The sequence below is a fragment of the Pinus tabuliformis genome, chromosome 6, assembly GCF_031772625.1.
Source record: "Pinus tabuliformis cultivar Carrire ecotype Pingquan chromosome 6, CPIR1, whole genome shotgun sequence".
NCBI lineage: Eukaryota > Viridiplantae > Streptophyta > Pinopsida > Pinales > Pinaceae > Pinus > Pinus tabuliformis.
The window spans coordinates 1,207,045,176-1,207,117,264 of NC_142292.1; the positions used below are offsets into that span (position 1 = coordinate 1,207,045,176).

Below are 72,089 nucleotides of genomic sequence, written 5' to 3' on the forward strand. Positions count from 1 at the left end.
TTCTGTATAGCCTCATTGCAGCTTGGGGGTCTGCAGGGAAGAAGAGTACTCGAGTAAAGGTTTGGGATGTCAATTGGTGAGTCAGCAACATTTGGTCAGGGCGCAAAAATTTCACACATGCATAAGGACTACATCAAGAGAGTGTGAGGAATCAGCAAATTCAAGTTTCAATTGCAATTACCTTGGTTCATGGTATCGATGGTATTTTATAAAGCTTTCTATATGTATTATTATTGTTTGTAATAATTACTTGAATGTGGAGGTTTGAAGGAATGTTTCATAGTTGAAAAATCATTGATTGATGGTATATGTACCTTGATTTACTTATGTGTATAATCCTTTATGTTGGTTGTCATCATTTGATAGATGAATTAATTAAAAAAAGAGCATCTACTATTATTTATTATTTTTATAACTATGTGACATGTTGATGCATATTTTATTTTGTTGACAAGATTCCTTATATGTATGGCACCATTAGCATGAAAAATATTTAGAAAAAAAGCAAAGAAGAAAAAATAAAATTTGAGTACTTAGGAGGGTCCCTACATTAGGGAACTATGGTTGTATTCTAATCCAGGTAAATGAATTGGATTTTTTTGGTTTTCCTATTTTGGGTTTCCAAGGTAAAATATGTGTTAATGTGTATGTTTTCCATTTCAATTTTTCTATTTTATTAAGAATTTTTTTACAACAATTAAGTGTATAGATTGAAAACCTACTATTGGAAGAAATAGTTGCCCGTCAAGCCAGCTGCAGAATTAGAGCAAGTTTTGGCGAGAGAGTTGGAACTCGGAAGGAGTACTTATAAGTATTTGGTCAATTCGAGGAACAAAGTTTTGAGGTTGTGTTGGATTTTAGAAAAAGAGTTATCACACTTCCAAGGGCCTTCCTCTCCTGAAATGGTAACATCTGCATCCACATGAGTTGCAACTCATTCTTTTCTTATCTAGATTGTCTGATTGGCCACAAGAAATATGAATTGACTAATTTTAGTTAGTATCTTAGGAGATTGAATAGGCATGCTACAACACCATTCTATTGTTGTGTTGTTCCAACATTGTCGCTGACATTGTTGTTGTAACACCTCTGCTACAACACCATTATTGTAACATCATTATTTTAAAACCCTTGTTGTAACATTACCTCGTTACGTTGTTATAATGCCTCTACTAAAACACCATTATTGTAACATCTCTACTATGGTTTTGTTGTTGAAAACCCAATGTTTATATGTGTTTTGTTTCTTTTTAACTTATGTGGAACATGAATTTAATGAACCCATGTGTATCAAGGATCTTATGACAAATTGATGGACAACCTATGCATAGAAATGATCAGATGATAAGAAAGCAACTATTAGCTAGGGAACTGGACTAAGAAGTGATGATTGGACATGGAGTTGAACCACTATGACTATTTAGCATTTGAAGAAGTGATGATGATGTAGGAAACCGAACTATTATAATAGTTTGACCTTCCAATTGTCAATTAAGAGTTGTGAACAAAGGTGAATAGGGGGGCATTGGTAGCAACGAAAGGGCAAGAGAAATTTGTGAATGAAATAGAGAAAAGAAGAGAGAAAGGAAATATAAAGAAGAAGAGATCGTGAGACTGGAATAAAAGGAGCTTGTAAAACAGATAGAACAATTTTTTGAGTCCAGTTGAAACAGATAGAGAATATGTTGAGGCATAGTATAGGATATAATTGTACTCTCATTTACATGAGAAATTATGCTTTGTATGTGAATAAGAATGAAAAATCGGTGTCTCTTCTTGTTTTGTCTGAATTTCCTCAATTTCCTCATTATATGTGTTAATTTTTAATATTTTTTACATTAGCAAATAAATATTTGTGCATTTTCTGGGAGGGGACTAAATAGCTATAGTGCTTGTGTGTTGGTTGTATGGGCATCAACATTAATATTATCCCACGTGATCCAAATCATTGGTATCAGAGCAAGTAACTACTCCATGGGAACCTCATGTGGGATCTACATATGGCATTCGGAAGCTTGGGAAACCTCATTTCATCCCTTTCCCAGCTTACCACGGTTATACTACTACCATTAAAACACAATAATGGAAAAAACATAGGGAAACCATATTCAGGAAACTTTATACAAGTGCCACAACATTGCAGATTGTTTTATAGAGTGTAAGACAGCTCATTTTAAAGGATTTTTTGTTGGCTTAAATAGGTTTTTTATGAAATTTCATTTCATTTCTTGGTTCAAGAGATGACATGAAATTTCCCTGTGATGGGTGTTGAATCTTGCAGCTTGTCACGGTCATGATGAGGACATATGGAATCGATGGCCACCTAGCCTCTCAAGCATTCCCTTCTATGTACTATAACATCACATTAAATTCTCACGCGAGTGAAGATTTAACATGCCTTGGGTGGAAGTATGCCTTAGCTCGTCCAACTCATTTGTTATTGATTTCAATTAATCATTATCCGGAGGGGTATTTTTGTTTATGGAAGTAGGTGGCATCATGGGGTGGTGGCGTTGTGGTGTAGGAATATCCTCTCTATGGACAGAGATGATCCCTCTAGCCCAAAATAGTGGGTCTAGCCACAAGCAAGACAATATAAAGTAAATTTCGTTAGATTAGAATCGAATAATAGGGCCTACTTCTTATAACGCTAATCCACTTGATGGTGATATTTATTCATTGCTCCAGCTTCCTTTCATTCCTTTCATTCAAGTACCTAAAACAAACATGCAAGAAACAACAGCAAACGTGATAGGATAAAATTGAATCCAATCTACTTAAAATGCCAAGGATTTCTAAGCTATCAAATGTAATATTACACCCAATATAGGAAATGAACCATTAGTTATATTAAAATAAACTTCAAAGATAAATACAACCGAAACCTTGACATTGGAGATCTCTTTTGCGGTATCCAAGTCCCACTACATGCCTTTTCAGCACTCTTTTCATCCTCTAGTTTGACATGAAATGGCTTCCAAGCTCTAACTCTCTCTTCTCATGCTTTAGCTACCAAAGACTAGTATTTTTTCATCTAAGACTAATCTTCTTCTATCGAAAGCTAAAGATTTCAGAATTTTACAACTAGTTCTATCTCTCCACCACTTTCACTATGTGTTGTATTGTCTAACCAAAAAGGGTTAGAGGAAGTGGTTTATATAGGGAGAGGAGGATAAGAATGAGATCCACTCAAGGGGGAAGAAGGTCTTATATCCTTGGGAAGGTCCAATTTTAAGGGGGAAAGAACCTTATATGGAGTTATCAGCCCTTATCCAACGAAACGAACATCCAACACAGTGCCAATAGAGGTTTCTAGACGTGAAAGTCCATTTCATTTTATAAAAAAAATTCAGAAGTAGACCGGCGCAAGTATTGGGCTGACAGTAGTGCCAATCGACGTGGGTCACAGTGTAAAACTCTGCCATCGGCGCGGGTGAGACACTAGGAAAGAGCGTTGATCTTAAAAACTAGGTTTTAAGAAGGATTCTCTGGAAATGTTCTGAAGGGAGTGGGGACTACTTTCTTCAAACTTCAAGGGATGCAAGAGCATAGGTTTCATGGTGAAAGTATAACACAGTAGTCACTACTAGGGTTCTCCGAGATCAGGAACGGGGAGTGATAGGAGAGTGACAAATTACTGTGTAACAGGCCCCCTTCTTTACATTCACCCTTGCTCCTTGTGAGAAATATTGTCTTCCTTCTATCGTGGTTAGTTATGCCTATTCCTGATAGCCATGCCTTTCATTCTCATAGTAGCCACGCAACCCTTGGTTTTTGCTACTCTCAACGTTTGTTGGTTCGTGCAATGATGGAAAAACTGTATTTCCCTGCATCTCTTGATCGGTAGAAGTCCATGGAAACTATGAACATTGGGATGATAAACTTGAAGTTTAAAGTTGATAATATTGAGGTAAAGGTTGAAACGACCATTGTAGGCATGTTAATGGAATTCTTCGGTTTGCATGATGTTCCATGACAATGGCTGAGGTTGTTAAAGGTGTTGCGAACATCGCCCCGACGTCGTTTGCTAAGAATAATTTCAAGCTAAGCCAACCTTCTGATTTTGCTCAAGATGTTGTGGAACAAGATGGTCGCGAGTAGCTTGTCTTTATTTTTATATGTTATGTCAAACTGTAAAGCTCTATGGGGTGTTTTGGGAAGTTTTTAGTATAAACGATTTAATGGTAGGATATAGAAATAAAGAGGGTAGCATTAAGGAATCAATGGAAAAAATTTGTATGTTTCTAAGATTGAACTTCGTATGTATGTAAGGGACTTGACCCATTTCCAAATTTTGATATAAAATATTGCTATTCATCTCTTTTAAAAAAAAAATCAACCACCAACCATTTTTCAACCACATTTGTAATGTCGATTTCAATAAATGTTTTGACATAAATATATGATTTTATGAATTGTTTAGGTTGATATTCAATGCATGTTAAGATGTTTAGACACTTAGGATTTAGTTAAGACCAATTTCCTCTAATATTTTTTTAGAGTGTATTCCTTTAATTTATTTTTGTAATTATCTAATGAGATAGTCACAATTATATTCCACAAATAAAATAATACAGTTATTCATCTTCTCCTCAATACTGGCAAAACTTGATATATGAATTAAAACCTAATATGTCCATGATCTCAATTTAAAAAGCAGGAGGCTCATTTGTTGATGATCTATTGTGAGAGACTTATATATAAACTATTTTCTTTTTGCATTTATATATTGAATTACATGGTTGCATTTACTAGGGTCGTGGATTGTTTCCATTTTTGGAGGTTTTAACCATGTAATACATTGACATATTGATCTTTGATATATTATATTCTACAAATAAAGTAATCCCATTATTCATCTTCTCCTCAATACTGAAAAAATTTGATATATAAACTAAAACCTAATATGGCCATGATCTCAATTTAAAAATCAGGGAGGGTCATTTGTTGATGATCTATTGTGAGAGATTTATATATAACTATTTTCTTTTTGCATTTATATATTGCATTATGTGGTTGAATTTACTAGGGCCTTGGATTGTTTCCATTTTTTAAGTTTTTAACCATGTAATACATTGATATATTGATCTTTGATCTATTTTTATAAACCAGCTTAGATACATCTTAACCAGAATCCGTCAAGCTTTGAGAGGGATCAAATCTCTTGAGGTGAATGCCTCTTTTTTTAGTGCAAAACTTGAGGAAAGGTTTGCAGCTCGAGAGATTTGAATCCCTCTCGGTGCTTGATAGATCCAGTGTTAAGATGGATCTATGTTGGTTTAATTTTAAATGTCACAATTTAACATGAAAAATTCTCTATACTAAATTGTAAAACACCTCCTAACACAATAAATTTTAAATAAAGAATTAAAACCAAACCCTTCTTAGAAAAAGTTAATTCTGACATCTTAATTCCAGTGTAATTAAAATTTACATCTTAAAGTTACATATTATATATTTGTTTGTGTCTGTGTGTGTTTTTATTTTTTTTATTAATAAATAGAGATTCAAATATTAATACCTCGCATCTCTAAATCTATATTTACCTTTTCACATTTACATAATACAATTACAAAATTACCATATAACTTATCAAATAAAAATAACATGAATAAATAACAAATTACATTGGAAAAAAAAATACATATCCACATATATATCCGAGAGGCTCATTCTACAGCTCAGTACAATGTGTAAGCTTACCTGTCTGTCCCTCCGACTATGTCATCAAAGTTGAAATTTCTCATTCTATAGCTCAATATGATGTGTAAGCCTATGTAATATGTCATCAAAGTTGAAATTTCGCTGCCCAAGATAAAAGACAAATTAAATAAATATCCCTCTCGGCTCATGTTAGATCCGTATTTAAAATGGATCTATCCTGGTGTGCTTTAAATGTTGTAAATTTACAAGTTGAATATATTATGAACGTGGAGAAGACATTAAATAAAATGAAAGATAGTAGAAAACATTTATCTAGGGTGAAGTGGAGTTCTAGGATTGAACGAAACGAAACAACTCAATTAAGGTTAAAAAAATGTAAGTTTCAAATATATTATTAATTTGTAGAAGAAAAATAAAATAAAAGATAATAGAAAAAATTGATCTGGGGTGAAGTGGAATTCAAGTTTTAACCAAATGAAACAACTCAACTAAAGTAATAAAAAATGTAACTTTCTGAAAAGTTGAGAAATAGTGGGATTCAAGTACCCTTCTTCCTATTTGGAAGAAGCACGAGAGTGATAAGGATGATGATATCAGGATGGTTGTCGATACTAGGATACTCACTTTAGAGTTCATAAGGTTGAAATTCATTACAAAAATATTTATCAAGGCATTATAACTCAGGTAGAGTGAGGTTATGAAGTTGATACTCACGTAAGAGTTAAAAAGGCTCAAATCCAATACAAAAATATTTATCAAGGCATTATAGCTTACTGACGGAATTGACCCTAGCTCAAAGCCATTACAACAATATTTATCAAGGCATTATAGTTCAACTAGAGTGAGGTTATTGGTACCGAGATATTCAATTAAGAGTTCACAAGGTGGGGATTGAATAGCTATAGTGCTTGTGTGTTTTTTGTATGGACATAAACATTAATATTATCCCACATGATCCAGATCATTGGTATCAGAGAAAGTTACCACTCCATGGGAACCTCATGTGGAATCTACATATGGCATTCGGAAGCTTGGGAAACCTCATTTCATCCCTTTCTCAGCTTACCACGGTTATATTACTACCATTGAAACACAATAATGGAAAAAACATAGAGAAACCATCTTCAGGAGACTTTATACAAGTGCCACAACATTGCAATGTGTTTTATAGGGTGTATGATAGCTCATTTTAAAGGATTTTTTGTTGGCTTAAATGGGTTTTTTATGAAATTTCATTTCAGTTCTTGGTTTAAGAGATGACATGAAATTCCCCTGTGATGGGTGTTGAATCTTGCAGCTTGTCATGATCATGATGAGTACATATGGAATTGATGGCCACCTAACCTCTCAAACACTCCCTTCTATGTACTAGAACATCACATTAAATTCTCACGCGAGTGAAGATTTAACGTGCCTTGGGTGGAAGTATGCCTTTTCTCGTCCAACTCATTTGTTATTGATTTCAGTTAACCATTATCCGGAGGGGTTCTTTATGTTTATGGAAGTAGGTGGTGTCATGGGTTGGTGGCGTTATGGTGTAGGAATATCCTCTCTACAGACAGAGATGATCCCTATAGCCCAAGAGAATGGGTCTAGCCACAAACAAGACAATCTAATGTAAATTTCCTTAGATTAGAATTAAATAAGAGGGACTACCTCTTATAACACTAATCCACTTGATGGTGATCTTGCTTCATTGCTCCAGCTTCCTTTCATTTCTTTCGTTTAAGTACCTGAAACAAACATGCAAGAAACAACAGCAAACGTGATAGCATAAAATCGAATCTAATCTACTTAAAAGGTCAAGGAGTTCTAAGTTATCAAATGTAATATTACACCCAATATAGGAAATGAACCATTAGTTGTATTAAAATAAACTTCAAAGAGAAATACAACCGAAGCCTTGACGTTGGAGATCTCCATTACGATATCCAAGTCCCACTACACGCCTTTTCAACACTCTTTTCATCCTCTAGCTTGACATGAAATGGCTTCCAAGCTCTAACTCTCTCTCCTCATGCTTTAGCTACCAAAGACTAGTCTTTTTTCATCTAAGACTAATCTTCTTCTATCAAAAGCTAAAGATTTTAGAATTTTACAGTTGGTTCTATCTCTCCACCAATTTCACTATTTGTTGGATTGTCTAACCAAAAATGGTAAGAGGAAGTGGTTTATATAGGGAGAGGAGGATAAGAATGAGATCCACTCAAGGGGGAAGAAGGTATTATCTCCTTGGGAATGTCCAATTTTAAGGGGGAAAGAACCTTATATGGAGTTCTCGGCCCTTATCCAACCAAACGAACATCCAACACATAGCCACTAGATGTTTCTAGACATGAAACTTTGTTTCCTTTTATAAAAACTTTCTAGAAGTAGATCAGCATGGGTATTGGGCTAATAGTAGCATTGATCGGCGCGAGTCACAGTGTAAAACTCTGCCATCGGCGCGAGTGAGACACTGGGAAAGAGTGTTGATCTTAAAAACTAGGTTTTAAGAAGGATTCTCTGGAAATGTTCTGAAGGGAGTGGGGACTACTTTCTTCAAACTTCAAGGGATGCAAGAGCATAGGTTTCACAATGAAAGTATAACACAGTAGTCACTACTAGGGTTCTCCGGGATCAGGAACAAGGAGTGACAGGAGAGTGACAAATTATTGTGTAACATATGCCCCCTAAAGCATGAAGTCAGAGCTGAGAGTGATGGCTGAAATGATTTAAGACGGAGCGAGGACTTGGAATACCAGCATCGGAAGACCTACAACTCAAACATACATGTACATATCTAAAATCTAATAGTCATGCCTGATAAACATGAGAGGCATATAACAATACATGAATCCATGGTATAGGCGCAGCTATCCATCAAGAAAAGGATCATGTGCATGGATCCTCATCATGGACGCAGCCATCTAACTGAAGGGATCATATGAAATAGATCCACAGCATGGGCGCATCCATCCCCAGTATGGTCGCCAATTTGTGGTGTAGGAATATCCTCTCAGTGGATAGAGCAGATCCCTCTAGCCCAAGAGAATGGGTCTAGCCACAAACAAGACAATCTAATGTAAATTTCATTATAATATAATCGAATAAGAGGGCCTACCTCTTATAACGCTAATCCACTTGATGGTGATCTTGCATCATTTCTCCACCTTCCTTTCATTCCTTTCGTTCAAGTACCTGAAACAAACATGTAAGAAACAACAACAAACATGATAGCATAAAATCAAATCCAATCTACTTAAAAGGTCAAGGAGTTCTAAGCTATCAAATGTAATATTACACCCCATATAGGAAATGAACCATTAGTTGTATTAAAATAAAAGTCAAAGAGAAATACAACCGAAGTCTTGACGTTGGAGATCTCCTTTGTGATATCCAAGTCCCACTACACGCCTTTTTAGCACTCTTTTCATCATTTAGCTTGACATGAAATGGATTCCAAGCTCTAACTCTCTCTCCTCATGCTTTAGCTACCAAAAACTAGTCTTTTGTCATCTAAGACTAATCTTCTTCTGTTAAAAGCTAAAGATTTCATAATTTTGCAGTTGGTTCTATCTCTCTACCACTTTCACTATGTGTTGTATTTTCTAAGCAAAAAGGGTAAGAGGAAGTGGTTTATATAGGGAGAGGAGGATAATAATGAGATCCACTCAAGGTGGAAGAAGGTCTTATCTCCTTGGGAAGGTCCAATTTTAAGGGGGAAAGAACCTTATATGGAGTTCTCGGCCCTTATCCAACCAAACGAACATCCAACACATTGCCACTAGAAGTTTCTAGACATGAAACTCTGTTTCATTTTATAAAAAATTTCCAGAATTAAAACTCTGCCATCGACGTGGGTGAGACACTGGGAAAGAGTATTGATCTTAAAAACTGGGTTTTAAGAAGGATTCTCTGGAAATGTTCTGAAGGGAGTGGGGACTACTTTCTTCAAACTTCAAGGGATGCAAGAGCATAGGTTTCATGGTGAAAGTATAACATAGTAGTCACTACTAGGGTTCTCCAGGATCAGGAACGGGAAGTGACAGGAGAGTGACAAATTATTGTGTAACAGGCCCCCTTCTTTAGATGCACCCTTGCTCCTTGTGAGAAATATTGTCTTCCTTCTATCGTGGTTAGTTATGCCTATTCCTGATAGCCATGCCTTTCATTCTCATAGTGGCCATGCACCCCTTGGTTGGTCCTACTCTCAACGTTTGTTGGTTCTCGTAATGACGGAAAAATTGTATTTCCCTGCATCTCTTGATGGGTTCTCATTCTTGTTGTGTTTGCATGGTCTCTTTGGGGTTCCAGTTTTCCCACATGATTCGTTGTAATAGTTCGTCTCTCTCACATAGCTTTCTGCCTCCTTTCAGTTCGCATATTACCTTAACCAAGCTTCATGCTCAAATTTTCCTATCGATGGTAGTCTCCAAAGGTAGGTTTGTGGGAATTTTATGTGTTGATCGACCTAAGTTTCAGCTTCAATGTCCCTCTCAGAAGCTTTCTCCTCCCAATAATTGTCTGGTCTTCTCTATGTCGGTCTTGGATGCTATAATGGTTGCATGTTACAGTAGGAAGTTAGAGGCTCAAGTTGGTGGGCATTGGTCTAAAAACACATGCAAATGGGTGTCTGCAGTTCGTGGCTTGAGAGAACGTGATCACTTATTGAATATTCCTGGCGTACCTAAGTACTTCAAGCACTTCGATTTTCATTTATATGTAGCCTGGGAAATGTGGCTACAAGCGACTCCTAGCTCGTGGAAGGGACTACCTAGTGTAGCCAATTGTCACTCCAAGGCATAATGTGATGACTCTGTAAGCGAAGAATTGTTTATAGATGGTTTCTTTTTCATAATAGCATATGGAGGCACTCAATATTATTTTGTATGGCTTGTTATAATATGGCCTCTATACCTACCAACTCTCGGCACTCTTTGTAAATTTTGGTAATACTTTATTTTTGCCTAATGCACTAGTTAAGCAGGGCCTATGTAACCTTAAGACTCTCAATCTGTGATACTGGGATGGTTTCCCATCGAGCAAGCTAGTATCACATAGTACTCTTACTTGTAATTCCTTATGTAGTTAATGGAATGCCAAATCTTATACACAAAAAAGAGATGACATCAATTGAAGTCACAATAGATCAATAAAGTAGTGCAGTTGCATGTACCTTGAGTTTTAGGAAAGATTTTCTCAATCCATGGGATACAATAGATAAAGTCCCTTACATCAATGAAAATATCTCTTCTATACCTCAAATGTATTTTTAATAGAATTTTATTTCATTAGTTGTAACAAAAGCTACAAAAAAATTGCAAGTATTGGTCCACCACCAAAAGAATAGGAACCAACATCATGAGTCATCCACAACCCATGGTTATAGGTAAAGCACACAAAAACATTCTCCAAGATTGTCATTGCCAATTGTGTTATAGCTCATCCATAAACCTAGTGTTACCATAATTATGGGTAAACCACACGAAATCCTTCTCCCAGCTTTCCATTGCCAACTTAGTTATAGGTCATCCACAAACCCATGGTTATGGGTTAACCACAAAAATCACTTATCTTAATTAAAACTTAAGACATTCTAATCATGTTGTTTATGGGTCATCCACAAAAACATGGTTGTCGATTAACCACAAAAAATTCTTCTCTTCATTGGTACCTAATTACTCATGATGGTTTTGGGTCATTCATAAACCCATGGTTATTCGTTAATCACACAAAACCAGTGGTTCTTGGAATATTGTAATCATGATGATTATGGATCATCCACACACCCATAGGTATGGGTTAACCACACAAAACCATTATTTGCATTGTTTCTCAACACATTGTAATCTTGATGGTACAATGAGCATAATGGGGTCCCTCTTCTTTTTAGCATGGGTGAAATGATGGAGACCATCATTTTCTAAGGGGGAAGGATTGGTATGAACCTTATGTGGGCTTGTAGTCCAAGTTTGGATATATAAATCATAAATTCATATTTTTATGTAAAATAAAAATTGATAGATATGTTATTATCATAGTCATACCTAATCAAAGTTGACTTCATCAAGAAGACACCTTTAGGAAGAGACAGAAGGTCGAGAAGGAGAAGTTCTAAAATTGACCTTATTGCATATAATGGTTCTTCTTAATGGAATCCTTCTTCTCTCTCTCTCTCTCTCTCTCTCTCTCTCTCTCTCTCTCTCTCTCTCTCTCTCTCTCTCTCTCTCTCTCTCTCTCTCTCTCTCTCTCTCTCTCTCTCTCTCTCTCTCTCTCTCTCTCTCTCTCTCTCTCTCTCTCTCTCTCTCTCTCTCAGATTTGTATGTTTCTCTCGTCTCTCGAAAATCACATTTCTCTCTCTCTCTCTCTCTCTCTCTCAGATTTGTATGTTTCTCTCGTCTCTCGAAAATCACATTTCTCTCTCTCTCTCTCTCGATTGGTCCACAATATCCATATAAAGAACATAGAGGCTCATTTTTTAATGATCTATTTTGACGGATTCATATGTGAACTATTTCCTTTTTGCATTAATATATTGACTCAAGTAGCCGCATTAATATATTGACTCAAGTAGCCGCATTGGCTAGGATCGTGGATAATTTTCCTCTATGATGGTTTTAACCATGAAATACATTGATATATTAATCTTTGATCTATGTGTATGAGAATTTTCCTTAAAGTGTTTCATCTATTGGGTATACCTTATTTATTGAACAATATTTTTTAATTTTTTTAAATAAAAAATTTGACATATATCTCTCACATAATTTTGAACAATTTTTTATATCATTAATGGCATTTGCATAATAAATTTCAACCACCATGGGGAGGTAGGAGCGAGAGGGGTGATTTTTAACCTCGAAGAAAAATATGAAACAAATTTCACTTGGGGACTCGAGAAAGCTTTGAATAACGAAGCCGAAGCGCTCTTTCTTTGGCAAGGATTGATGATAAGCATCTCCAAAGCTATAAAAAAATTGATTATTATAGGTGACTCAATGGTGGTGATCCAAAAATGTATATCGCGAACAACTAATTGAGTCTGAAGGGATAATAATCAAAAGGTCGACTACCAAGCTAATGTGGGAGTGACATTAACGCAAGGAGTATTACATATTGATGGGAATATTAATCAATTCCACGTACCATAATGAATGGCATATATTCTCACTTACCAAAGTACATAAGTGTCATTGGGATAATCATGGTACTGAGCGTATTAATTAAAATCTCGGGGATGACGAAGGGACTGTCGAAAGGTGGTGAAGGTAGTTGGAAGTTAAAACACAAATGGTCGCGGCTAGGAAATGAGGTCATGTTACAGGAAAGGTGGATATCTGTCAGTTCGTTATTAATGGGAGAAGCGGGTGATATCTTATTTAGTACATTAGAGTATCACTTTGAATATATTTCGATGGTGTTGCAGATGGAGGAGTGTGCCTTGAAGGAGTTGCGCGCAGGGAATACAATTAATATCAATAATATGGGAGTCTCTTCTCATATCAACCACGTGGTTATATATAGAAGATGGTTCATGCAGTTGAGGAAGAGAATTGTTCTGGTGCGGGCAAGGATAGCAAGGAAGATGGCAGCAGCGGGAATGGTGTTGAGGATCTAGGGAGAAGCGGAAATGTAGGGGAGATGATTGAAAATCATCCAAGTAAGTTGTGAAGGAGATCCAAGACCAAATGACCATTATTCTAACTCATTTAGTAGGGTTAGGGAAGGATGTGAAATTGTTGTAGAATTCCATGAAAACTCTGAACATTGGGATGATAAACTTGAAGTTTAAAGTTGATAATATTGAGGTAAAGGTTGAAATGACCATTGTAGACATGTTAAAGGAAGTTCTTTGGCTTGCATGATGTTCCCGTGCCAATGGCTGAGGTTATTGAAGGTGTTGCGAACATCGCCCTAGCGTCGTTTGCTGAGAATAATTTCAACCTGAGCCAACCTTCTGATGTTGCTCAAGATGTTGTGGAACAAGATGGTCACAGGTAGCTTGTCTTTATTTTTATATGTTATGTCAAATTGTAAATCTCTATGGGGTGTTTTGGGAAGTTTTTAGTATAAACGACGTAATGGTAGGATATAGAAATAAAGAGGGTAGCATTAAGGTATCAATGGAAAAAATTTGTATGTTTATAAGATTGAACTTCGTATGTATGTAAGGGACCTGACCCATTTCCGGATTTTGATATAAACTATTGCTATTCGTCTCTTTAAAAAAAAAATCAACCACCAACCATTTTTCAACCACATTTGTAATGTCGAGTTGAATAAATGTTTTGACAAAACAATGATTTTATGAATTGTTTAGATTGATATTTCAATGCATGTTAAGATGTTTAGACACTTAGGATTTAGTTAAGATCAACTTCCTCTAATGTTTTTTTAGAGTGTATTCCTTTAATTTATTTTTGTAATTATCTAATCAAATAGTCACAATTATATTCTACAAATAAAGTAATCCAATTATTCGTCTTCTCCTCAATATATGATTTAAAACCTAATATATCCATGATCTCAATTTAAAAAGCAGGGAGGGTCATTTGTTGATGATCTATTGTGAGATATTTATATATAAACTATTTTCTTTTTGCATTTATATATTGCATTACATGGTTGCAAATTTTTACTAGAGTCATGGATTGTTTCCATTTTTGGAGATTTTAACCATGTAATACATTGACATATTGATCTTTGATCTATTATATTCTACAAATAAAGTAATCCAATTATTTGTCTTCTCCAAAACTTGATATATAAATTAAAACCTAATATGGCCATGATCTCAAGTTAAAAAGCAGGGAGGGTCATTTGTTGATAATTTATTGTGAGAGATTTATATATAAACTATTTTATTTTTGCATTTATATATTGCATTATGTGGTTGAATTTACTAGGGTGGTGGATGGTTTCCATTTTTGAAGGTTTTAACCATGTAATACATTGACATATTGATCTTTGATCTATTTGTATAAACCAGCTTAGATACATCTTAACCAGAATCTATCAAGCTTTGAGAGGGATAAAATCTCTTGAAGTGAAAGCCTATTTTTTTAGTGAAAAACTTGAGGAGAGTCGCCTCGAGAGAATTGAATCTCTCTCAGTGCTTGATAGATCCAATGTTAAGATGGATCTATGTTAGTTTAATTTTAAATGTCACAATTTAACATGAACATTTCTCTATACTAAATTGTAAAACACCTCCTAACACAATAAATTTTAAATAAATAATTAAAACCAAACCCTTCTTAAAAAAAAGTTAATTCTTACATCTTAATTCTGATATTGCATCTTAATTCCAGTGTAATTAAAATTTACACCTTAAAGTTACATATTATATATTTGTTTTTGTGTGTGTGTGTGTGTGTTTTTTTTATTAATAAATAGAGATTCAAATATTAATACCTGGCATCTCTAAATCTATATTTACCTTTTCACATTTACATAATACAATTACAAAATTACCATATAAATTATCAAATAAAAATAACATGAATAAATAACATATATCCACATATATTGTTAGCATTTACTAAATTAATGTTAGCATATATATAATACATCTTTCCATTTAATTAATTGCATAAATTGGAACAATTCTATGATTCTTGTATTTATTGGAAATTTAGTAATTTTTCATTGATCCGAGAGGCTCATTCTACAGGTCAGTATGATGTGTAAGCTTACCTCTCCATCCCTGTGACTCCGTCATCAAAGTTGAAATTTCTCATTCTATAGCTCAGTATGATGTGTAAGCCTATGTAATCTATCATCAAAGTTGAAATTTTGCTCATGTCACCCAAAATAAAAATTTAAATCTATCATGGTGTACTTTAAATGTTGTAAATTTACAAGTTGAATATATTATGAACATGGAGAAGAAATTAAATAAAATAAAAGATAGTAGAAAACATTTATCTAGGGAAGTGGAGTTCTAGGATTGAACGAAACGAAACAACTCAATTAAGGTTAAAAAATGTATGTTTCAAATATATTATTAATTTGTAGAAAATATTAAATAAAATAAAAGATAGTAGAAAAAATTGATCCGGGGCGAAGTGGAATTCAAGCTTTAACCAAATGACACAACTCAACTAAAGTAATAAAAAATGTAACTTTTTGAAAAGTTGAGAAATAGTGGGATTCAATTACCCTTCTTCCTATTTGGAAGAAACATGAGAGTGATAAGGATGATGATTGCAGGATGGTTGTGGGTGTTTCTTTGTTATTTTGAAGAAGAAACCAAAAAATAAATTAATTTGAAATTTTCGTTATATATCACTCTATTCTATAATTTTGGTTATAGTTGTTTCTTTATTGTTTTGAAGAAGAAGCCAAAAAACAAATTAATTTGAAATTTTTATTATATTTCACTCTATTTTATAATTTTTCTTCACTTGTTCGATATTTTTCCCAGAAGTTTTGATAATTGAAACAATCATTGTATTCATATTGATAGACACATCATATTTATATAACCTTAGATATGTAATATATTCTAGTTTGATATAAATGTTAAATGTTAAATTTTACAAATATTTACACCAACACATTTTCCTTATATTAATTTCTGAACACAAAATTATCATAAATGATATGACTTACAAAAATATATGTCATTTATTAAACACTAATTTTTTATTTTTAAAATAAAAAGAAAAATAATAATAATAATATAATTTATAATACTTGTATAATAAATAAATGATTTTATTAATTCTTTCGACCACTATTTCGATTGATGCTTTGGCCTCTATTTTGATGTCTTTTTCGACCTCTATACTCTGACCATATCATTGATCTTAATTTTAAGCTATATTGAATTAGAGATCAAAACGTAAGTCACAAAACAAAACAAAAAACTTTTTCATGTGCCACTTCACTCCATATTTAAGACATGAAAATAATAAATAATTTGGTTATTTTAAATCCAAAAAAAATCTTATAGTTGTGGTCTTAGACTCCATGAAGATCGTGATTGAGGCTACGCGGCGTCTCTGAAATCTATGCGAAGTGAAACCCAATTCCAATTCCATGTGCAAGTGCAGTGCTCTAGTGTCGACAAGGCTCTTGTGGGATTGGCATCAATTCACATTAGGATTTTAAGTTCACACATCCAAAGAACGATGCGTCCTTCATCTAATACAGAGTCTTAATAAGCGTATATTGGTAATTTTTATTTTTATTTCTTAGATTTAAATTTAAATTTAAATTTAAATATATGATTTGATTTTTTTTTGTGGTTAGATTGTAATAATTTTTTATTTAAATTGTATTTTTAATATTTCAATTGATTGTCAATTGAGTTGAATTAATAAATTATTAAATTTTCGAAAAACAAAATAAAGTTTATTAAAATATTAAATTGAATATTTTGAAAATTAAAAATTATTTTTTTATTTTTTGTTAGGATATTAAAAAAAATATTATTTTTATTTGATTTTAAACAGAATTTTCAGAAATTAAAATTATTTTTAAAAAAATCTATTATCACTGAGTATCTTAATTATTAATCATTTAATTTGAATTCAGACTAAATGTCATGAACCATTAATTATATGCACCATCAAATATTTATATGATAATATGATATACCTATTTTATTATTATTTCTTCATTTTCATTTTTTTACACGTATTGTTTTAGAAGTTGGTATTACATTTTTATTCATTTTAATTAATGTATATGACATATTTTTTATAATTTTTATTTTAAATTGTATTTTTTCAAAACATATTTAATTAAAAATACATAATTATTAATTTGTAAACTTTTATTACAAAATTTGTTTTATTTATTTTGATAATATAATTTGAATTCAGACTAAATGTCATAACCATTAATTATATGTAATATGATACCCACTTTATTATTATTTCTTCATTTTCATTTTTTTAAACCTATTGTTTTAGAAATTGGTATTACATTTTCATTCATTTTAATTAATGTATATGACATATTTTTTATAACTTCTATTTTAAATGATATACATAATTATTCATTTGTAAACTTGTATTATAAAATTTATTTTACTTATTTTGATAATATAATTTTAATTCAGACTAAATGTCATAACTATTAATTATATGTACCATCAAATCTTTATATAGGATAATATGATACCACTTTATTATTATTTCTTCATTTTCATTTTTTAAACCTATTGTTTTAGAAATTGGTATTATATTTTCATTCCATTAATTAATGTATATGAAATATTTTTTTTAACTTTTATTTTAAATGGTATTTTTTTCAAAAAAAAAAAAATTAAAAATACATAATTATTAATTTGTAAATTTTTATTATAGAAAATATTTTATTTATTTTGATAATATAATTTGAATTCAGACTAAATGTGATAACCATTAATTATATGTGATATGATATTTACTTTATTATTATTTCTTCATTTTCATTTTTATAAACATATTGTTTTAGAAGTTGGTATTATATTTTCATTCATTTTAATTAATGTATATGACATATTTTTTCTAACTTTTATTTTAAATGATTTTTTTTAAATTAAAAATATATAATTTTTTATTTTTTATTATAAAATTTATTTTATTTATTTTGGTATTAAAATTATAAATTTTTTATTTATTTATTTTAAATGCAAGAATACTATAATTACATGTTAAATTTAAAAAAAAAATAATAATAAAATATTGAATTTGTGATATTATAATATATTTTTATACATGTTATAATCACTTTACAATCAAAAATGTATTGACTTTTTGTTTTATAAAAATATTTCTAAAATTTTATAAAATTTCAATAACTTTTATTTTAAATGATGTAAAATTTTATAAAATTTCAATAACTTTTATTTTAAATGATGTATTTTTTTTAAACAAAAAGTACATAATTATTAATTTGTAAACTTTTATTATAAAATTTATTTTATTTATTTTGATATTAACTATAATTTTTATTTATTTTTTTAATTCAAGAAATATTAATGTAAAGTAATATAGGGAAGAAATACTATAACTAAATGTTAAATTAATATATATATAAAATATTGGATAATATATTGAATTTGTGATATTGTAATATATTTTTATACCTTCTTATAATTACTTTACAGTATAAAAATGTATTGATTTTTTGTTTTATAAAAATATTTTTAAAGTTTTATAAAGTTTTTAAAAAAATATCATATTAAATTGATTTTTCCCAAATTACAATTATTTTTCGAATTTTTTAAATTTAAAAATTCTATTTTTTTATTGGTTTAAAATATTAAATAGACAATTTTTATGGGCTTTATTTTTTAATTATCAGACCAAAAAATAATTTTAAAAATATAAATTTGAAAAAAATATGTAAAAATGACATGTACAATTTGTACAACTCTCATTATATCAATACATTATAATAACATGACATGTGTATTATAATTATTAGAGTCTTTTTCAGAAGAAAAAAGCATAATATATTCATATAAAAAAGAGATTACATGTTGCAAATGCAAGAAGCATATGCAATAACGTGGACCGAGCCACATACAAATCTGTATAAACAGATCACCAAATATAGCCCCGAAAGACCAAATATGCCCATAAACAAGGCAATCTCATCTATAAGGTGCAGAAACGGAAAACAGTGCAAGATCTGTCCGCCCAATACAATAAGGAGAGGCACGAAATGAGGAAGAGAGCAGCACAAGAAGCCACTCCTTCCCCGCCCCCTCAAACTCTCCACTCGGAATCAGGCGAGAAACAAGATCACTGCCACAATCAACCACATCTGCCAGCAGAAAAGACCAACGGAAAGATCCATAGAAGCGGCACGAAACAGAGCAAAGCCCATTGTTCCCTCAACGCTCCAAAAGATATTCCGCGGCCAGAACAACCCTAACTGCCACCGAGAAGGTGAAGACCCACCGGAGCAGAGGCGAGATCCGGGGGCAGAGGCGGCATGGGAAGCCACCTCGCCCCCGCTCGAAGAAGACTAAGAGACCAGAAGAAGAAAAGAAGCCTTCAGGACGAAACCGCTCTGCTAGCCTCTCGCCGCCCGACTCAGGGGAGCCCGCTCCTCACGCCCCGCTCGCCTTTGGAGAATCCCCGCCAATACTCCGCTCCTGCTCCTCCCGGAACACCTGCTTGCTGCACCTGCTCCTGCTCGCTGCTCTTGTTCTTATTCCCTTTCGCTTCCCTGCTCCTGCCGGATCCCCTGTTCCTGTTCCTCTCAGTTCGCCCGCTCCTGCTCCTGCTCCTGCTCCCTCTCGCTCCTGCTCCTGTTCCTGCTCCCTCTCTCCTGCGCACAAAACCTCCCCTCCAAAAATTTGTCGATTGATCCCTCGCTCCGTCCAAGCTCCGTCGCTCCGTCCGCACCTCCCGCTCCTGCCGAAAGCCCTAGATCGCTCAGACCTTACCGCGTAGGCTCCTCCTCCTTCCGTCGTCTTCTCCCGCTCCTGCCAAAACCCCAAAGCCCTCAGACCTTACCGCGCAGGGTCCTCCTCCTTCGCTCCGGATTCTCGAAACAGCGTCCAAGCTCCGTCGCTCCTTCCGCTCCTCCCGCTCCTGCCAAAAGCCCCAGATCCCTCAGACCTATCCGCGCAGGGTCCTCCTCCGTCGCTCCGGATTCTCGAAACAGCTTCCAAGCTCCGTCGCTCCGTCCGCACCTTCCGCTCCTCGCGTAGGCTCCTCCTCCTTCCGTCCGCTCCTCCCGCTCCTGCCAAAACCCCAAAGCCCTCAGATCTTACCGCGCAAGCTCCTCCTCCTTCGCTCCAAGCTCCGTCGCTCCGTCCGCACCTCAGATCTAAAACTTTAATTCGAAATATTCAATATTCCAAGAAACCAATAAACATATATGGTTTAAATGTCATAAAAACTGCCGTGATGAGTTGGGGGAATAGAGGGGCGAAGAAAATTGCGGCAGCCAAATTAGACAACACTATTGCAGTGGCCATCAATATGAAGAAACATGGACACACCGGATTTACTCATGTTTCTCTCTCTGCCCCCACTGCAGCGTCCCTAATGCGTTGCCTGTGAATTCACTCCGCTGCATGACTACACGCTCCTTCATGGCAATTGTCTATAATTATTAGAGTCTACCATCTATTATTTAAGAAATATTTTTATTATATACTTGTTTTTTATAATAACATGTATACTATAATTATTACAGTGGACCATCCATTATTTAAAAGATATTTAGGCCGATAGGCCTTCCTTTGGAACAGACTTTCGTCGTTCCTTTGTCTCCCGCGCTGACACGTGGCCTTATGCTCCACCATAAATGATGTCCGAAATTTTGGAGGTAAAACAAACAGGTGCGAGTCCATCATATGGAGGTAAAAAAGAGCAGGTAGATGACTTCCCACACCACTTCGTGGAAGCATAGATTCATTGACCTGCCACAAAAGTCTTGCCCTTTTTTGCATGTTGTTCTTTGTAATTGTCGACAGGCCATCCCTGGTAGTCAGGGTTTTTTACCCAAACTTTCTACAACGTTTCTCCATCTTCTTCAGAGCAGTTAACATATATTGGATTCCCTTTTATTCACTCAATACAGTCATTACTGCATCGGAAGGGCTGGGTTAGAGCTATATTTCTGCTGATGGCCGGCCCGCCATAAGCAATGTGCCTATATTTGTGTTGATGGCCATAAATCTAAACATTCAAATAGAAAACTCAAACCAGGATCGCACGTCTGCCCGTTTTTCCTGCCAGCAGCCGCCCTTTCCTTGCGAGAATGTAGGTAACTGTCACACAAAGCCTGGCACTCCAGAGTAGGGTAGTAATGGCGCATTCTGTTGCGGTCCCTGTTTTGTTGTGCACTGCTGTTCTGATGCACGATCAACTGTTCTGCGGTTTCTGTGGTTCCATGACCGGGAGCCTTCTTGGATCAAACTACCGGCAGTCTTGGATCAATCTCACACAGTATAGCACTGTTCACGAGCGGGTAACGGAGCTGGAAATCGAACTGGAAGAGAACATCTGCAGGACATCATTTCTTCCAGATCAGGTCATCGTCTCTCTCAGTCCTCTTTAATTTTTAAGCTCTCTCAGTCCTCTTTAATAGATGCCCACTATCGTTTGGCTGGAATCGAATGAAGTGGAAGTTAGAGGCATAGAAACTTTGTACATAAACTAAATGATTTCTCATAGTTGTCATCTTCTGCATTCTCTGATTGTCGCTGCTTATACTCAACATTCAATGGTTATGGTCAGCTGTTTGATGTGGAGTAGTCTTTAGTTCCAGTGTCGAAAATGGTTGGCGATATTTCTCTAACTTGAAAGGATATGTCTCACTAGGACCAACAAAATAATACCCATGCTGCCTTGATTGCCAGTGTATATGCCTGCAGCCATTCTAGAACTTTTACTTCCATCTTTATTAGGCAACGACATGTTCTCACCATGGCTTGGGAGGTCTGTACTAGCTGCTTAAATGTTTTTGAACATTACCTGCAGCCTGCTCCCTATTTTGTTCAGGTTTTTCTGTTATGGCATCATATTTAAGCTGTGATTTGGGAGCTACCATAGTGCCTTCATGCACCACTTCGTGGAAGCATAGATTCATTGACCTGCCACAAAAGTCTTGCGCTTTTTTGCATGTTGTTCTTTGTAATTGTCGACAGGCCATCCCTGGTAGTCAAAGTTTTTTACCCAAACTTTCTACAACATTTCTCCATCTTCTTCAGAGCAGTTAACATATATTGGATTCCCTTTTATTCACTCAATACCGTCATTACTTTTCTACCCATAACGGGGTTTGTTCTTTTTGCCAGTGTATATGCCTGCAGCCATTCTAGAACTTTTACTTCCATCTTTATTTGGCAACGACATGTTCTCACCATGGCTTGGGAGGTCTGTACTAGCTGCTTAAATGTTTTTGAACATTACCTGCAGCCTGCTCCCTATTTTGGTCAGGTTTTTCTGTTATGGAATCATATTTAACAAACCTTTACTCAAGTTTCGTTTCCTGTGTCAAATTTTATTTATTCACCGTCTAAACCCCAATTTTGACTATAAAGCTATTTAACAAACCTTTACTCAAGTTCCGTTTCGTGTGTCAAATTTTCGTTGCGCAAGACGCAAGTACATCCCAATATATTTTGATCCAGCTTCCAACTTCGTCCAAGAATTATGGAGGTAAAACAAACAGGTGCGAGTCCATCATATGGAGGTAAAAAAGAGCAGGTAGATGACTTCCCACACCACTTCGTGGAAGCATAGATTCATTGACCTGCCACAAAAGTCTTGCCCTTTTTTGCATGTTGTTCTTTGTAATTGTCGACAGGCCATCCCTGGTAGTCAGGGTTTTTTACCCAAACTTTCTACAACGTTTCTCCATCTTCTTCAGAGCAGTTAACATATATTGGATTCCCTTTTATTCACTCAATACAGTCATTACTTTTCTGCCCATAACGGGGTTTGTTCTTTTCTATAGATTCTAATCGGAAAGTGGAGGTTGTATTCTTCCATATAAGGTGAAATATTACTTACTTGTAAACTATTAAATATTACTTTTGATATATTTAAAATATATTATTTTTAGTGTTATAACCCAATTTCCAAAATTACTTCTAACATGTTACCAATTCACCGTAGCTTAATAGCTTAGGGTGTTTGTTGTCCAAGAAAAGAATCCACCGTAGCTTAACAGCTTAGGGTGTTTGTTGTCCAAGAAAGTTTTTTAGGCACCGATATGTTCTCACCATCGCTTGGGAGGTCTGTACTAGCTGCTTAAATGTTTTTGAACATTACCTGCAGCCTGCTCCCTATTTTGTTCAGAGGCATATTTCTCTGTTTTTCCAGGACACAAATGGGTGCTAGAATGGTTGACTGGCCTGTCTCCATCGTCTCCAACATAAGTAGGAGCTCATTTAGACACCACTCTGATTCGGCATAATGAGGAGAACGGCAAGGGCTAACATTCACTGCAATTTCAAGAGTGCGGTCTCTGGCAGACATACACATCAATCCAGCCTTCCCATTCTCCCGCATTGCACAGATGCACAAGAATCCATATCTTAAGCGTAGACAGCAAGAGCAATCATTCCTTGCATCAAAATCTATTGAGAATAATACACTTTAACCAATCGTACAACCTTTCATCCAGAATTACCCACATGGTAAACACCACTCACTACATAACGAAGTTTCACATATACTTGCTTGCTATTACATTTAGTTTCATATGATTTTATAAACGTTTGGAATCGTTAATCTATTTCGAATATTCAAACAAAATCGTCAAACATATTCATTGTCACTTACAATGTTTCCTTTTTGGACGACAACAGGTATGAATACATGCTACCTACGAAGGTTGTACGAGTGTTGCGAAGAAATTCAGCAACAAGAACTTACGCTTCAAGATATGCAGACAAGGATCCTGCCACAACAATCAATGCCACTTTACCGTTTGTGCCCAGCCATCAAGTTGTTAAAAAAAATAAGGCAAATACTTAAGATGACAATTCACATTCATGAAAGGGACGCACACAAGCAAATGCGCCATCAATTGCAGGAACAGCTCGCACAATATGGCACCACAATAAACACTCACTGGTGTTGCCGATGCCATGGCCCATCATGCATATATGATTAGCTGCACATGCTCAAACACATCTCTACATAATAGAATGCTTTTATTGTACATATGTTTAGAAGCCAACAAATACTTTCATTGTATATATGTTTAGTTATATCTTTCCAAACACATCTCCATGTCTAGAGTGACTTGTCCCTGTCGACTTCAGGATCTTCAGATTATTACGGAAGTTGAGCATTTTAGCTCTGGACCAAACTCTGTTGTTTTGTTCTCGTTCTGTCAAGATCTATTTATGCAAATCATGGAATTACAGAGTTTTGTATGACTGTGAATGTAATCAGTAAATTGGTTGGGCATTCTCTTTTCCTTGTAGTATACATATATGAACTTTGGTATTTTATGGCTAAACATTTGGCTTGAAATAGTTCTGCAACCATCTCTTGCATGTTCAGCATGTAAATAATTCCATTTCTGAAATCACAAATGAATCTTGTCCGTGCAACAAATATGCATACAGTTTTTAGACAACAATGCGATTTCTTCCTCATCATGTTGACAATCCATTTTTCTCATAGATTTAATAGAGTCTTCTTATGTGTTCTATATGTTTTTAGGAAGATATTCTGTAGACATGAAATATCTGTATAATCAATTTCTAAATGAATTAATGAAATTTAATTCAGAAAACTGTTATATGATGTTTTCTCAGCTTCTCTAGCCCGAGTCTGTGAATGTCGAAGAGCATCCAATAAGTCTGACTTCCTGGTATAATCAGCTTCCGGATATTCTGTTTCTCCATCGGAGCTGGTTAACCTGCGATTGTATCTGCCAAACAATAATGACTAGCTTGAGCCACCAAGAAAATAAGAATAAATTACCAATACCCAGATTTATTAGCAAGAAGCCTTTGTCAATGACACCTTCATGTTATGGTTATCACTATATCTTTAATGCAGGGTTCTCCATGTATTGCATGTTTATAAACTCTCTAAGACTCAAAAGGGACATTGAATGGATGTGCCAATATAGTTTGCCAATTTATCATGGACTTTTGTTCACGTTCTGTGAAAGAGATTTTTTGTAAATATACATATTAGCTTTTGCAAAGAACAAGAATTACAAAGACAAAAATGCCCCTGCTTATCAAGTATATTTTACGCACCTTTGAAAAATAGTATTTTTTGAGACATCATGGGGCAACCAAACTCACCTAATGATTCTCTCTCGGTAATCAGTGGAGGATGATTTATGGGCAACTTCTGATTCGGTGGCTTCTGAAGTTGAGGGTGAATGGCCATAAAGTAACAAGGAGTTCAAGCCCTTCTCTTCTTGATATGGAGATTTGAACCTGCCAACAGAAGTTGAAAAAACTGCATCTTTGGATTTAGACATGTCCATCTCTTTAAATTTGTCACTGCTTTTAAAAGGTGCACTCCCGTGCCAGATAACAATTTTGCAAGCTCCCTTTGATCAGCTCTACACCACCTAATTCCACCCTTCTCATAATATTTTGCATTTGTACAGTTCAGATAATGGTTTATGGAACCTTCAAGCCCAGTACCATCCATCAACTTATCCATTGTCCATGCCTGATCTTGACAACCATCAACAGCTGAAGCTGTATGATCTTTAGTTCCATTCACTTTCTTGACTTTGTTAAAGGCAGAGTTTTCCTCAACTATTTAATGAAGCTACTAGGGTTCTTGCAATGTCAAGAAGGATGAGATGCTTTTTTCCCGGATTGGCTTTTTGTCCATTATTTCGCATCTTATGAAAAGCATCTTACAATTACTTAATGTTTTAGTTATAATGTGAACCACCAATGTAAGTGATTTGTTTTAATTAATGTTTTAGTTATAATGTGAACCACCAATGTAAGTGATTTGTTTTAATATTTGCAAATCTAATTCGCCGCTTTTCAATTACCATGTTCAATAGTTTCGTTGCCTATCTATAGAGGTTTCCTCCTTTTAATAATCCTATCGGCCTCTCATTATACCTTTTGGGACAATTGCTAGTTTTAATCATGTAGTTGTTTTTATATTTAATATTATTTTAGTGGTGATGAGGACCCAAAAAATAGAGGACAGGAAATCGTGGGAAATTCAATAATTCAAGGTGGTGTCTAGCAGTGATAATAGTAATAGTAATAGTTCAAACGCTTGTCCAAGTGGGGAAATTTAAGAGCCACTCACTTCGAGGATTATGGCGGCCTGACCTTAATCCCAAAGTCACGAATGTGGTTTCTCTCTCACAGTTGCGCGCCTCTGATGTTGCCCACTGCCTTAGAGTCAGGTTCCACCTTAAATACGCGTTCAATCAGCAGCGATTTGACTAATCCACTTCTATTACGATCACATGGTGCTCCACATCCAATCCGATCCAATCCTCCCTACCCTTGTTTTTATTATTATCACGTTGTGTTCACACGAGTAATGGAAATAACTATACAATTAAAAACGAAACGATGGTTAGATACAATATTTTTGCCCACAGAAAAGGAAATCAATGTAACCTATCACGAGTTTTATAAAAAGTAATTTACAATAAGTTATCAATTTAGAAAGTTTGATTGGTCGCTTGCAACGTAAGATTATGCTTTAATTTTTAAAAGCGTTTATAAATTGTCCCCCGAGAATTTTTCATTTATATTCGTTGTAGATGTGTGTGCCATGTCAATAACATCATATGTTGCCATGTTAATAACATCATATTTTAGGAGTAGGCTGCAATTGTAGCACTTTATTTTTAATACGTTAATTTAAGTGATTTATTTAAAAAATAATAATAATATAAAAATTTTAATTATTTTAATTAAAAATGTAATTTTAATAATAAAAAATTATACCCCGGATGCGGGTGCCACCATGCAAGACCTGGTAAGGCCACTTGCCACGGTAGACAGGACATGCGACGGACGGAGGGCATTAAGGCTCCTCGCCGCCACCTCCCATCGACCAGCAACGCAGCACTCGAGCCTTAATGAAGGTGCAGGTACCACAGAGGAGGAGGATGGCCGCATTCAATGCGGGGACATTCCGGAAGAATGAAGAGGTTGTTAAATTTGTCGATTGGGATGCAGATGAAGCCCACTGCGATGGTGTTCCTGCTCTGCAACCTGAGATTTCTGGAGTCATTGTGGAATTGGGGGAGGCTGGCCGACTGCTGGTCCTCCCTGGTTCATGCCTACAGTCATTTGTTTGTCACAGTGAGCCGAATTGGGTGGAAGCTTCGTCTGAGGAAGCGGAATTTGGAAGAATGGTCCGTGAACGAATGCCATGTCGCCGGGGTAGAGGCTCAGGGAGAGCCAGATCCGCTCGAGGGCCTGCAGCCGACCTACACCACCATTGCTGCTGTGTTTATTGTCACCGACGAGGAGGAGCACCTCAGGTGCAGCCGAGTCAATATGTGGAAGCGGGAGGGTCCAGCAATGGAGAGCAATCTCTACCTGCATTCGGCTCTGTCATCTTCTCACTGCGCAATCCCAGAGAAAATTTGGGCATCAATGCTCATATTTCAGTATTGTTTACCAGAATCACGGACGAAAATGAAGCCGGCCTGCCTCGGCCACCTGCAATGGAGAATCCCTCGGACATTGAAGAGAGACTTCACCCGGCGCGAGAAGGAAAACTGCCTCTGGCTATGGAGGAAGAATGCCGGCTCGTGGATAAAGGTAAAAGGCCTTTGGGGGAGGCCTCAAGCTCACGGGAGGCGGAATTGCGGGAGAAAGAACCTGATCTGCCGGCCTTCATGGACGGCCTACCAGAAGGACATGGCTGGGCGTGGATTCGGGAAGCCAAACCAGGGGAGGACGAGCCAGAGGATGATGAGCAAGAGGGCTAAGCCCAGGTGGCTCTCATGCATGCAGTCTGGACGCGTGTGGGATCGTGGTCGGTTCTCTCTCCTGTGGGATCGTGGTCGGTTCTCTCTCCTGTGGAATCGTGGTCGGTTCTCTCTCCTGCTGTCTTTAGTCGTTCTAGTTTGCTTTTTTCTGTTATATGTTGGGTCTCGGTCATATGTATCTTCTGCTGTTTCTGGGTCACTCTTCCGTTATGGAATGGAGTTTTGTTTGGTTTGGGCTATCTCCACAAGCCCTGGTTCTATGTGACAATCTCTGCCCCTGCGTGGGCTTCACAGAGTTGCCTTTTGTCTTTTTACTGGCGGTTGTAAGGCGCAATCTAGGTACCTTCAGGCGTGCTTCTCAGAAATGTAATGGGTTGGGGGGCTATGCTACAGCTGCCATGGAGCCACATGAGCAGCAAGATATATCGCATGTAATTTTCAGCTGTAAATATTAATACATAGTAGTTAATGTTGCTTAGAAAAAAAAAAATAATAATAATAAAAAATTATAAATTTTTGATAAAAAATTTAACATAATTAAATTGTATCAAAAAGGGTTTGTTGAGAAATAAGGACAAAAAAATAAGACTAAATTGTGTATTTGAGTCAATAAAGACAACCATTACTCATTACTATTCACAAATGCAAAACTTGTTTATCAAGAAAAACCACTTTAATTGAAATAATTTTTGAGTATTTCATACTAGATAGATTTTCACTCCATACCTCTAAATCTATCTTTACAAATTATTGCATTGAAATTATCTAATACTCAAATTTTACTATTATAATAATATTTATTTAGATATATTTATTCAACCATTTTTTACCATTATAATAATTCAATTGTCAAACTTTAGTAGATGCAGTTTTACTGATTATTATCCATCAATGCAAAAATCACCATTAATAAAAAACTATTATCCATGAATGCAAGAATCGTCATTATTTAAAATAAATCGAGCCACGTGAAATGGTTTCAATCGTCAAACTTTTAGTAGATGCAGTTTTTACTGATTATTATCCATCAGTGCAAAAATCACCATTGATAAAAAAAACTATTATCCATAAATGCAAGAATCGTCATTATTTAAAATAAATCAACCCTGATCCACATGAAGTAGGATTTCACTCTTACTCTTTGGGGAATAACCTATTTCTTTGTGTTCAAAGAAAAAAACTCTTAATTAAGAAAAATTGTTTAAGTCGTACTCTAGAAACTTTCATTTTAACAACTATGCACATAACATAGATTGAAAAAATCCCACTATGCACAATAACATAGATTGAAAAAAATCCCTCCCAAGAAAAATGAATTAATTTGTTATATATTAATTTTTTAAAATTTATTAAAATTTAATAATTAATTAATAATAAAAATAGCTATTATTATTAGATTACTTTGGAAAAAAAATCAAGTTATTATAATATGAATTTTCATATCAATTCTCTTCTTTATTGTTTTATTTTTTAAAATTTAATAACTAATTAATAATAAAAATAGCTATTATTATTGGATTAAAAAAAAATCAATTTATTATAATATGAGTTTTTATATCAATTGCCCTCTTTATTGGTTTTTACTTTAATTTTTACTATCAATTACTTTTTGCATAAGAAGCAAGTACTAAGCATCAAGCAACGCAGCAACTCCACATGCATATTACACCTATTATTGATAAAATTATAAACAATATTTTCTATACAAAATTAATAATATACATATCACATTAAAATAAATTTCAACACTATATCCTTGAATGATTTATGCATAAATTCTATGATCATTTTCTCTACTGCCAGAACAAAGAAGTTGATTCTTAACCCAACATTGGATCCATGTAAAATCAATGGCTCCTCACATAAAAGGTTATTCTATAAATATTTTTAAAAAGGTTCAAAGTCCCCCTATCAATAGAAAAGATAATTGAAATATGACCTGGATTAATTGGAATAAAATATATAACAAAGATAGAGAAGAAAGTCCTCCCTCCATGCCGTCATATTCTCCACTGCCAGAACAAAGAAGTTGATTCACAAGCCAACATCGTCTGTCAACTGAAAGAGGATCAATGTGAGATCAATGGCTCCCTCAAATGGAAGGTTATTCAAAGTCCCCCTATCAATAGAAAAGATAATTGGAATATGTCATGGATTAATTCGAATAAAATATATAGCAAGGATAGAGAGGAAAGTCCTCCCTCCATGCCTTCGACTCTGCTACTTTGGAATATAGCTCGAGTCTCCCCAGGTGGAGACATATGCATGTCCTAACAGATGAGGTGGCAGGCTTCATGAATGACGGAAAGGGGCACATTTATTCAAGACATGCCCCACAGGTAATATCCGGACTTCAATTGTCTATTGTATTAGGCTTTGTACCAGGTTGGATGGCTAGCATATGGATCATACAGCAGAATTTGGCATCGGTGACATCTCTTGAAGCGTGGGAACCTCTTGAATCATAATTAGCATTCATGGAGGCGGATATCAGGCGTAACTTGTAGAATTTGGATCGTAAATGTTCATAGGGGAGCCTTCGTGGCTCGCTCTTTAGTCCTTTAAATCACACTTTGTGCTCCTCCTTCTAGTCCATTGGAATCCTCCCTCGTATTTCTCCCTCGTCGAGAACGGGCAAGAGCTTCCTTCGCTCTCAGGAAGCTTTGGGCCCTTCTTCATGTGCAACAAATGTAGGTTCAACTCGTCAAAAAACGTAGTGGAGAAATCAAACTCTTCTAGGTCAATAATTTGGGAAGCTTTGATAACATTTGCAGAAGTTTCCAATCGTCCATGCTTTCTGCCAACTTGCGTTCTCAGTGAAGTAGCTCAAGTAAAGAGGAAAGGGTTTTTTTGCCCTTTTAGAAACAACCATAATCGGCCTTGTTTCCCTGAAGTATATTCATCTATTCTGTTGCATTCTCGTCAAGTGTTGTACTACTTTGAGTCTCGTTGTTCAGAGCACCTCATACCTCCACATTTGGGCACTCTGGGTTCTTGTTAAAGTCTCAGCTTTAAGCTCGCAATAGAAAAGAACGGAACCTCATTCACTCAATGCAACCTCTGCCCGCACCTCCCACTGGATAGGCATGAGGAAATTAACAAACAATTAGCCGAAATTCTATCTTTGACGAGGGAAGTTCAAAGTCAACCAGGAAGAATTAGACAGCTAGAGGATGAGATGGAATGGATGTGCCGCCATCTTGTAGAACTGCAGGAACAACACAACACAGAGAACAATAGAAGCATGGTTAGTAGCACCCCTGAAGACCCCTCAGACAATATTTCCATAGACCCTCCACAGTAAGCCATGTTTGCTCCATGTAAATGCATTTTGTTAAGTGGTCAGTTTTGTCTAGTTTATAGTAGTAGCGGTCTTTGTTTTTACTCTAAGAAGGAATATAGGAAAAGACTGGTATAAAATTTTGAGTTTCCTCTTGCATCTCTTCTGGAAGATGTTCTGTCTCAAATCAAAATGTAAATTCACTGAGTAACTTGCTGCTATTGGGTGTAGAATTAATGGAATATCTTCGTGTAGAATTAATGGAATATCTTCTCAATTGTGTTAAAAATACATAAATAAATAATAATAATCTATATTACTAATAATCATGATATTATAAAATATATAACTAATAAAAATATAAAACATATCACAAAAACTATATATTAATTATAATTCATGCTATGTATTAAAGAAATTATAAAACATGTCAAAAATAAGTGTAGCATATATGTATTATCAATGTTATATATATAAAAGCATATTTTAACATCATGTGTATTAAAGATTAATAGGAATCAAATCTCTCTCTGCACAATTTTTTTTTTCTATTTTTATATAAAATTAAATTTACATTATAAAAATGTAAATTTACATCTGAAGGATGTAACCCTTCAAAAAAATTATTAAACCCATGGTTAGAATAGATATAGGTTGATATACTTCTAAAATATGATGTCTAATCAAGTTTCAATTTACAATCTCACAATATAATTCCTACAACCACATATTATTAACCCATTAATAAATTTCAATTATGTATCCCATTAATAAATTTCAATTATGTATTTTAATATACATTTTTAGATTTACAAAAAAACATAATAACAATTATTTTCCTTCAATCACTTATTATTAGCCCATTAATAAATTTCAATTATGTATTTTAACATACATCTTTACATTTACAAAAAGCAAAATGACCATTATTTTCCATTTTTCTAAGTGTATCTTAAAATTAAGCTATTTTAAGATTTAGCAAACATGTATTTTAAAACTAAGTTTTAATTACATAATAAAATAATTCATGAGCTTGAATAATCAACTTTTTTTTTTTAACTGAAACGGTTGTGTTTTATTGATAAAATTCAGGTTGGGCAAATCTTAATCAACCATTACAATTCGCAGATTTTATATGAGCTCCTTTCCCGGTTAGGGAATAATTATCATTTTCAAAGCACCTGCATTTACGCTAATCATTCCATTTTGTAGAGTACATCCTATGTTTGTCAATCTGTCCGCTTCCTTGTTTAATTCTCTGAGTATGTGGAAAATTTGAACCGAGGAGAAGTCCTTCAGAATTCTGCTCACTCTTGAGAGCTGTTTGTTTAGCGTTGGATCCTTGAGCCCTTTCTTGCTTATTAATGACTTTATTAACAATTCTGAATCTCCAAAGATTAGGATTTCGCTTGGATTTTCTTTTCTGGCTAATTGGCAAGCTTTTAAAAGGCTGAGAGCTTCAGCCTGGTTGTTGGTTTTTAGTCCAAGTCCCCAACTGAAGTCATCTTTTTCCCCGTTCGGATAGAAGATTACCCCTCCTGCTCCTGACCTACCTGGATTGCCTTTTGAGGCACCATCGAAGAAGATAGTGCACTTGCCCTGGGATTTCCACCACTGTTGAAATCTGTCCATGGATCCACTCTCTGTGCTTCTATTCCCCTCTCTAGAATGGTGCGGTTCTGTTGATGTAACAATCCCTGATTCATGCCATGTGGCTTTGACAGTATTGGGTGGTGGGCATATGAATAATGAGTGACCCCTAAGTAATATGGGGCCCTTCATCGATCGGTTGGCTGAAGACTAATCATCCAGCTCCTCACTCAAATAAAGAAAAGAAAACCGATAGCGCCCACGGACTGACTGAACGGGACAATGGGACTCCGCTGGCTTAACTAAGATCCCATATGAGCGTTTAGTGGGGGGCAAATTATGTCTAAAGAAGGTTTATTCAGACAAGTCTGTATCTGCCATCTTTTCTTATGGATTGGTCGTGTGATTTCTGGAGGTCTGGTCTTGTAAGAGTAGTCATCCAGCCATGCCCTTTATTCTATTTGGAGGGAATTATCATCTTTGACTGGAGAATGGTTCAAAGTTTCTAAAAGGAGTTTCTTTGCCTGGTCTGCCACTTTTTCTGCAAGGATTTCATTTTGGTTGAAGATGATTTCGTTCCGGGCTAGCCATAGCTTCCAGCATACATATTTTGGGGCAGCAATCCACACCTTGTACCATAGAGATTTGCCAGCAATATTGTGAGGGTAACTGGCTTTCCAAGTGGAGAACATATCTGCAATCGAACATTGTGTTGGGGGTCTCACATTCAGTCCGGTCAGGAAGATAGACCAGGCCTTCTTCGCATACTCACAATCGATAAACATGTGTTCTGAGGTTTCCAATGCGTTTTTGCAAAGAGCACATCGATGAGGACCTGCTATGTTCCTTCTGCACAGGTTTTCTCCAGTCAAGATTTTGTTATGGAACAGTGTCCAAAAGAAGAAATTGATCTTAGGGATGCTAAAGTTGTCCCAGACCTGCTTCCACACTGATTTCGGATGTGGCGAATCCTTTTTGCTTTGCATCTGTAAATATCCTTGTCTTGTTGTGTACACCCCCGTCTTACCCCATCCCCAGGAATCTTCATCATCTTTATGTACTGGAGCAAAGTCTGAAATTACCTCTATAAAGGCGTTTAGCTGGGGATTTAGGTGCTGAATAATCAACTTTCACTTTAAGATTTTTTAAGTATAAAATTTATATTTGAAATCTTTAAAAAATATTAATTATGAGATTTAGGAAATATGTATTTTAAAACTAAATTTTAATTACATAATAAAATAATTCATGAGCTTCCATAATCAACTTTCACTTTACTTTTTTTTTAAGTATAAAGGTTATATTTGAAATCTTTAAAAAATATTAGTTATGATATACTTTAAATAAGTTTCATAATAATATTCATAGCTATAAAATTAATTTTAAAATGTTTTGACTATTTCAATTTAATTTATTTATAATCTATGGATTTCAACGTTTTATTTACAAACAACTTCATCTACCTCTCTATCAATAGTTTAGTTGTTTTATGTATAGGATGAATATAAAAGCTGTTTTGTTTCTCATTACATTTTACATAGAAAGTATACAAGTAACTTTGCTACTCAACATAGTAATCTACCCAGTAAAATATGTTAAAAAATCACTATATATATAGAAAAAAAATTACGTAATAGTAGTATTATTTTTATCATAGTTACAATAAATTTTGCTATTACTTTTTGCATAACAAGTTTTTCATTCCATTTGACATAGCAAGTTACAATAAGTTCTGCTATTACTTTTTGCATAAGATATAGGTACTAAGCAGCCACGTTGCATACGTTGCATATTACACGCCCTACATATTACACTTGTTAAATATAAAAATATGAATTGTTCTGCTATTACTTTTTGCATAAGAAACATGTCCTAAGCAGCAACGTTGCATACACGTTGCTTACTTTTTGCATAAGAAACAGGTACTAAGCAGCAACGTAGCATAAGTTGCATATTACACGCGCTACATATTACACTTGTTAAATATAAAAATATGAATTCGATATTTTGGAAAATCACTTGAATATTTACATTGTACAAAATCAATAACTTAAAATTACAAATTTTCCAATTTCTAATTAAAGTTTAGACAAAATCAATCAAAAAATCTAAAAAAAATTAGTCAAAATTGTTTAGACTACACTATATAAACCGTTAACACTTAGAATTTAATAACAGTGATCGGCCAAGCTAGGAGGAAGGAGCTCCAACCTCATTTGAAAGATAGAAATTCTAAATTCCTCTGGTAGTGCAATGGTACAATCACAATTCATCATTTTTTGAAAGAGAATACAAAATTCGAGAGCAATGTGTACTTAGTACCTTACAAAAAATTACATCAGAACATTTTAAAAAATAAAAAATTTCATTGATTTTCCCCACCAGAGTTTGAGCTACACATACCTAAATTTATGTGCTACCCTGCACCTTCAAGGTGGATCCAAATTGAACCAGATAGTACTCCAACCTCAACAAGTAGCATAGTTACAATATTTCAAGCAAGCGTAATGAAATCGAAATAAGGCTAGCTTCCTTCAACCAAATCCCTTTCATGTTTAACTTTCTTATTCACCCATAATTGCAACACGACTTCAAAGTGTTATTCTTCCATCCTTATCCATAATCAAGAATTCGCAAATTTGAATGTTGATAAGGTCCCTGTCAAAGGTCTTTGTATAAATATAGAGTATTCTCATTATGCAAAGGGCTAATTCCCTCCCAACAACTCAAGCGACAACATTTTAAAATAAAAAGGAATCTAAATGTGTTGGTAGGTCAAAGGCATCTTGGCGTAGTTGGTAAAGAGGGCAACTAATATAGTCCTCACGAAGGTTTAGGTCATATTGTTTAATATGTTTGTGGTTATGCTCATGTGTGTGTATGTTAGCACACAAAAAAAAGCACTTGAAATCAAGTGCAAGTCTTGGGTGCATTTATGGAATAGGTATTTTCACTTTTGGTTGCTTAGCTAAATAGGGACCCATGACACTCAATTTATGATAATAGGAAGCTTAGTCAAAAAGAGAGGTGTTGGTAGTTTTTTGAACTCACATACTTAATTTCAAAATTTGAAATGAATGTATTTGTGAATGTTTAGATGAATATGCAGCCAATATTTGATGCAACAATGTTGATGAGTAGCCCCGACAGTTAGCTCAATTAGTCGAGTCCTCGTCGTTAAAGCACCTTTGCTATTGAGAGGTCACAGGTTCAATTCTCTCGACACTCTCGGGGTTAGGTTCCATGGTTGCGCTGGTAGGAAGTGATCCCTTCTGGTGGATCTGCTTAGTACAAATATTTTGTGGACATAGTGGTCAACAATCTCCAGGACCAAGAACCACAAAAGAAAAAAACACAATGTTGAAGAGTATGTCCATGAGAAAAGTGCCACATGAATTTTTAAGAACGTTGGACATTATTGATGTATAAATTGTTGTATAATGGTTTAGTGCTCAACTAGGTCAAATATAATAAAAGTTCCAAGAGAGCCCTGATAGTCAAGGCCCTTATTTTCACATAGTATCATATCTAATAGACATGGTGTGCACTTCCAAAACTTTCATGGGACTAGCTTTGTCATGGAATTCATCTTTACCACCCATGCATGTTTACTATCAAGATTTATGGAAGTACAAATATTATGCATACTATGAGCATATATGTGATAATTTATTGGCTCCTTTCTATGATGTTATATTCAATAAGCCATGCCTAATATTCTCACGAATAATGTTGTTGCAAATAGGTGATTGGTTCATTGACCAAAATGGAAACTATCTTCAAATCTATAATTATATTAAATCCCCGCTCCCCCCACAATCCTAATGCACGTGATCAATAGATTGGTTTTAAGAGAGAACTTATCAAAATGAAGCATGGAGCAAATGGAGAAGATAAAAAGGAGTTCTTAGCAACATAAGAGAAGAGAAAAAGGAGTTCTTACCAACATACCTCATCACCATAGGGGCTTATTATGTTTCACATTTTGTACTTGGGTAGTTAGATGTGAGAAAAATTGACTTAAACAAGTTGCAAATTGAATCCTTCAACATTCATGACCTTTTCAAGAGGACATCCAATTATTTCAGGTTACCAAGCCTCTCCTAGCCTTACTACCATTAAGAATGCTCAAAATAAGAGGTTCATCCAAAAGTGTTAACTTTGACAAAGTCTTGGATGAAATTGCAAATGGTGAGGATGGACAATGTGCACTCAAAAGTTTACTCCACTCGATTCCAAGGAGACCATACAAATCAAAGAAAGGACAATCTTCCACCCTGGGTAAGAGAACACATTTTTGCTAATGTCAAAGCCAATATGGAAATAAAAATACCACTAACACAACACACTATATATCAAAGCAAAACTAGAGGTAAAAAAACATGGTACGGACAACAAGAAGGCACCACCAAAAGAAAGATGGGTAAACCGACACCATTTCAACAGAGGAGGTTTAAGCCCAATAAAGGCAAATAGTAACAAAACAATATCAATCCAAGCATTGGCAAAAAGGAAAGGGAAAACATGAGTGCAAATATGATATCAACTAGTACAGGTGTTTGTTGTTCAAACATATCATGGTTCAAGAAACAAATGAAGATATTACATCCCACCATTGAAAATAACCCCTTTGGACTAGTGGGGACTTTCACCTTTGAGAAGTGAAGGAGGTGTTGAAAAAACAAACTCATAAAAACGGGGAGGTAGAATAATCAAGACCACAAGACTAGTGATAGCTAATGTGTGTAAGATGCATGCAATAGTAGTGGCAGCCACTGGAATTGCAGTAGTGAAAGCCATTGAGTCTAAGACTTTCTAAATGGTAGATGGAATCAAGAAGAAAGGCAAAACAATTGCAAACCTCCAAAATTAGGTTGCTTTTTATAAGTCATGTATCATCTTAGTAAATTCTTGATGTGAGCTCACGGAGTTGGGGAAGAGGATCTCATCATTGCATCATAGAGTTTTGTAGAGTTCACCATGAACTTGAAACAAATAAGAGTAGTGGATTGATGATTTGATGAAGAAGGTGCACGACCTTTGACAAAAAAATTATGGAAGGGGGTGAGTTCAATGATGTTCTTGCAAATGTGCAGTTGTTGCAACCCAATCATTAGGGGAATTTTGAGATCTAAAATGGGCCTCCTAAAGAAATTATAAAATAATAGTAGAAATAATAAAATAATATTAGATAACATCATCAAATTTTAAAGGGGTTAACCCAAACAAAAACTACTTTTTCAACTCGTATTTTCAACTTATCTCCTTATGGGTTTACTCAAATTTTGAACAAGAACACTCATTGGATGCAGAATTTTGATTCATCATCCAAAGAGTACCCATGTTGCATACTTTCTATGGATCTTGCTATATGAAAAATGAGAAATGCATGAAAAACATGATTGCAATCACATTTTTTCATGTATTTCTCATTTTTCGTGTAACAGTTTCCATAGAAAGTATGCAACATGGGTACTCCTTGGATGCAAAATCAAATTTTGCATCCAAGGAGTACTCTCGCTCAAAATTTGAGTAAAACCTTAGGAAGGTAAGTTGAAAATACAAATTGAAAATACAAGTTGAAAAAAGTAGTTTTATTATTTTTTAATCTTTCTACTTGTTTACCCCAAAAATGGTGAATCATCTACCATGGTTGAAATCATCATCTTGAGTCCTATTAGTTCTTATAAAGTTTATTTTGGGTGTACATTTTTATTAGGAGATCCACTTTAGACCTCAAAAGTTTTCTAATGGAAATCACCTAGTTTGTTGCAAGCATCCACCACATACAAGGCACCCACATTGATGTGAATGAGGAACACTAGCAGATAAAGTGAGTGAACAAGGACCATATTATAGAGATTGCAAAAGTTATTGGTTTTCACATGTTTCCTCTCAAAAATGGCCATGAGTTTATTTCCTTCCTAAGCTCGTCAATAATGTGGAGAAATTGTTGCAAGATGACACACAAAGCTTTTTGGGGCTATCCAATGTCACGTCATTCATGAATACATAGAGGCCCCTATAACCATAAAGGGGTTTATGATTAATTATATGCCTAGGAATAACAATATTTATCATGTTCTTAGGCACAAATTCAATGGTGTATAGTCAACTAATGAAAATATCGTTTTCATTATCTCTTCTACAATTGGCTTATAATTGAGTATATGAAAAGCTAGAGGGAAGGTTGAAGTCATTTTTTGTAACTCCATGTATTCACTTATGTATAAATACATATAATAGCACCATGTAAAATGATATTTTTTGGACGAAGGAATTTGGAGGAGAGATGGGATAATCTACATTCTAAATTGTGGAGAGTATCGATATCTTTTATTTACTGTGATAGTTGATATGTTAGTTGATTTGTGTGTGTATATAGTTGTGAATGTATTTATTACTTTTCTGTGAATGTTAAACTCAAACCATATTGTGCTAATCAATGTCAATCTATTGAAAGATGAAAACAAATATATATTCTTTGCGTCATCAATGACATTTTGTTGCTCTAAGTTTAACGCTCTTTCAAAATTTACATTTGTACATCCCACTGAATTTAATTTAATTAAAAAGCATTTGTACATCCCACTGAATTTAATTTAATTAAAAACAGAATAAAAATGTATGATAACTAACATCATGCACTCAAGGGTTCACCATTAAAGGGTGGAGAATCTAACTAGGGAGCTTCAACCTAATAAAATATGTTGAAAGTTGATAACTAGCATTTCCTTGCATCAAGAAGTAGCACTAGAAATTTAACCTTTTTTTTTAATCACATAAAGACGTCATTTAAGCAACATTTATTTCTCAATGTATCCTATAGGGAAAATCAATTTGTAGGAAAGGCTCATAACCAATTACACTAGCAAATCACGTGAAAAGTGACTCAATGGATTAAACATAATGAGCATTTCGGAGGTTGATGTCCTTCCCTAGAGATTGAACTTTGTGATTTGTCACACCTTATAGTTGTAGGAAAGGCTCATAACCAATTACACTAGCAAATCACGTGAAAAGTGACTCAATAGAATAGGTTAAGTTTTGATGCATTGTAGCACCTACCCCACTAGGCATGTTAAGCACCCAAGAGGTCAAAACTCTTGCCCAACAATTAAACTTGTGATTTATTAAACTAAAATGATGATTCATAACCAACATCGATATAAAGTGATGACATCAAGGTTAATCATGATGACCCATAACACATGCATTTAACAAACTAAGGATAGGGAACTACCAAACAATTGAAACTCTTCACTGCTAATTTATTGAACCAAATACCTACTGTGAAAGCTCATAACCAGCTCCACTTATAAATCAATTTATGTCTCAATGGTGACAAGTTAAGTTGCAATGCATTATAACAGCTGCACTCAATGGACTCAGTACAATGAGCACCCAAAAAGCTGAAGCTCTTTCCTAGGTCGTATTGAACTCGTGAATTAATAAACCAAACACCTATAGTGAAAGCTCAAAACCAGCTTCATTGTTGAATGACTTTAAAAGTGATTTGATGGTAGCAAGTCAAGTCACAACACATTGGAACACACACCCATTGGGAGACCAGAGCTCATGGACAAGCATTGAACTTGACTCCTTAATCCAAATACTTGTAGTGATGGCTCACAACCATGTCAACAAAGCATTTCAAAAGTGTCTCAATGGTGATTAGTTAAGTCACAATTCAGTACAACATATACTCAACAAACTAAGGCTCACAACCATGTCAACAAAGCATTTCAAAAGTGTCTCAATGGTGATTAGTTAAGTCACAATTCAGTACAACATATACTCAACAAACTAAACACGAAGAATTCTCATGGCTTATCAAAACCAAATACCTATAACGAAGACTCGCAACCAAGGAAACACTTTAAAAATGACACAATGAAGCAACTCCACCAAGCAAACACTTAAATATGACACAGTGAAGAAAAGTTAAGTGATACCATATTGGATCACATGCACCCAACCAACCACCACCAACATCTAAGAGGTCAATCTCTTTGCACAAGCATGCTTATCAAACTAAATACCAATAGCTAAGGCTCATAACTCTGTGAATTTATCATTTAAAAGAGAGATGGAGTTGTGAATAGAATGCGCCAGGAATGATTCTTATCAATGTATATTACGGTCGAGTTTATACAGCTCTAAGCTAGTAGAAGTTAACTATGGCAAAGTTCTTGGAGACTTCAATCAAGAAAAAGTTATTAAAAAAAAATTGCGGATTAAACAATTGTTCATCAGGCCCAAAACTTTCTTATATAAATTTAGAATAACAAACATAACTCATTATCCCTCTTTGTAAAGTTTCAAGTGTAACTTCAGAGAAATTAAAGAATCGTTCTTTACGGGAGTCAAACTTTACATATCTAAGAGTAAGAAACATAACTCATTATCCCTCGTAAAATTACAAAACAAATTACGAAAGTAAAGAAAAATATCAAGGTAGCAACGTCGATGAACTAAAATGGATAACTTTCGCAGACTTCAAATCTAAACATCGCCGTGTGTTTTCCAAAGTGATTTCTTCCAATACTATTTGTTTTAGGCCCAAATTTTAGTACCCAAGCCCTGCAAACAATAGATGAACAAAAACTAGGCCTATAATAGTCCCCTTAGTCATGGTACACAGCCCCGTGGTTCCAGCAAACAAGAGAACAATTCCCTGAGACAGGCCACCTAAGCCTATCACTATAATGGTTACTAAATTATACTCTTATAAAAAGAAGCTTGGATTTAATGCAGTGAATAAAATCACTCATTGCAGAATCATCCTAAGTATGGCTTGCTCGTTGTTAATTTGACAATGCTATCAAACATCTTTAATTGGATAATTATGTGCAGAAGGTTGCATTCATGATACAATCCACCCACACTGGACAGTTGGAATTGGCATCAAGACAGGGCAAGTCACTCATGGTCGTTCTTGGGACTTATAATGAAATGGACCTTGAAAACAGAGACCATTAAATATGAAGTCTGGAATGGTCTATAACAACTATAAAGAGGGACTGTGGGATAAGATCTCATGTCAAGACTCCAACTGGCAGCAATCGATAAGCTCTATCCTTGAATTGTGCTCTGCCTTCTTCAATAATGACTAGAAGTTCATCCATGCAGCCCACATCCATTTGGACCTGTTATATTGTTAAACAATGGAATGGAAAGTCCTTGACTTTACTGTCCAAAAATAGGCAGCCATGCATACTTTTTATACAAGTGTAAAAATACACACGAACCATTAATACATGTTAATGTTCAGCATTTTACCCTTACATAAACATCTCAATATATTTCTATTTATATCCTAAGACAGCCATGGTAAATTAAAGGCATATCTGAGATAACATAATAGTACAAGGCAAATATTAAGCACCATGCAGTAAGCTAATAATTTATTTACTGCCTTTCAATTTTATCTGTTGGATGAGAATAAACACAGCTATTAAGAGAAAAGGCCCGAAATTTTGTAACTGGGTAAGAAAAAGACCTACCATCTGAAAATGTTAAAAAACATGCATAACATCCCATCAAAAAGATAAGATGAAGCCCCTATCTTGAGACAGATATTACAACACTCAAGGTGACAATCTGGACAGGTGCTACAATGGATTTACAAACAACCAATTGACTGTTTACACCATAGCTTGATGATCGATGAAAAGATAAAATATTAGTGCTTATTATATCAGCATTCAAACACAGTAACACATTTAGCTTTCAAATTTAAACAACAGTTTGATTCTCATTGAAGCAGATAAAGACGCTAAGAATGGATATATTTCCCTGATATTCCCCAATCCTCTTGATTGAAAAGCAACAAGAGACAAAAAAAAAAAAAAAAATTAGAAGTGGATGGTATTTTGTTATGAAAATGTATGGAATAAACTTCAAACTGGAACACCAGCATTGTTTCACTCTACCAAGTTTACTTCCAGTCTCAAAATATTACTGCCGATCCCTGCTGAACATGCAAAGATGGATAAAAAATTGCACTAGTTTAAAAAGACTTGAAAGAATAATTCACACTTCCTCTGCATCTTACAGGTCGTGAACTGTCAAACCTGAAATAAAAAATAAAAACTTAATAAGTACCACTACAAAATAAAAGGCCATATTCAAGTATAGCAATAGCATTAAGGTAAAAGACAATCAAACAGTAACAGCTAACAAAATATTCAATAAATTGATTTAACAGAAGCCTGAGGTCAACAAGGCAGTTACCTTCAATGGAAGCTACGACATTATGGTTGAGCATTGGAACTCTGACTGAACTCTACGATTAGATAGCTTTCTAGTATTGCTAGATACCCAATAAGATGAATTGACTCTTGAATCCACCATATTTGGAACATCAATAAGCACACACGTATTGATGTCACTACTAAAAATGTGCTCATCCATCTTTGGAACAGTTTGCACAAATTTTTCAAGTGAAAAATAACACAATAGTAACCTTCCCACCCCACCTGATGGGAAGGCACTCGCACACACAAGCATGGACTCATGGCAAATAATTGACATAACAGTTTACTGTTGTTATCATCAAACCAGTTCAAAAATTAATTTTTATAATACTTTTTAGTGCCTTCAAAATTTTTATTTTTCCAACACCTCGAAAAATATTGACAACCAAACATCTAGTATTGAGAATTTCAATCTACTTAATGTTATAGGAGTCATCCATATACTGATTGCCATGGGTGTTATATTTTTATAGAGACACGTAACACAAATACGTGGAATTTCTAGAATTGGAACCAAAACGCCTCTGCATATGTCAGCTAGCGAAAGCAACCAAATGGAGTGGCTCATATGTATGCTTAACTTGTGTATTAGTATAGTGTACTAGTATAGACCCGTGGCAATCTCATAATCAATATTAGTTTCAAATTATTTTAGATTATGCAGTACTCAGTTGATAGTATGCCTCTAAGAAAATACTTCATCTGTAGGTCAAGTATTAGGACTAAGGTATTTTCGCCCAAATATTGACTTGTAATCAATGTTACCAGACTCGGAATCGGCAATAAATCGGCAAAGGCAAAAGAGCGAAGAGTTTTAATTGGATCGGGGAAAAACCGGTGAATTCAATAAATAAAGATATACACATATATTGAATTTAATATTTAATTTAACAAACAAACAAACAAAAAACATTTTTCATTGATATTCAATAAAGCCATGTCCAAACAATCCATAATATCAACAGATATCCAAAATATCATGAATGAATAAGTATCTCATACATGTTGAGTCCAAATATGATCTGAAGTACTGAGTCCTGACTCCTAACCAGTGAATACATAGAACCAGAAGCATCTGCTTATAAAAGTTTATAAAACACTGCATACCAATTAGTAAAAAAACAGTATCTGAAATCTCTTGATTGTTGTTGAAATGATATGATAATGGTTTGCTACTGAAATCTCTGACAGAGCACACGCTGAAGCTAATGCTAGAGCACACTACACACTATGCCTCTATTACGCAGAGTAAACTGAAACTGAAACCATGCCTCTATTACCTTCTTGGCATATGAGTTGCCGGGTCTGAGCAATGAGAAGTAAGTTTCAGGCTGACATTTAATTTTTAACCTAACTACAACACGTGGTGAACAATGCAACAACCCTGAATGTTAAAACCCGTGCTCATTGGGTAGAGGGCTGAAAATCACCTCAGTCGCCTAAATCGCAATTAATCAGTGAGTCATGAGTCAAACTCGGTCAACATGAGTTTGACTCACCCAGAGTTGAATCGGATCATTTGAGGGAAGAGCAGAGTTTGACTCGTGATTAATCATGAGTGATCGGAGATTCATGTTTCACTGCTTGTAATATCAATAGCATAAAACTATCTTAACCCCAGGATATATTAAGCACTGAGGAATCAAAAACCAGGATGTATGCTTTAAAAATCCTGCATTGAGATAAATTTACACTATTTTTATTTCAAGTGCTTAATAAAATCCCAGGTTAAGAAAAATCTTTGCTACTTATTTTATTTATTGGGATGAAATATTATATATAGTCCAAGGAATCATCTCAACCGGTTGTTGCAAATGTTGTCGGACGTTTGGCTAGTTCCATGCCAACAAGTGCTTAATTTGAATCCCCTTAGGTCAGACACACAAGTCTATGGCAATGGGTTTTACTAGAGATGACATCCACCAATGTGGAGAAGCATCCCTTGGGTTTTCTTTGGAATATATATATATATATATATATATATATATATATTCCTGAAAAAAATAATTCCGTGGAATCTCCTCCTTTTCACCATAAGGATAGTATTAGCCACCCACAAGAAGTCACTGGTATCCCCGAAGGAGGGCAGCCTTCCATCAGTAATAGAAGGGGAGCAGTATTAAGTTATTAACCACAAGCATGCGGGAGCAGCTCATTACACTGAAGGACTTGGTGAAAATGGATACCACAACCTGACATCACCATTGCACCTTTGGCAATATGACCAAACCAACCAAGCTATCCCTTGGTGACATCAAGCATTCCACAAGAACACACATGGGAAGTAACCGACATCTCCAATGCTCAGGCTGCAGACACACTTTTGTCTATTGTCGGCTTTCTGCCCTTAACTTCAAATAACACTATTGTTCGTATACCTCCAGATATCCAGTGTCCAAAATTTTTTGCAGGACTGGATGCTGTAATTCGAGTATTACTCCACAAGTCCATAAAAGCATTATGAATCAAAGTTAGTTTATATGAATATGTTATTCAAATTGTGGAATAAAATCAACCCAAGTTCAATATTAGGTCAAATTTATTAGATAATAGTAATTAAAATGTTAATAGCAAAAGTATATGTAAGTAATTAACTTACGGTGCTGTCGCCCCGGATGCGGGTGTCATTCAGTCAGTTAATGGTGAGCCACATGCCCAGCACGGGCTGCCACGTGAGGATCCGCCGCCTTCAATGCCCCTCGCCGCCGAGACTGCAAGCCGGGTGAGGCATAAGGGAAGTCTTAATGAGGGAGCTGGTGGCGATGGTAAACCTGCAGAACGCATTCAATGCGGGCAAGTTACGAGGGAATGACAATGGGGTTAAGTATGATGGAATGTTGGGGAGCGGAGTTCAGTATGTCGAGAAGGATTCTCAGAACTCTGAGCGTAGATGCTGTGACTTGGTTGATGAGAGCTCGGACGCGGTCCGCTCCTTGCTTGATTTTATTGGTCTTTGTCTTGGCTCAATTGAGCTCAGCTTCGATTCAATTTGGGGACGGCAAGCTCCAGGAAGGGAACGCAACAACAGCACGCCCTCCTCTGCTTTGGAACAGGGTAAGGAATTTGAGGATTCCATGGTGCGGCTGCGAGAACGGATGCCTTGCAGAAGAGGCTCGGGGCGTGGAGAATCCTCTCGTCCCCCTGCAGCGGATGTCCACCATCACTGCTGCTGCTGCTACTGTTACAGAAGGGCAGGAGCCACCCCAATTCCAACTAGTCAGTTTCTGGAAGCTGGTAGCTCTAATGATGGAGCACCCATGCTCCCAGTGTTTGGTTCAGTCATTTTCACACTGGGTAGCTCCAGGGACAATGCAGGAATCAATGCACACATCTCAGTGCTTTTCACCAAAATTCCTGAGGAGAATGAGGACGGACCGCCACAGGCACCTGCTGAGAATCATTCCGAGAGCATCAAGGGGAAGCGCCCAATGGGGGAGCCATCGAATTCAGAGGATAATTCAGAAAGGGAGCCTCAGCAAGCCCCCTTCCGAGCTCGAGAACTTGAGAGGCCAGCCCCCTCGCAGGACCCCATGGCGATGTGGGAGGGCATCCCAGAGGGACAAGGATGGTGTAGAATTCTGGAAGAAAAACCAGAGGACTAGCGCACAGTGGCTCTCCTTCGCATTGGCTTCCTACGCTCGGGCCGGGTACGGGGTCTTGGTGGACTTCCGGTTTTCGTCTTATATTTTGGTTTGTTTCCTTCCTGTTCTGAGTCATGGTAACGGCCACTACAGTCTTGCTGGGTTGGCGTCATATGTCTGGTATACGTCTTAAGACTATGCTTGTTTTTTGTCTATTCTGTGTTATGCTCTTGGAGTCTAAAGTCTTTCTGGGTAGTATGTCTTTTGTGGGATGCCCCTGCGTGGGCAATTTTGTTGCATCTTTGAAACATCACCGAGTTTTGAATACTGATCTAGTCTGGATATATCGCCCTGCGAGGCAAAAGTTTGAGAATGATAGAGTCACCCAAGGAGCCACAGTTGGCCCTGGGCAGACAGTCTTTTTGGATGTAAAGTTCACCTGTATATATTAATATAAATTAGTTAGTATTGCTGAGAAAAAAAAAAATTAACTTACGGTGCTGTCAATTAGGTTTATCTCAAGTGGTTGAGAGAAATGATTATTATCCTCCCCACTCAGGCTCAATTCCAGCAAGTGACATGATGAGCTTTGTTGTAATGGTTTTGAGCCTTGTTGGTGAGTTTAAGTAATCCCTTGAAACCAAAACATGTATATTCCTCAAACGGAATATAAAAATATTTCTCATGAAAAGACAAAAGAATGAAATAAAATAAACTAACGGCGCCAATGTGCTTCTATTAGAATTAATACCTGAACAATTCTAATCAACGAAAATTTAATAATAAGTCAATGCCTAAGTATGTCGATGGTTGAGAAAAGTGATTATTATCCTCCCCACTCAGCCTCAATTCCAGCAAGTGACATGATGAGCTTTGTTGTAATGGTTTTGAGTCTTGTTGTTGAGTTTAAGTAATCCCTTGAAACCAAAACATGTATATTCCTCAAACAGAATATAAAAATATTTCTCATGAAAAGAGAAAAGAATAAAATAAAATAAACTAATGGTGCCAATGTGCTTCTATCAGAATTAATACCTGAACAATTCTAATCAACAAAACTTTAATAACAAGTCGATGCCTGAGTATGTCGATTCTTGAGATTTAATCCAGGTCAGATATGCTCGCACCATGTTGGGTGAGGTAGTCTATATAAACACTGTACCGCTCATTGATTTGTTTATATGGAAGCTTTTTTATGCAGTATTGTAAAATAAGGTGCACTTTGTCGAAAAATAAACGAAATTCAACACACACAAACTTAAAGTACTCATGAACTGCTTTAGACACTTCTTCGGTGCTTTAAATCACCTGTACATGACGTGGAAGACTTTGCACATAGACTTGTGTTTAAAAAACAAGTCCACAATGAATAATGAATACTCTTACTGTTGGGCTACCTTCAATTCACACTATCAATATACGTAGAATAGCAACTGAGATGGAAGCTACAAAGAAACAATCCAGCAGAGTAACATACAAACCTGGAGGCAGAGACTGCTTGAGTTTGTCAGCCTTCTCAGAGTCAAAGACGCACAGAGTGTAAAGATACTTCTTACACCTGACCTTGAACTTCACCACATTTTTACTTCTCTTGATATTCACTGACCGTGCATCTTTGCGACGGGCAGTCAGAAGAAAATCTTTGATCTCGCTTATTTGTTTAGGCTACAACAGAAAGAGCAGGTACCAAATTAGATTTTGTATCTCTGCTAGCACATTTGACAAAAGTATATCAAGCAAGAAAAAGACGTAAGGATAAACCTGACAAGGTAAGAAACAGGCTGCTACAAACACAGGAAAAGATAATAGCATACTGTCACATTCTTACAATTAGTTCATAGATTGCCTAGTTTTCCAAATTCCTGACAACATATCTATCAAATATATTCTATGATAGAGACTGAGAACCGATTTTAGAAAATAACTGATACCATCTACAACTTTGGCAGACAAAGGCTAGCCCAAAACAGTAAACTAAACCAATGTATCATATTAGGTTAACTCAATTGTCCTATTGTCTGAGTCAAATCCAACTAGAGTGACTGGATTTCAAGGGTTTCATTCTCTACGGCGATCAAGGTTTGGAACTCGCAGTAGTCGAGAGGAGACACCAAAAGAAATCCAACCATATTAAGGGTTTTGAGGTGGCCTAAACCCAATGTGATCCCCTGGTGATTTTGACAGCTGATGCCCCCAGGTTGCGATTTCTTAGACCACAGGCTAGTCCTGCAAGTCACAGACAAGCTAACAAACTATATACGTATATAGAGAAAGAAAGAACGCATTTACATTCAATAAAAACATGTGGAATGCCAAATTAGTTGCATTATATATGAAAACATGCATATTTATGCTACTTGTAGATGAATACTACATTATTCTAAAGTTAGAAATGCCATCCATGGCACATTGATTAGTCATTCGAGCATCAATCATATAGCAATTAGAAACAAACACAAATGTTTAAACCATATAATTAGGAAGTAGACCGTCTTATGGCATGAAAAAAATATCCACCAACTGTCAAAATGACCAAATAGGCCACCTGCATAAGCTCTAAAATAATAATTTATATGAAGTATGAATATTGAAAGGTCACAAATAAAAAATTGAGCTAGTTGCTAAAGACTACAAGTCTATGATATAAAAAGTAGAGAAAAAGGAGAAACAATTATTCTAATTTCTAACTGTTTTTCCTTCCTCTTTGCACCACCACGATTTTCCTACAAAACCTCCATGCAGTGGTAGTGGAATCGAAGCCAAAGATAAGTTATAACTATGTAGAAGCATGGAAATTAAACATGAAGCTCCAATCACTACAGCTGGAGTACCAATTAGGGTGACCATGTCAATGGATGAGAATGGCATCTCAATGCAATCATAATCATCAATAAAAGAACCTCGAATTGCTACAAAACCAATACTCAATCCTCTAAATTATCCTCCTCTAGATTTAGTCTCAAATCTTATATGTTAGGCATAAAACCCTTTATTAAGCCCTAGAAATTGAGTTATTACATTTCTAGTGTTATATTAGTAGGTCAGCTAGAACCTTTCATTGTACCCTTTCACTATAATTGTACCCAATCTCCTATATATATATATATATACACACACACACACACACACCAAGGAGACCTAGTCTTAGGATCATCTCATCTTGTTTTTTGTATTAGATTCATTGTAAAAAGAGATTTTCCCTCAAAGTGGACTGTATGCATTGACTTTTTATCATTTTTAAGGCACTTGGATCATTACATTTGATATCAGAGCCTAGATATTGTGGTTTTGCTCCCTTTATCTGTAGAGAAATCGATAGGGACAGCAGTTAGTGTGATTTCTATTTACTTGATTGCTTGTGAAGTTATGTTGGCTTCTTATTACTTTTATTATGTTTTTTTCATCAAACAATTACCAAAACCATAAACTATGAAGATCACAAAAAAACAATGAACACAAGTTGTAGGCTCCAAGCTAGGGCAAAACCCCTCCAAAGGGAAAACCAAGAAAATTCTTCTCATATTATAGAATGATATCAAATGAGAAATCCAAGACCCAAACAACAAGACCAAGACCTCCAACAAGACCCAAGTAACCCCTCCTCCCAAGCTCTTCCAGAAAGTCAAAGTCAACTGAAGTCAACACCTTCCAAATCAGCTCCAGCTTCAGAGTTTCGGACCTGCAATGAATCTGCAACTTTGGCCCTTCCAACAGCTTCTGAACATCGCACATGTGAAAGATCTAGGGCAGATTTTAGGATAGAAACTTTGATTTTCTTTTTTCTTTTTCTCTTTTGCTTTCTTGCTCCTCTTGAATTTTTCTCTTCTTTTCTTGGAGTTCGAACTTGCTTGAGTGGTGCTTCAAATGAGGTCATGCTCGGCTGACTTGGTCTTATGGGTACAAAAATTGTATTTTTGACTCAAATAAAAAATATTTCCACTTTCTTTTCAAAGTCCAAATGGGACTTGACTCTAGAACAATATTTTGACATATGACAAATATTCTTTTGACTCAATAAACCCTAGAAATATGAAGATCATGCTTGACCTAGATGGCCAAATAATTTGAGCATGAAACCCATGCTTATAAAATAATATTTATTTTTCTTCTTTCAATTTTTTTGCATGAAATATGCAATAATATAAGTACAATAGCAATTATGAAGACTGAACCTAGTTACATTTTCTAACACTCCCTCTTAACTAGGAAGGTATTCATAATCCCATAACAAGTACAAGGATACTCTCAAACTGAAATGTTCTCATAAGAAGAGTCAGATTGGTAAGCCATTTTTTTAAGCATCAACATCATGACCAGCATTGTCAAATAGCAACATAGTAAGGCCTTTTGACTAACAAGCTCTAACTCTCCACAAGATTAGAGCACAATGCTAGGAGGCACACATATGGACACCTCAACCTCTCAAGGCACATACCCCATCCAGATGTTCCAGGACTATTCTTATCATGGATTCCCAATCCTCAAAGAATAGCAGTCCTCTTTGACCACTCTTATCTTGGATACCCTGTCAACTCCTCAAACAGTGTCAGTCCACAAGACTACTTCCTCTCTTGGATTCGCAATCCTCAAGGAGTAGCAATCCCAGATGCTTATCCAATCCTCCATTCTCCCTCCAGTGTGATACACTAGACGTACGTCAGTTAGCCCTAGCCTAGAGCATGACACCTATGGAGAATATGGTGTCCACATCACTCCTCAACCAAGGAGAAGGTCCTTACTCCTTTACAAATATCTTTCTCCCTCTCAAATGGAGACTCTATCATAATCTTTAGTTAAAAACATATAATTCATTCTTTGTTTCTTTCATCAACTACTTGTTCTTCCATGGAGATCATTGTAGTAGCTGCAAGGGCTCCTCTCTCTCATCATCATATCATATTTGAGCTTCAACCTTCCTAGATGTGGTGGACCCAAAATCTTTCTTGATCTTCCTTCATGATAGGGTTCTTGCCATTAGTGTTTTACATCACTTTCCATCAATCATCATTTAAAGTATCTTCATCATCAATAGTATCTTGCCAAACCAATCAATGTAGAGCTAATCATAGCTTCCTTTGTCCATCGGGAAAGTGAATATCATTGGATCCAACATGACCAATATGTTATCTTGTGACTTGCTACTTTTTCAGCCTTGATGGTGTGCATATTTTTGTCATCAATACTTTTAAGCCAAAACCAATGTTATCCACTCCATCCATGTGATTAGAATTGAGCTTAAACCGAACAGTTGTAGATAATTTCTACTATTACCTATCCAATCTATATTTCTGCAATATGTCCTTCCAGGTAGCCAAGTCATATCTCAAATGAATCATCAATACCAAATTATCAAAATCAAAGTTACCCAATTATGATAGCCTTTAAGATGTCATGTTTTGCTAGTATCTCCCTCTAAGATCAGCATCCCCTTTGTATGGTCTATCTTCATACTAGAATACTTCTTCATGCTTTTTGCCTTTCAAGTATCGATCAATGTGGAGTGAACTAATCAACAAGCTTAAAGATCATATTTGTCATAGTTTATGCAGCTTCCTTTGAAGTTCAATGTTCATGTTATAACTTTTGTTATTAACTTCAAACAAGTTTGATCATGTTCAAACTTCACGTAAGGTAGTTTATGAACTATAAATTTATGTGTTCAAACTTCATTGTTGACCAGAGCATTGATCGGGCTTTCCCTTCCATTAGACCTTGAAGGTGTAGTGAGCAATGAGCACATGACGAGGTAGGCTTTTTATTTCAACACAATGATCTATACGTGGTCACTGGTGTATAATTAAGTTAAGTTCCGTAGGCTATATAACACAACTTACAAGAAATTTAAGTGCTCGAAATTGTCAGCAAAGCACGTAAACACTTGTCTCTTGCATCTCCAGGTCCAGGTCGATGTGAAGTTGTGAGCATTGCGCTCGAATCTGATGGAATTCCTCACACTCCACAATGACAAAAAAAAACCCAAAAATAAACCATGTTGCAGGTTTTAAATGTCAGTTTTCATAGGACATGTGTCCTAAGAACCAAAAACGTTAGGGCACGTTTTCGCCACGTCCAAAACACGCATCTCGATTGGAGGACACGAAGAAAAGAAATTTCGACACGTTTTAGGGCAGGTTTCATGTCCAACACATGAAATACAAGACACGAGACCCTAAGGGATGTGTATTGTGACTTAGATGTGATATCATGAAAAATGATGTCTGGGATGTGGTGCCTAGGCCCTAGACCGAAGGAAAAGTCTGTAGTCACCTCAAAATGGCTATACAAAATTAAACATGGTGTTGATGGGAATGCTAATAAAATATAAAGCCAGGTTCGTTGCTCGAGGCTTCTCTCAAAAGGAAGGAGTGGACTATGACAAGATATTTGCATTGGTTGCCCGATATACTACTATCTGATCGATTATTGTTCTCATTGCCTCTCAAGGATGGAGCCTACATCAATTGGACATTAATATTGCTTTCTTGCATGGCTCGCCTAAGGAGGAAGCCTACTTGGAACAACCTCACAGGTTCAAAGTACAAGATCAAAGGACACATGTATGCAGTTTGAAGAAAGCCCTTAATGGATTAAAGAAAGCCCCCAGAGCTTGGTATGAGAGGATTGATAGCTATCTTATGAAGTTGGGATCTACGAGGAGCAATGTTGATCCTAACCTATACTTCAAGGTTCAAAAGGACATGCCTCTCATCTTGGTCCTTTATGTAGAAGATCTTTTTCTAACAGGTGCAGACCCTCTCTTTTATCAATGCAAAAGGGAGTTGGCTTTCGAGTTCGAGATGAAGGACCTCGGACTGATGCGTTGCTTCCTAGGCATGGAGGTCTGGCAAAAGCCAAGTGAGATTTTCCTTTCTCAAAAAAAAAAAATACATTGTGAAGTTGCTCAAGAGATGTGGGATGGTGGATTGCAAGTTTGTCTCTACTCTGATGGAACTCAACTTCAAGAAACTATGTGGAAGTGTTGTTGGGCCCTAATTGGCAAACCCTTCTAAGTACCGACAATTTGTTCTTAGTAAACTCCCAACCAAACATATGCTTCATTGTGAATACGTTGAGTCAATTTATAGTCGAGCCTCATCATGTACATTGGATTGCAAATAAGAATCGCTTGAGATATCTTTGTGGCACAATCAACTATGCACTGAGATATATCGTTGGGAATTTGAGTCTACATGAATATACTAATGCTGACTGGATTGGCAGTCTGGTGGATCAAAAGAGCACATCAGGATGTTGCTTCTCATTAGGGTCTACTTCGATTTCATGGATGAGCAGGAAGCAGAAATCAGGTGCTTTAAGCACCATCGAGGATGTATATTGCAGCTAGTATGGCATGTTGTGAAGCTGTTTGGTTGAGGAAGCTCTTCAATGAGCTATTTGAGCACGTGTTGGATACCACCGTGATCTTTTGCAACAACCAGAGTTGGATTTGCCTTTCAGAGAATCTTGTGTTCCACAACCACTGCAAGCACATCGATATCAAGTACCACTTTATCCAGGACATGGTACAACGAGGAGCAATAAGGCTCCAGCACATCAAGACTAATGAGCAAGTCATAGACATCCTGACGAAGCTTTTAGGGAAGGTCAAATTCTTAGCCTTCCAAGAGAGACTTTAAATACCTTCCCATGAGGGTCCCACTTGAGTTGGACATTGAGCTCTAGGAGCTCCTGGGGGCTTCGGGTACTTCTTGGAACTATGAGCGACGATAAGGTGAGTGGTTCACCTTCCCCTATTGGTGTGTTATGTACAAGGTGAGTGGTTCACCTTCCCCTGTGATACCCCATGATGGTTGACATGTGTTTAGGGTGAGTGGTTCACCTTCCCCTACGATTAATGAAACATGTGTGTAGGGTGAGTGGTTCACCTTCCCCTGTGATACCCCATGATGGTTGACATGTGTTTAGGGTGAGTGGTTCACCTTCCCCTACGATTAATGAAACATGTGTGTAGGGTGAGTGGTTCACCTTCCCCTTCAATTGATGACACGTGTGTAGGGTGAGTGGTTCATCTTGCCCTACGATTGACATATGCATAGGATGAGTGGTTCACCTTCTCTTGTTGATGCCCCAGCATACATCCTACCCATGTAGTCTGGGACTCATGGGAAGTACCTCTCATCTGGCCAATGAGTTGGGAAAAATGGATAGGGAACATAGCACTACCAATGGATGCATCATGTATTGTCGTACTCCCTACGTCTAGGGATGCATGGTGTTCAACAGCTTGATCTAGGATCAAGTCTAATTGAGATTACTTTTGCCAGTGGAGAGTGGTAAGGTCTTGTGACTCACTCTTGCTCGATTCTTCTCCATTATTCATATCAGTGTTTAGCAAAGCAAAGATGAGATGAGATACGAAGATGGTACATGACGACAGGATGGCATGATGATCGATGATGATGGATGGATTGGCAGGTGGAATTCCCCCTAGTTGAGAGGGAGTGTTAAAATTGGCAACCAGGGCCAAATTCCACCTTCGAACAACACATTTGATGGAGATGATGATTGCATTAAATTCCTCTTTTCGAGAGGAACAAAAGAGATATAAAGATCATCCAATTTGGACAAACTAAAGTGTCTTTTTGAATTTATGCCCACAAATGTGCAAATTGTTTAGGTCAGCCACATCATCATGTAGGCTCATGAAGCCCAATGGACATGACTCTTCACCCTTAACGACTTGTATAAATACAAGTGCCCTCTCACCTCATTTGGCATCATCATCACACACATTTCTTCTCTCTCCTTCTCTCATTGGTTCGTACAATTATTGGGCAGATCTTCTCCCTCTCACATGTGTGGCAGAAGGATGAATTTCCTAGGCAAATTGCAAGGCCGAATTTCAAAACTATTGCAAGAGTTTGACCAACGTTAACTAAGCACTTTGACTCATCCTTTGACTACGATTTTTGTGGGAAAAAATCATTTTTGGCAAGATGTACAGTTTGGCACGGGAACCGAGAATTTCTTGGCACTTTGACCACAGGGTTGACCATGTTTGACAGCGATTTTCAAAACTGTTTGGGCCGACTTTGACCACCTAATCAGGCCGAGTTTGACTAGGTATGACCGAGCTCCAAAAAGGAAGATTTGTTGTTGCATTGACCATCTTTGACTTTCTGGTTAGGGCTAAATTTGACTGCGTTTGACTGTAGATTTGAAATGGTTGTTTTGGTTGTGATTTGACAAGTCAAATTTTCACTTTTGTACTCTCTCTTTGCTGAACATTTGATATAATAATAAGAAGAATTGATCAAAGGGTTTTCCCCACATTGGGGTTTTTCCTTGACATCCACCAAATCTGGTGTCCTCTCATATTGGCTTGTTTTCTACATTTTTTTTGTCTATCAACAATTATTGTCAATGTGATTTATGGTTAATGTGATTGCTATTGGAAACTAATTTGGAAATTGTCATTGGGTTGCTTAAAAGTACATTAAAGTAACTGTGCTACGCATAGAACCTACCATTGTTATCTAAATTTAATAAAACATAATACAGAAGAGTAACAAAATACTTAAACCAAAAAAGGTTCACAATTGAAAAAAAAAATGAAAATCAAGTTATGAGAAGAGTGTTTGACCCTCTTTGTTAACATTGTTTCATTTGTGAGCAAATATGAAAGTGCACCAAGTTCAGTGGCATTGTAGGTTTAAAATAATCTTTGCCTCCTCTCTCAAAAGAAAGAAGAGTATTCATCAAGAGGTACAATGGAATTGGGATGTGGATCATGACGATTCTAATATAGAAGCAACTTTAGGCAACCTTAATCTATCTAAGGCTATGTTGCAAATTGGGGTTTTTCCCTGACATCCACCAAATCTGGTGTCCTCTCATATTGGCTTGTTTTCTACATTTTTTTTGTCTACCTACAATTATTGTCAATGTGATTTATGGTTACTATGATTGCTATTGGAAACTAATTTGCAAATTGTCATTGGGTTGCTTAAAAGTACATTAAAGTAATTGTGCTACGCATAGAACCTACCATTGTTATCTAAATTTAACAAAACATAATACAGAAGAGTAACAAAATACTTAAACCAAAAAAGGTTCACAATTGAAAAAAAAATGAAAATCAAGTTATGAGAAGAGTGTTTGACCCTCTTTGTTGACATTGTTTCATTTGTGAGCAAATATGAAAGTGCACCAAGTTCAATGGCATTGTAGGTTTAAAATAATCTTTGCCTCCTCTCTCTAAAGAAAGAAGAATATTCATCAAGAGGTACAATGGAATTGGGATGTGGATCATGACGATTCTAATATAGAAGCAACTTTAGGCAACCTTAATCTATCTAAGGATATGTTGCAAAAAACATGCCGCCCACCCCCCCAACGAGTTGTGTTTCTGTTTCAAAACATTGAAACATGTTTCTACTTGTACAAAACATGTTGCATGTGTGGAAAATGTATTTTGTGAAAACTAAAACACATTTTCGCATTCGTACAACATGTTTCCAAAAAAAATTGTTCAATTTTACCATGTCTAGAGAGTTTGGACCCACGATCTTGGTTTTGATGTCTGATTGAAGGTTAATTATGAAGTAATGAGATTTCTAGAAGCCTTTAAGACCTAAAATTTTCTTTAGAAGAGGGTTTCGCTCACACTTTGCACCAAAATGTTGGAAATTAATGATAATGTTAAATTCTTAAAGTAAAAGTTTCAACTTTTACTTAAATTTTTAACATTACCATTAATTGCCTCTGAATGTTCGAGAGTGGTTCCAACCTCATCAAGCTTCATATGGAGAAAGTAAAATTTCATATCCCATTTAAAATTCAACAGAGTTAACAACTTTTACGATTTCAGGACTAGTAGGATTGTACAAGTTTCATTAGATTCTATCATGTATGAGGGTAAGGGATGGCAATTAATCAAGAGCACCAAGACATTTATGCACCATGATGTTGGTGATATTGATTGTTGGACTCCTCTATTGTGGCCTTAGCAAAAATCTACCCTTCACTCAAACCAAATTCATTGATTAGGAATCTTAAGCTTTTTTTACCATATTTTAAAGCTTGGATTAAGTAATTTCATCAAAATTGGTGGTGTTGTTGATCGACGTCCCTAGAGGATTGAAGTAGAGGCAAAGGATGCTATTAATGACAAGGATCCCAATATAAGCAATGGAAAAATATTGTTTGTCATGTATGCTCATCATTTAAATGTTCTTACTCTCTCTCTCTCTCTCTCTCTCTCTCTCTCTCTCTCTCTCTCATAAATTTCCCCATACTAAACATTTACAATACATTTCCCCATACTATGCAACTTAGCTCTAAGGGTACCTCAAATCTCATACATCTTCCCATGTGCTTGCTAGATCTCAAATCATGAGGTCGTTTTCTATCATATGTATGAGAATGCTCAGCTTGATGTGATAGAAACCTATTCTGATTGTAAACATCATGCCATATGGCTTAAGGTGGCAATGCATGCCCTAATATACTAAGGACTTGTGTCTTGTGTCATGATATATTATTGTTATGAACACTAATATATCATAATAATATGGGTTAAGGTGGCAACTCCCTAGTGTGTGGGGAACAAGTCTTAGCATCGATGTAATCACTTTTTGAACTCTAATATATCATGACAAATTTTAGGTGCATATTTTGGATGCATATTACTATTCTCTACGGTCTTAATTCCATGGTGTTTGAAATAGCTGTCTCAGCCTATTCTAATTCTTTGTACAATTCTTTGTAAACTAGTTTTTTGGGGAATTTTTTCAATTTTATCTACTATATAAATATATGTATTACATATTTTCCTACTTCCCAAAATTGTAAAAGCGTTGTTTCTAAATTCATACCAGTTAAGGAAACTGAAACAACTTCAAGTTTCAAGTGACTTGGTATTGTAGAATGTATGCAAGGTATATATCGTACAGTATATGGTATGTAATATGCATCTGTACAATATAGCATGTATACGTTATTCCTTGTACACGTATACAATATAAATCAGCGTGTTTATCAATATCCTTGTATTCAAAGTTACATCAATATATGATGTATTCTGTATCTTTGCAGTGCGTTGGTAACTTGGCTTGGGCGGGTATCACCTCCTTCATTGACACATGGCAACCAAAACCTATTAAAACTCGCTTCCACGGGACATTCGCACGTTTTTTCGAATAATAACTTCTGTTCACCAAGAGTATTAAGTTACGTGGCCCAACAGTATTGTATATAATCAAATGTTTTAACAAATCTTCCATTCAAATCAAACAACAAAGTTCACCGGAAAAGTGTTAAATTAAGCCAATATTTCTCAATCATTTGAAGTCTGGGATCGGCAGCAACAAACCCAAAAAAACAAGACCAGGAAAGAGATCAATTGTCGTCGCCAATGACGAAAAGGAAAACACAGGGCAGAAAGCCTGCATCGGCCATTCCCCCTATGTTTCAACCATCCATGTTGGCCTTCCCTGTGTTAAGTGAATTGTTCAGAGAAATGAAAGCGCGCATGACCTTCTATTGAGACTGCGAAATAACCTAAACGAACTTGACTGGTTCCAAAACTAATGTACTGACAGTGTCCCTTATGATGCATTTGGCATCAATCCTAACACTCCCCGGATTGAACCCAAATCTTCTAAATGTTCAAATAAGCAACAAAGAACTACGTATCACGGTTTTTTTAATACAGTGCAATGTACCAGTAATTACAACTTTTCATGAACGAACATATCTCTCATTATTTCTTATAAGCCGCGTCTACTTGCCCAAATTCGATTGAGATTTGCAAATTTTTAAACTGTTCAGGCAAAAACCATACAACAGATAGAATCATGGGAGTAGAGAACAATGGGGAAAAAATGATACCATGGCTTCTGATAATGGTGCTCTTCCGCCTTGGCGCTGTTTGGACCCTCTCCGCACCCGCTTAACAATAATGGAACAAGTTAGGGTTTCTCCGCTTAACTATAATGCAACAAGTTAGGGTTTCTCCGCTTAACTATAATGCAACAAGTTAGGGTTTCTCCGAGTTTTAAGAAGGATTGTGGATTAAGATCTCAACGGCCCAGATTCGCCTAGGCACGTACTGCTCTTCTTCATTCTTTATTCTTTAGATGTGTATGTGGATCAGCTTTCCAATCGTGTTGGCGAACCCATGACCTTGAGGAGTTCATTATCCAAAAAGTTTGAAGTGTGCCTTTACTCTTTTAATGAGTAAATTAATATTTTTAAGTTTTTTTAAAGTTAAAATTTTGTTGAAAGTTTAAGTTTTACTTTAGTGATGGAAATTTTGATTATAATATGAATTATTTATTTGTTATTTATTTAAATAAAATTTTGAAAACAAAAATTAATTAAAATGAGATTTTATTTTAGATATCATTTTTTGGGATTCAACTGCGTTAAGCAAGTTATTCATTTATGACCATTTCCATGAGAGGTAATAAGTTAAGTGGGCTTGATTGTGGAGAAAACTTCACAGTTAAGCGTGCTTGAGCCAGAGGCGACTTGGGATGGGTGACTTCCCGGGAAGTCCTAGTTACCGGGTGCAAGCCCCGGAAGTGATGATTGAAGCTATGTGGTTTATTTCACTAGCTTCAATCCCACTTCTTCACCCTTGTGAGCATCACCTGATGCAATGAGTGTTCAGTGGACTATTCAAAAATCATGAGAAATTAGTCAGTTACGACTACCTCTCATGGAAATGGTCATAGATGAATGACTTGCTTAACGCAGTTGAATCCCAAAAAATGATATCTAATATAATACACTGCGAAAACCCCCAATGCTTAATTGAAATTTTATTTATTTAAACAAAAAAAAAATGATTATTATGGGGATATTGTTATGTAACTAGTTCTCAAAAATAGAAGAAAATATAGATTAACAACTTGAAAATAAGTCTCTTCAATGGGAAACCTCATTTTATATCAAATGAATGAACAATTCTTGGATGCTTCAAATGACAAGACCTCCTTGGTATATATAAGAGTTTAAGGGGTGAAAATATAATTAGAGCCTACATAACAATAATAATGTAAGAGCACGACAATAACAATAGTGGGTTTCTATGTGGCACAACAATAACAATATGGGGGCTATATTAGTAATATAGGGACCTAACATGCCACTCTCCTTCAAAAAAGTTTTGTCCTCAACACTTGAGTAGTTATGGATGCTTCTGAATAAAATACTTGTCCTCCCATATGGAGTCTTCAGCAAGTAAGTTCTTCGACTTAATGAGATACTTTGAAATTGATATGTTTCGTAGTTGTCGAATTCTTGTTTCTGTGATTACTTCAGGCTCCAATATGATTTTTCCTTCTTCATCAAGTTTTGGCAATATAGTTTGAATTGGAAGCTTGTCATTTATAACCTTCTTTCAGCATGAAACAAGGAAAATTGGGTGTACTTGCGAAGATGCGAGTAGCTCCAATTTGTATGTCATAGTACCAATCTTTTGCAACAACTTGTAAGGGCCATAGTACTTGGGTGATAATTTATTATCCTTCTTAGCTTGCTTAAGGGACATTTGTTTGTATGGTTGTAGTTGTAAAAATACCCAATTACCCATATCAAAACTTCTTTCACTGCGATGGTGATCTGCCTATTATTTCATTTGATTATGTGTCAAAGTCAGTTTATCCTTTAAGAGTTGGAGAACTTGTTGTTGATGGTTGATGTGATCTTCCATTATGATATCCATAAAGTGCTATAAATGGGATCATTTTTGTTGCGTTATGGAAGGAATTGTTATACCACCATTCTGCGAGGGGTAACCACTTGATCCATTGTGTTTATTTATCAAATACAAAGCAATGAAGATATCCTTCCAAACATTTGTTTACTATCTCAGTTTCTTCATCAGATTGTGGACGATAAGATGAGTTATGAGCTACTTGAGTAGTAAGACAAGAAAATGATTTTGTCCGAAAAATTCCAGTGAAAATGGGGTCTCTATCACTTATAATCATTTTTGGGTCCCCATGTATCTTGTGAATTATTTCCATAAATGCAGTAACAATTGTGCTCGCTTTGAAAATGATGGGATAATGCACAAAAGTGTACATACTTGGTAAGTCTATCAACTACCACCATGATGACACTTTTTCCTTCAAAGTTTGGTAAACCTATGATAAAATCCATTGATACCTCCTCCCAACATTGACTTGGAATGGCTAATGGTTGTAAAAGACCTACGGTCTTAATTGTCTCAAATTTATTTTGTTGGCAAACCAAACATTCTACCACAAACTTTTGAATATCAAATTTAAGTCCATCCAAAAAAATCCTTCTTGACCCTGTGGTAAGTTTTTAAAAATCTCAAGTGCCCTCCTATAGGAGATGTATGCAATTCCAAAAGAACCTTTTGTTTAAGTTGGGAGTTCTTACACAGATATAGGTAATCTTTGTGCCACAGTGAATCATTTTTCCAAATAAATGAATCGGATGCACTATGATCTTACTGCAACTTTTGAATAAGTGTCCATGCCTCTTCATTATTCTTCCATTCATCCCTTCCTCTAGTTATACAATCAAGTTGGATAGTAGAAATGGCATAGAGCAATGCTTCCACATCTTCATTCCTTCTTGAGAGTGCATCTGCTACAACATTTTGCTTCCATTTTTTGTAGATGGTTTCAAAGTCATAACCCAACATCTTTGTGACCCATTTTTGTTGCTCTTCTAAATATAATTTTTGTTCCAAGAAGAATTTAAGGCTATCATGATTTGTTTTTACCTTGAAGTGCCTTCCCAATAGGTAAGGGCACCATTTCTTCTGTGCATGTAGTATTGCCAACATTTCCTTCTCATAAATAGGTTTATGTAAATAATTTCCCTTGATTGGATGGCTTTCAAAAGTAATGGGTCTTCCTTCTTGCATATAAACGACGTTAGTACCATTTCCTAAGGCCTCGCATTCCATAATAAAGGTTTTTGTGAAGTCTGGTGTAGCTCATACCAGAGCTTGGCACATTACCTCTTTAAGATCTTCAAAGGCCTTAGTTGCTTATGGAGTCCGAGAAAATACATCTTTCTTCAGTAATGTTGTTAGAAGTGTTGTTATCTTTTCATAATTCTTAAAAAATTGCAATAATACCTTATCAACCCGATAAATCCTCGAAGATGCTTTAAGGTTGTGGGGATTTCTATTCCTTGAAGGCTTTAATTTTGTTAGGGTATGCCTTGACACCTTCATGGGACACAATATGATCCAAATATTCCACTTCTTGTATCCCAAATAAACATTTGGATGATTTTGCATACAATTATTTCTCCTCCAATAGTTTGAGCACCCTATCAACATGTTGAACATGATCTTTCCAAGACCTGTTATAGATTAGTATATCATCAAAAAATACTAACACAAATTTTCCAAGGAAGGATTTGAAAATGGAATTCATCAAATCTTGAAATGTGGAAGGTGCATTAGTAAGGCCAAAAGGCATGACCAAAAATTCATAATGACCTTCATGAGTTCTAAACATTGTTTTCAGAATGTCTTATGTCTTCATTATAATTTGATGATATCCTTAATGTAGATCTACCTTCGTGGAGTAAATTTCTCCATGTAGTTCATCTAACAATTCATCAATGACAAGAATGGGAAACTTATCTTTAATAGTGAGCTTGTTGAGCTCTCTATAATCCGAACACATATGCCATGATCCATCCTTCTTATGCATCAATACTACTAGAGAAGAGAAAGAACTTTGGTAAGTTGAATTATACCCTCCTTTAGCATTTATGCAACCATACATTCAATTTCACTATTTTAGGCATAAGGATATCTGTAAGGTCTAATTTTTGGAGGAACACATCCTAGAATCAAGTGAATAGCATGATCATGAATAGGTGGGAGACCTTTGGCAGCTAAAAACCTTTGAATGATTGTCAAGGACTCTTTGGATATCTAGAGAAATGGATGGCTTATATGTTTGAACATCTACTTAACATAATTGTGCAATTAGCCCTCGTTGTTCCTTCTTCAAAAGCTTGGTCATACCATTATAGTTGATTATCTTCTCAAGTTTCCCTGTGATACCCCTTAATTCAATTTTCTTTCCTTTCGAGAAAAAATTCAAGAAAAGTTCTTAAAAATTAAAAGTTATCAACCCAAAAGATTGTAATCATTAGATTCCTAATAACAACATTCGCATCACCCATTGGAATGGTGAACATTGGACTATTCAGTACATATTCCCCCATGGTTAGATTAATATTATGACACTTCCTTGGGCAATTTATACTTCCTCCATTTGCAACCATCACTTAACACTTTGGTGTTGAATATAGAAAGCAATTCAAATCCTTGGCTACTTTACAGTGAATAAAATTACGAGTACTACCTGAATCAATCAACATTATTACATTTTTCTTCTTGATATGTCCTCCTATCTTGAGAGTTTGAGGAGTGGTAATTCTTGCCAGTGCATTATAATATATGGTCGGATTCATTTCTTCTTTTTCTACCCCTAGGGTTGGTTCTTGGTGGATATCTCCTTCTTTTGATGTTTCTTGTTCCTTTTCTTTCTTCTCTTCACAATCTATGTAAAATAATTTCTTCTCGGCACACTTATGACCTTTAGTGTCGTAACAAAACCCTTTTATTATTTTTTCCTCCAGTTGTTGTGGTGTCAACCTTGTAGGTTGTGGGAAACTAGGAGCAAAAGCATTTCCATATTTATATTTGTGAGTGGTAGACCTCATTGTTGCCATACTTTTGTTTTCAATTTTTCTTGTCACACTAAATGCATTCTCCAATGACTTAGGTTCCCAAAGACGAACCTCGTGTTGGGTGTTATCCTTTAAATTCCCTATGAGGACATCAATCAAATGCTCCTCTAGAATATCAGCTACCTTGATATTAAATCTTTGGAAGTCCTCAATGTGCTCCCCAATTAAGCCCTTTTGTTTGAGATTAATCATTAGGCTAAAGAAGTTATTATTCTTTGTATACTCATAATGTGTTATCAATTCCTCCGTAAAAATTGTCTAAGTGACAAGTGTTTTACGAGAATAAAGCGATCGTGACCATACAAATTGATTGGCTTCTAAATATAAAGATGCAATGCATACCTTTTGTGTGTGTTGCACATCATGTAGGTCAAAGAACTGCTCCATCTGTAGTATCCATGTTACCGTACCCTTTACCATCAAACTTCCTCAGATCGATCTTTGGAATGTGATGGGTCTTAGACCCAACATCAAAGTCTCTAAAATTATAATTCATATTCCTTTTGTCCTCATCATGATTTTCATGGAGTACCTTGTCATCACTAGGAAGACTTTCTTGTAGCAACTTTGTCTACCCTTCTAACTTGACATTCATCGCGTCCATGTACACTTTAAAAACTCCCATCTCTACTTTTAAACCATCCATTAAACCTTCCATGTTTGCTTTTAAGCCATCCAATTCATTTTTTGTTGTTCTTTGTGAGAGTGAAATTTGTTGCACTTGGTCCCATAATTTTGATATATCATGTTGCATTTCTTCCTCTTCTTCATGTGTCATATTAGAGCTTTCTGTTGGCATATTGGGTGTGTCCACTTTTTTGTTGTGAGGAATATTGGAACCAAATAATGATTTCTATGCTTCATTATGCCCTTCGAATAACTTTAAACTATTTTTTCAAACAAAAGTTAGGGAACTTTAAAAGTACAATCCTTTTAAAAACATAATTTTGAGTCTGTTGATAAGGCTGAAATTAAAACTATTTTATCTTTGTGATCCTGGCCTCCTAAGGTCTAAAATTGTTTCATGGGATATCCCTATGTCTCTTCTTTCCAACCCCACCATTTAGACCAAGATTGGATTCTTCAAGTTGAAGTTATGTCAAATCTCCCACGATGACCTAGTTATGGATTGGTTCAAGAGAGCGAACGTGTATGGTATGCCACATGTCATTGTTTTAACCTTTGGCCCTGAAAATGATATATGAAAAACTACAGTCTGTGCAATTTTTGAAGAGAAAGTTATGAACATTTTTCCTGAAACACCTATTTGAAATTGAATTCAGGAGCATGCAAAAACCTTAATTTCGTTGGACCATATCTCCAAAAATATAGCAAACCAAGACATGAAATTTGTACACGATGTTCATTAATATTTCGGCTCCACGTGATCGAAAAATTCAGACACACACACACACACACACACATATATATATATATATAGTGAAAATGCCAAGATGACTTGTTTGAAAAGCGAAACCTTATGATCCAGGCTCTGATACCAAATGTTATGTAACCAGTTCCAAAAAATAGAAGAAAATGTACATCGACAACTTGAAAATAAGCCACTTCGAGGGGGAAACCTCCTTTTACATCAAATAAATGAACAATTCTTCGATGAGTCAAATGACAAGACCTTCTCGGACTTGAAAACTTGAGATAAGGCAGGATCTGAACTAGGGTTTTGCTCTAGGGTTTTGGCATTGGTCACCATGACGGGGTGCGGAGGGGGGGGGGGGGGGGTGTTTGGCTCCCTCCTATAGTCAAGTGGTTGCGAACAGAAGCAAGGGAGGTGGATAACATCGCTTCAAGAAATCAATGGAGATAGTAGTAAAGGATAAGAATAAAGAAAAATCGGGAACCATTAGACCTCAAGGACAGGAAGAGAAGCATGAGAAAGCTAGAAAGGAAAAGAGAACAGAGGGTAGCAGTAAGAAATTTGCTCCTCCAAGCACATCCTGGGCCTATAATCCCAAGTCGACTATCATTCCTCGAGTTGTTTTAAGTGACCCAACGTTGCAGGTGCACAGAGAACACATGGCGGAATATGTTGTTATTTGCAAATTTATGGGGATTTGGCCAACGGAGAAGGCTTTACAAGCATGGATTAGGAACCACTGGAAACCAAAAGGGAAAATTGACCTTCACCTTGGTTCCAAGGGCTTCTTCATGGTGGTGTTCACAAGCTTAGAGGACAAAGACAAAGTGTTTGAGGGAGGACCCTACTTCTACGCTTCTACGGGCCTCTACATGAGACCATGGGTAATGAACTTCATCCCAAAACGAGAGACTTTCACCTCGGTACTGGTATGGATAAGACTCTACTCCCTCCCTTTAGATTATTGGACGTCGGAGTCTCTAAAGGCTATTGGTAACAAACTAGGGCATTTTATAAAGATCTCAGATGCTACTCTAAGAGGCAAATACACTTCCTTCGTCGGGATATGTGTGGAAATGGACTTATAGGGGGCACTTTCGGATGCAATCATTTTAGAAGTGTATGACGAGGAATGGGTGTAGGCAGTGGACTATGAACACGTCCCATTTAGGTGCCGTAAGTGCCATGAACATGGGCACTTATACAGGGACTGCCAAATGAACAAGATAGAGAGCAATATAAAAGCCACTATAGATAAGGATCCCGAAGGTTTTACTAAGGTTGGAGGTAAAGGGAAAGGAGGCAAGCGATACCAAAAGAAAATTACTGAAGAAGGACAACTGAACTGTAATAGTTTCAAGATCTTAGAAGAAGAAGTCGAAAACAATGGGATGAACCAGGAAGTGGAGAAAATTCCCACCGAGAAGGAAAGGGATGCTGATATGGAGGATATACCAAAAAATAAAAAACAAATGGATGATCTTCCGAGCATGATGGAGCTTATCAGAGACAACGAGATAACCCCAACTGAGGTAGGAATAGAAGACCATGAATTGCAGGAGATTCTAGAGAGGGAGAATTTAGATCTTGAAAAGTTTTTGGAGCAGGGAATCACCAAAGGCGCAAACTCTCTGCCAAAAGACGAGTTTGACAGGGTTCAACAACTCTTCCTCTAGAGAGCACAAATGAAGTGTTCTGGAGTCAAAAGAAACCATGGCAGGCAGGAGAATAGGGGAGTGAAAACAATGGAGGATACATCGATGCTTTCTTCCAAGAACCCGAGTAGGAAAAGAGGAAGGAAAAAACAGAATGAGTTGTTGTCTGAATGTGGGAAATTTATGATTAACTCAAGTAAGATGAGGGATCTTACCAGTTACTCCTTTACAAACCTATCTTAATGAAGCTTACAACCTGGAACATTAGGGGTCTAGGAAGTAAAAGGAAACAAAGAAACCTTAGTAGTAGAATAAAGGAAGAAAAATTAGATATGGTTTTTATTCAGGAAACAAAATGTTCAATGGACAAGATCAGAGAGATACACAACAGATGGTTAATCAAGTATGAATATCTAGAGGTTAAAGCAGATAACTCGGCGGGTGGGATTCTCACTCTATGGGATCCTCAAAAACTTGGAATCCTGGATGTTAAAGCTTCTAGGAATTATCTATCAATGGTGATTCAACCTTTGGGGGATAAGGAGATCTACATGATCACTAATGTCTATGGTCCTCAAAAATTAGAAGACAAACTAAAGCTTCTCACCTCCCTTGAGGAACTAAGGGAGAGATATCTTGATATAGCTTGGATTCTGGTAGGGGATTTCAACATGATCAGATCTCTTATAGAGAAAAAAGGCGGGACCAGAAAACTAGGTAGGGACTCCCTTGCTTTCCAGAACTTCATGAATAACATGGGGCTAGTGGACACAAAAACAGTAAATGGCATTTTGACTTGGAATAATAAGAGGGGAGGGGATTCTCAAGTCGCCTTTAAATTAGAAAGATTCATAATCTCAAAGGACCTCCTTATCACAAGCCTTGATATGTCAGCTTTAATCCTTCCCTTTGGAGGCTCAGACCACTGGCCTGGCCAGCTGGAAGCCACTTTTTTGGGTACACCGAGGAACAGACCTTTCAGGTTTGAAAATATCTGGCTCTCTCACCCTGATTTCATAAACAATATTGACAAATGGTGGATGCAAGATAGGCCCATTCAAGGCACTAAAATGTTCATGCTGCAACAGAGAATTAAACACATCAAATCTAGGCTTAAAGATTGGAACAAACAAGAGTTTGGAAATATTCTTAAAGCCAAAAAAGAAGTTGAGCAGAAACTGCAGGAAAATAATCAGATCATCATCACAAAGGGTTTTATCGAGGAACGGAAAATTTAGGCTGAGTCTCTTCAGAACGAATGGGAAGATCGGTGCATGCAAGAGGAGATTTTCTGGAGACAAAAATTGAGGGTGCAGTGGATTAGACAAGGGGAAAGAAACACGAAGTTTTTTCATAGATCAACCTTGGATCACAGATCCCACAACAGAATTTATAAACTTAAAGACTCTCAAGGGAAAGAGCTCGTCTCTCACAAAGATATAGAATCTGTCCTAGTTCAACACTTCCTTAGCATAACAGAGGAGCCTCATGTTGACAGATCTCGGTTCATTGACAAATTCACAAAGTTCATTCCTAAGCTTGTAACCAGGGAAGACAACCACAATCTTAACAGGCCAGTGTTTGAAGAGGAGGTCAGTGAAGTTATCAATGGGATGAAAATGGGAAAGCCCCTGGCCCGGATGGGTTCAATGTGGATTTATTCAAAGCTTGTTGGAAAATAGTCAAACAAGATATCCTTGATGTTGTGGAAGACTCTAGGAGATCCAAAAATGTTTTGAAAGCTCTTAATGCCTCTTTCATAGCTTTGATTCCAAAGCAGGAAAAAGTTGTGACACCGAACAGATTCAGACCCATTGCCTTATGTAATGTGGTGTACAAAATTATTTCCAAAGTGATCGCTAACAGACTCAAGCCTCTTCTTCCTACTCTCATTTAGAGGAGCAAACTGGTTTTGTGGAAGGAAGACAGATTCTCAACAACATCATGCAAGCTCACGAGGTAGTACACTCTGTTAAGAGAAATAAGCAAGCTGGTATGATCATGCAACTGGACCTAGCGAAAGCTTATGATAATCTAAGTTGGGCGTGCATTAGGGAAGTGCTAAGAGCTTATGGCTTCGACCACAACTGGATAAGATGGGTTATGGCCCTTGTATCCATGGCTAGTTTCTCCATTCTGCTTAATGGATCTCCTTTTAGAACCTTTATACCCTCTAGGGGCCTTAGACAAGGGGATCCGCTCTCCCCCTTCCTCTTTGTTCTCATGATGGAAGGACTAGGCAGAGCAATCAAAATGGAAAATGCTAAAGGAAGAATCCAGGGTATGGAACTTACCCCGGCTGGGGCTGCCTCTACTCATCAACAATTTGTGGATGATACAATGCTGCAGGGCATTCCTACAGTCAAGGAAGCTAGAGCTTTCAAACAAATCCTAAACGACTTTGCATTGGTTGCTAGTACAGAGGTAAGCCTTGAAAAATCAAAGGTTTTTTTTTTTCAATACTGACATTGCTATTCAGAGGAGCCTCACAAGGATTGTTGGGTTTCAAAGGGCTCAGTTACCTTCCAAGTACCTTGGAATGCCTCTTACTGATAAACCTCTGAGTAAGGGAGTGCGGGAGCCGATAACTAATAAACTTCAGGATAAAGTCAGGAAATGGACCTGCAAGTCTTTGAATTTGGTGGGGCATATTGTGCTTACAAATGCTGTCCTATAGGATATACCCATTTTCATGTTTTCAACTCTACCTGCTGCCAAAGGAGTTATACAACAAATCAGGAGTATTCAACGAGATTTTCTTTGGGGCAAAGGGGAAGAGAAAAAGAAGTGGGCTTTGGTAGCTTGGGACAAGATCTGCAAGCCTAAGGACCATGGTGGTTTGGGGCTTCATGACCCTAACATCCTCAACAGAGTTTCAAGATCCAAACTTTGGTGGAGGTGGCTCAAGGAAACAACAACCACTTGGGCCAAGCTTTGGAAGTAGAAATATGCAAATAATTGGCAGGAGATGGATCATATCAGAATGTCAGGGCTCATCAAGGGCTCCCCCATTTGGAACCTTGCCTGGGAGAATAGAGCCATTGTCCAGCAACATAGTTTATGGGAGATCAGAGCTAGGAACCTTGCACGGTTTTGAGAGGATAACTGGCAGCAGGAACCAACTTTGTGTAGAGAAGAACTATTTGCTTTCAAAAATGACACTGACAGCAAAGGTTTACTCATGGTAAGTGACTTCTAGGATCAGGTAAGGGACAATGGCAAATGGAGAATGTGGAAGAATCTTGGTTACAATAAAGAGAGTCCTTTGAAAGCCCAGACGAATTCCCTTGCTGTTGACTTGGAGAAGAGGAAGATTTTAGTGTCTACCTCGTCTGACCAACTGAGTTGGGGTAGAAACGCTGAAGGCGCCTTTAACCTTAAAGAAGCCAAACGCAAGGTTCTAGGTTTTGATTATCCAAACCCTGACCAGGTTGGGAATGACCTTTGGAGGAACTCGCAATGGATGAAAGTCAAGTTGTTTATGTGGTTGGTGCACCAAAAGACAATTCTCACATGGGATAATCTTTCAAAAAGGGGATTTTTTGGCCCATCCAAATGCCATCTATGTGGTTTACAGGAAGAAACGATGGAGCACTTACTAAACCTATGCCCCTTTACCTCTACCTTGTGGGATTGGGCGGCCTCAGTCTTTAGGCAAATTGTCAGGGACAGACTCAACATCACCAACACGCTGAAGAATTGGAGGAAAGACTTCTCAGGTAATGAAATCATCAACAAAGCTTGGACTTTGGTTCCAAGCTTTATTATCTGGGATGTCTGGAAATAACGCAACGACAAGATTTTCAAGAACAAAACAGGCTCGACCCAGAATATCATTGTCCAAATTCTACGACAGATCAAAGATACAGTAGGAGCCCTAATGTGGAAAATTCCTGAGAACCCCCCTACGACCCAGGAGGCTCGCATACTGAGGCAGTTGGGTCTACATTCTCTGGTTCCCCTAGGCGTTGTTAAGGGTGTGAGAAAAATAACTACTGGTAAAGATATCTGGCAGCCTCCCCCTCATGGTTTTTTGAAAATCAATATAGACGAGGCCTCTAAGGGCAACCCAGGGATGGCTGGATTTGGAGGAGTTATAAGAGATGAGCAGGGGAGCATAAAGGATATTTTCCACAGTCATTTGGGGACTACCACTAATAACATGGCAGAGCTCATGGCCTTAGAACAGTGCCTGGAAATCCTGAATGAGTTAAATTTACACAATGCCATCATTGAAGCTAACTCGGAGTTGGTCATTAATGCGGCCAAGAGAATGTGTAATGGAACGACACCTGGAAAAGTGTCGAAACAATGGAGGCTCTCACAGGTCTTTTAGCGTATTCGTTCCAACTTGTGAACCCTGAGAACCGTCAGTTTTGTCCATGTACGAAGAAAAGCCAATATGTTAGCTGATCGTCTGACGAATGAAGGCGTGATATGCAAGGAAAACTATACCTGGTACGACTGGGAGTCTATAACCTCTGGTGAACTGAGCGAAGATTGTCATCGATAGGCGGGCAAAGACATTGAGAACTTCCAGATCATGAATAATGGGCAGGAGGTAGACTAGCAGGAGTAGGACAGAGTAGAAGTACTAGAGCCGGGTAGCAG

The 72,089-nt window shown here is 36.3% G+C and overlaps 1 protein-coding gene and 1 pseudogene across 1 annotated transcript; both read right to left on the minus strand.

The window, feature by feature from the left end:
• Positions 1 to 24,845: 24,845 nt before the first annotated feature.
• Positions 24,846 to 27,099, minus strand: LOC149263051 (uncharacterized; annotated as a pseudogene).
• A 15,455-nt stretch (positions 27,100 to 42,554) lies between these two features.
• Positions 42,555 to 59,764, minus strand: LOC149263052 (large ribosomal subunit protein eL38z/eL38y-like). Its single transcript, XM_089425691.1, has 3 exons — positions 59,577 to 59,764; positions 48,206 to 48,389; positions 42,555 to 42,960 (listed from the first exon to the last, which is right to left on the minus strand). The coding sequence occupies exons 1-3, from the start codon at positions 59,577 to 59,579 to the stop codon at positions 42,938 to 42,940; spliced, it is 210 nt and encodes a 69-aa protein (XP_089281817.1). The 5' UTR covers positions 59,580 to 59,764; the 3' UTR covers positions 42,555 to 42,937.
• Between the last annotated feature and the right edge of the window lie 12,325 nt (positions 59,765 to 72,089).

Bases quoted from the DNA above. Each gene is read 5' to 3' on its own strand.
- LOC149263052 (XM_089425691.1), bottom strand. The intron at 42,961-48,205 runs GTTTGTATGTTA...TTTTTATTTCAG, and splicing joins CAAGCAGTCTCTGCCTCCAG to GTTTGACAGTTCACGACCTG.